This window comes from Oryza sativa, chromosome 11 (genome assembly GCF_034140825.1).
Source record: "Oryza sativa Japonica Group chromosome 11, ASM3414082v1".
Lineage (NCBI taxonomy): Eukaryota > Viridiplantae > Streptophyta > Magnoliopsida > Poales > Poaceae > Oryza > Oryza sativa.
Window position 1 is genome coordinate 20,678,168 of NC_089045.1, and position 70,972 is coordinate 20,749,139.

The following is a 70,972-nucleotide window of genomic DNA, read 5'->3' on the forward strand; positions in this document are numbered from 1 at the left end:
GGAGTTATTCATGATTTATATTCCCAAGATTTAACTTAAACATTGTTCTAAACGATTTTCTTCATGAGTACGGAGGGAGTACGCTGGTCGGCTGGCTCCGTTCGGTCGCAGCCCGCGCGGTGAGGCTCTACCTCCAGCGAGCAGAGCACCAGGCCCGACCCGCCCCGCCCGCGCACGGGGTTTATCGAGGCTTCAGATACGAGAAGAAGAAGCGCATGAAGCCGCAGCCTACCGACGCCAGCGACGTCGACAAATTAGGAGACCTAAAGTGGACTTATTCCTTAAAAAAACACTTATATATATCCACAATATGATAACAGAGTATAAGAGTTTATCGCCATATTAATTGTTGCTGAGATGGAAATGAGAGAGAAAAGAAAAAAAACAGAAGCTTTATTATTTAAGGGCATTCCCAATATAAAAACCAGATATATATATAGTAAGTCATTACTAGCTACATGATAAGAATCATCGTGACCGCGATAAATAGTACAAGTACGAGGCCACAAGAGTACTATCCAAAGCAAGCAAATAAGTTAGTCATATGCATAGTATTTTCCGACACAGGGAAATCGTGGTGTTCGTCAAAGATGCAGCTAGATTCACATTACCAATAGGGGATGTTTGGTTGCTTACTAATTTACCAAACCACATGTTAGACAAAAATGAACGGCTAGCAAAATGTTAACTACAACTTAGCCAAAGTTAGAAAAAAAAATAAGTGTATGATATGTGGAGCCATATATAGAAAATGTATAGCTAGTCACAATTGTGTCATCAACTAAATAAGTAGCTAAAAAACTGTGGTATGACTAACTTTAGACGTGGCAAGTTGTAGCGTGCAACCAAACAAGCCTTAATATTCAGTTTTGGTAATATATATGGAGAATGCCGTATATCCTCTAGTGCAGCATAGTGGGGCCCACTGGTGGCAGGCATAGCCAGCCCAATTGAAACGGGGTACAAGCGAAATGATGAGCTCAATGATTTAAATAAAATATTAAAAAATAACAATATACAAACAGCTAGTTATTAATTAGGTAAAATTTATTATAGAACATTAAAGTTTGTGTAATTTGCTGCTAGGCATCGTAAAAGCGTGTCAAAGCTGAAAGACACTCTTAAAAAAACTGGTAATTTGCTGGAGAACACTTTCAGCTCAATTGTAGATTGAAAATCTTCAAAAAGACAAGAATACCCCTATGGTCAAAAGATTTTGAGCTAAGATTGGAGTGAAGATAAAATATGATGTATACTAGTGATGTACTTGGGGTAATGGTAAATTTAGAATTACATAATTTCTAAACTTTTACTCTAATGTTGTGTTGAAGCATATGATTCTAGGGGCATTCTTGTCTTTCTCAAGAATTTATCTTGTCAATTGAATCAAAACAGTCCTCTAGAAAATTATCAGTTTTTAAGAATATATTTCAGCCGTGATATGTTTTTTCGATGTCTATCAGCAAATTACACAAATTTCAGGTGTTATGTAGCAAAATTTGCCTAATAATTATATATTTCTTCTCATTCATCTTTTTCTGACGAGGATTATTTTCGAGCCAATGGCTGGTAGCTCTATTGATCTTTAGTCTAAGTGTGATAGAAAAAAATCCACGTGCATAACTGTGATAGACGAACAAGCCGTTATAATCTATTTTTCATCTTGAATTATAGGACTGGTTTTTTATTCTAACTTTTAATTTAGAACCAAAAATACATCATAAACGATGGTTTTCACCGCTATTATAGTGATTTTTGGCTAACATAGGCTTTATTAACTAGGCCCAGTTCCATGGTTATGGACCTAATTAAATGATACTTCCTCCGCCCTAAAATATAAAGGGTTTTGGTTTGATGTGATACATCCTAGTACTATAAATTTGGACTAGAAGACTGTCCAAATTCGTAGTACTAGATTGTGTCCCATACAACCTAAATTCCTTATATTTTAGGACAGAGAAAGTATCTGCATTAGAAAAATATGCAAAAGTATTATTCTAGAAAAACAGCGTACATTTCAAACAAAATCACTACAACATATGTAGAAGGTGAAAAACAACCGCTATTGTTGTGCAGAGCGAAAAATGGACTGAGTACAAGGGACTTTACCCAATCATGAGCTCACCTCGTAGAAGTACGTACGTATATAGGTCTTGTTTGGATCCTCCGAGCTATTAAATAGCCCTCTGAAATCTTGCTATTTAGAAGTATTAAACGTAGATTACCGACAAAACCGATTCCATAACCCTTAGGTTATTTTGTGAGACGAATCTAATGATGTATATTAATTCATGATTAGCGACTGATTACTGTAGCAAATCATGGATTAATATACCTCGTTAGATTTGTCTCGCGAAATAGCCTATGGGTTATGGAATGGGTTTTGTCACTAATCTACGTTTAATACTCCTAAATAGCAAGATTCCGGAGGGCTATTTAATAGCCCTCCGGATCCAATCAGAGCCATAGTACTACCATGCTTGCACGTACGGTTCAAGACTAAAGTGTTGTGGCTCTATCATTTTATCTATTTTAAAATATAAATATAATAATACATAAGTATAAATCTATATTTAGATTTATAGAACTAGGATTAATTAATAGAATACAGCCGTAGAGGCAGCCCACACGCGTCATCTATGGGGAAAACAATGTGATTAGCTACCAAGGAGAGCCAACATCGCCGAATCTATCCACCAATCTTAAGATTAAATGATAGCATAATTTTGATAATAACATGTTAATTTGATCACCAATAGTTTTTAAATGATAGCATAATGCTTGTGTCTAGAATTTAGCACACCTTAGGGCCTGTTTAGTAGAGCTATAACTCCTAAATTTAGCTTCAGTAATTAGGTTTGGAGTGGAGTTGTGGAGCAGCCAAAACTCAGCTTCATCTATCAAATTCATTTTGTGAGAGCGCTCTACTCAGCTCCGATCTTATTTTAGGTAGAGCTCAAACTGTTTAGGTAGGCTCCAGCTCTAGTAGGGATGGAGCTGGGGCTATACCAAACATGCCCTTAATTTGTTTTAAAAGCATCAATGGTGTGGGTGCATGACTTCACTCACCTGGTGCCTACAACTATTACCCTTATATAGGTAAGCTTTCTACATGAATTTAGTAAGATCATAGATGTGTCACTAGTTTTCATCTATTTGAGCATGTGTTAGGGGTGTATTTGTGAGGGTGTGAGTCTGTAAATATCTCGCGAGTCTGGTGTTGCATGTATAGTAGTGTATGCTGCGCTGACGGTAGTATTGAATCTACTCCCTCCGTCCCAAAAAAAAGACAAACCCGGGTTTTCGTGCCCAACGTTTGACCGTCCGTTTTATTTGAAAAAATTATGAAAAAAATTAAAAAAAACAAGTCACGCATAAAATATTAATCATGTTTTATCATCTAACAACAATAAAAATACGAATTATAAAAAAAATTCATATACAACGAACAGTGAAAGTTGGATACGGAAACCCAGGGTTTGACTTTTCTTGAGACGGAGGGAGTACTACTCTACCTACCCCATTATAAATTTTACAAATTATCTCTTAATTTTTTATATTAAAAACAACCAAATTTAAATAGATGTCCACATATAAAATTAATAAGTGAATATTTCCAAGATAGGTAACATATTTCATGAAAATATATTTTTATTTATTTGATATAATACTTTCTACTTTTTTAAAAGGAGTATAGATAAACTATTTTTTTTACTTCGGTATTAAATTTTTCACATACTTTTTTAATATCTATATCTAAGCTAAAAACTTCTTATATTTTACAACAAAGATAGTATTATGATACTCCTTCCGTCCCATATTATAAGGGATTTTAGGTGGATTGAACACATCTAGTCCTATGAATCTGGATAGACTCCGTTCAGATTTATAGTCTTAGGATATGTCACATCCACCTAAAATCCTTTATAATATGGGACGAAGGGAGTACATGTTTTTTATATCTATAATAAAGCACGTGCATTTAGGCTCTCGTGGATGTGACCCATCATTTCTGTCCAACCTCGTGACGTACAAAGATCACCATGGGCTTCTCATGCAAGTACAGATTGAATCACGAGTAATCTCACAAACCATGCACGCCGTACGTACGCATTGTCGTCGCCAAACTAATTAGCTCGTCTAATCGTGGTTTAGTCGTGCATGGTCAGCAATAGCTTGCCTAAGCAAGCTTTACAAAAAAAAAAAACGTCAGCCATAAGTAAAAGGTTCAAGTCCTCGTCATAAGCAACTAACCACCATTAGTTAGTGCCAAAGCTTATCTCCAAAACACACTGTTGATTGTCTTGTTCCATCTTAGTTCCCACCTTCACGCATGTTGCCACGCTTGCACGGCGCAGTTCGTTCATGCGAAAAAGTTTCTTTCGCCCCTCATCGGTTGCTGATGGTTGATTATGTCGTAATGACTTATTAGCAATAAAAAATAATTTGTAGGTAAATTTTTTTATACGTGTGTCCCTACCAACTTAGAAACCAATGTAAAAAATTCATTCAAAAAAACAAAATCAAATTTAAAAATTCAAATTTTGGCAACGAATTATAAGTAATAGAGCAAACAATGAGGCCCTTCATTTCCAGATAAAGTAGAGTAGAAACAGCGTTGTCATGTTTAGGTTAACCCAGAAGATGTTTAAAAAAAAGTGTTCGGTTTTGTTGTCGTGTTTTTTTTACCAAGTATAGTAAATATTTACCCAAAAAGAATTACCATCCCTGCAAAAAGAAAAACAAAAAACATGAAAAGCATCCCTCACCATCCCAATCTTTTCAGTTTTCACCCATCCGAGTTAGTAGTAGTAATTTTCAGCATGAGCTCCCTGTGAGCCCTCCTCTTACAGTTGTTCACCAAACCAACCACATCTTCCACGTTCTTCTTCTGCCACACCCATTGACTCCTCAAGTTGGCACAAGAAGAAAGGTATAGCCTCAACCAACAAGGGAAATTCTCCGCTGTCGCAACATGAATCCTGCATAGTACATATGCCCTCTCCCTGAACCCTCCTCATCTCTTTTGATGAAGAGAGGCAGGAGCATCCTCAGGTGTCCTTTTCCATGTGGCTTTCATCAGAGGGAGGGCACAAGAGGAAGGAATCGGCAGCTGCAGTATTACAGCCACATGAATACACAGAGACACAGTCCAAAGCAGTATCGCTCCTGCTCCTTGCCTGCTGCTCTTGCCAGTCGACATGCCACTCTCACCTGGTCTCGATGGGTGACTGCTACCAGCAAGCCACCACGGAGTAGTCTGTGGCTAGTAGTAGGAGCCTGGCAGGACTGCAGCAAAGAGGCAGGGACCTAGGACTGCAACCAAAAATGTACCAGATTTACTACTACATGTTACACAAGGGGAGATTGGTGAGCATTTGCCATTTTTTATGCTTGGCATAATTTTCTTTCATGGTTCACACTGGAACCCTTTTGTCAGGCAAACGCTCAGCACCTCAGAAACAATGTGGATTGCCCTCTCTTCTTTCAGGCTTTGTTGTATGATGAAGCGTTCCTTTACCTGTTTTTCGCCTGAGATTCTTTTAGGGGTTTTCTTAGTACGGTCCGGTTTTTTCTTTCACTTATGTTGTTTGATTTTTGTTGTCATGTTAGGTTTTCCTTGACCGGATCCTGTCCCCGGGAAGTTTACTCACGACTTCGGATGGTCCCAGGAAGTTACTCACGACTTTGGATGGCAAACAGGGATTCATTGTCGTGTTATTTAACCGCAAAGTCGAGCTCACTGGCACGCCGGTATAATAGAGCTGAAGCTTCTACCCTGTTGATAGCAAACATGATAAGGAGTTTGAGTCATGCGATAAAACAGGATTCAATCAAACGGATTATCAATATTCCTCACCATCCTGGATGAACAACGAATCTGCCTGTTGATAGCGCCCAATTCACCTTGTCAGTCCCGAGGGAGTTGGCCACAACATGGGTGACCCGATCATCAATTTGGTTCGTGCAAACTGCACCGAACTGCTCAGCAGTCTGCCACAAAGGATGCATATGGGGATTGGCCTCTCCAACCGGGAAAATCCGGCTAAAGACAATACGGCAACCACCAAGTATCCTCTGCTGCTCAGATGCTAGTATGCTCCGCACATCAGCATCATTGAGATTAGGATGAGAAAAGAAGTTCTTGTGAATGCGCTCAATAACCTATTTCAAGAATTCAACAAGTATGTATATCATAATCAAGTTGTATTACAATACTTAAAAGTTCAGATGTAGCAGAAACCATCATACCGCGAGTGAAGAAGCAAGAGTACCATCCTCTGGTCTTTCATCTCGATCAATTTCAAGAAGTGATGGCCCAGGAAGCCCAAACTGACGCCTGCTGCAGGGGAAATAGGTGTATCTAGAGGAAAAAAATGGAAGGGGGCCTAGTAAGATGAACCTGTTGTACTGCTGTTACCTCATGTAGCAAGAAACATTAGACAGATTCATACCTCTCTACAACAATTAAATTGTGTTTGTTGTGGGGCCAGACTCTCACAGAGTCATCAATGATCACCACTGCAGATTCCATCCCCAACACCCCATCAAGATCTTTACTTTTTGGCACTCGCTCATCACTGTCAAAAGGATCACCATCATCGCCTCTTGAGATAACACGCCCAGCAAACAGGGTTCCAGTAGGATCAAGAACCTTAGCCATCTCAGTAGCATAAACCTTGTTGCCCATTGTGTACAGATGCAACTCATAAAGTTTACTTGCCTACAGCATAAGTACCAAACAGGACAATATTCAACTCTACAGTGGAAAGATGCTTATGGTCATTTGAGAGATATCCAAGATAGCAAACCTTCTCAAGAAAGTTCCATATTCCAGGTCTCAGTTTGGTCCACATTCCCATATGATTAAAACAGAAGAGATGGCGCTCTGCCCTCTCTCGATCTTGTTCCTCTTTCTTTCGTAAAATTTCCCCGTGAATATGGTCCACTTCTATAAACTGAACAGGAAGCATGTAGTGTGTTAACAAAGTTTCAAAAAGTAAAGTTATAGGATACAAAACCAAATACCTTTGCAGAATTGAGGAGCGTGTGATCCAAATCAAGCACCAAGCAAAGTTTCCGTGCTGCAAACATCTTGTGTTGTTCCTTGATCCGCCTTGCCCTTTCCTTCTGAATGAGAGCCTTCTGCTGATCATCATAACCATCAAGGAGATGATCAACATCTCCATATGGGCTAGCAGGCGGCACAGCATCAGGTGCTGTTACAGGACCAGTACTTGTTGCAGCATCATCATTAGATTCATTCTGTCCAGCAGCTAATCTTGGATCTGCCTTATTTACACTACTTGAAGTTTGCTTTGTATTGCCATGAGGAGGCATAAGTGCTGTAGCAGCTAACTGTGAATTTGAGACAGGATTTGCATTCATGGTGACTGGCCGTGCTGATGATGTAACAGGTAGAGAAGGCAATGCAATAGCCTGAAGTTGCTCTGCCTTTTGGTCTTGGTTGAGCAAATGGTCCTTGCTGCTCTGAGAGTCTGGCGGAGCAGTTCCATTGCTTTTGGCTTGCTCAACACCAACTGGAGGAACTGTATCGTTCTTCTGCACTATGTTACTATGGAGTATGCGACGAGGATCACGTGGTTTCATACGTATAACTCCAGTATCATTTTGTGAGTGCTACACAAAAAAGCATTTTTAAACATAATATTAGTACGAGATCCTAAATATTATAACAAAAGGATTTGGAATTGGCATTAGTAACACGGTGGTTCACCGTGGTATGACGCACAAGCTAATACGACCTACTCATAATAAAAACTTAGTTTTACCTCATTTATGTCCCTTGATATGCATATAATATATATACTTCTATAAAAAGAGTTGGCAATAATGCAATATGATCACTGTCTCCACACAACAAATTGAGTTGGTGGATTCTGTTAATGGATTTTTGCGTGGGCATCTCAAAAGTTCTCCATGACTCATTGACGAGACAAAAACTATGCATGCAAGTGTTTAATATAAACTTTGTGGATGCAGTTTTTTCTAACTTATGGCATGTTTATTTGAGATCTTTTGCAAACTTGCAAAGCACATGCCATTAACATCATATGGTATATAAAATTGTATTTGAACCCATTAGGAAGCAAACAGATAAATTGTAAGTACAAACAGAAAACACAGGTGCACTAGTAAGAGAGTTACCATGGGAGCTGACTGCATTGGAACTTGTGGTCTAACAGAAGGGACTGCTGCAACTTCTGTGGTCTTTGGAGCATTGCCAAGTGGTAAAACCATGCCAGGAGTTACATTACTAGTCATGCCAACAGAAGCAGTTACCTTCTGCTGAGGTTCTGATGCTGACATCTTCTGCTGTTCCATTTGAATCCATTGCATGAGCATTGTTGGATTGACAGCAATGTCTTTTAACATAGCAGGCAATGAAACAGCAGGAGCAGAACTGGTTTGCGGAGCTGAATTAGTTTGGGGTGCTTGTACAATTCCAGGACTAGTTCCACTATTATTTGTCGTATTATTTAAGTTACTAGCAAGTGTACTATCTGTCCTGATATTATGATTTCCAGTTGTGTTATTTCCAAGTCTTGTATTTTGATTTGGCTGAAACCCATCACTAGAATATGAGCTAATATTACCTCCATCTTTAGCCCACCCACCTCGACCTGTAGGTTGCATATCTCTCAGGTTGCCAATGACACCCCTAGATCTTTTTAACGCGTTCTCATCCACCATAGGTTCATCAACTGCCTTATTCTTACGGCTATTGATTGATACTCCACCACCCATGGTCCTATCTTTAGAAGGATTTGGTTCTGCAAAATTCACACGTCGGTTTGCATCTGCAACACCACCAGTATCACGATTTAAAAACTTAAGCCTTGGATCTCTACTTTTAGCTGTAGCTTTTAGCAGGTGGTTGGATCCTGAAACAGAGTTTTCAATCTGTTTAGCATAACCTGGTGGACCACCTGCAAAACTGTCACTGTTGCTGCTAACTGTGCTAGGTCGAGAGGGCATCTGATTCACAATTGGCAACGCAATCTTGTTTGAAGCAGAAAAGCTCGAAACTTCACCAAATACATCACCCCCTTTGTCTCCAGATTTATCTCCATCACCAGAAGGAGTTGGACTTGGTAGATCATCGCTTGCAAAGTTAGACTTCTGCCCATGCTTCTGTTGGTAATAGCAAACAGCCTTCAGTGCATCGTTAAAGGATTGATACGAAGAATTCTTCGCAGGCTCAACTCTTTCTAGAACCGATGGTCTGTCAGGTGCCATTGGAAGTGCTCCATATCCAATGGGCTTTGGCACATCAAAAGGTGGTTTACTATCTCGAGTTGGTGAGGGTAAGCTGTTTTCGTCATAATCTGCATGAAGATCCAACAAGGGGCTAACCATTCTATTCTTTGCTGGTATTTCAACCTTGCTAAATGAATTTCCTGCTCCTGATTCAAATGGTAGTCTCTCTGATAAAACCTGACCAGATGGAGCTGCAGCATTAGTTGAAGTGGCATTTGGACCATTTGCATTGTCTTTTCCATCCTCAAACACTAACTGCCTCACACGGCTATCCAGCTGACACAAAGCAAAAGAAAAATAAATGAGCATGCTACCACAGCCAAAATTAATAATGGCAGACTCTAAAACCACAAAGTACAAGGTTTACAAACCTCATCTCGTTGGTCAGGTGTTAGCATGTCTGAATATCTGTTTTTTATGTGGAATAACAACCTACACATTCAGACGAGAACATTTTAGTTTATGCTGCAAAGAACACATAGCACATTAGTTCTCAATGTGATTAGAAAAGGATGAACTTATATTACTTAAGAAGCATGTTCTTGGTCTGCTCCCTCTTCGGCATGTCATACGAATTTGCCACCTACAACAATGCAACAACTGTGAGCTTTACAGTCCACAACACAGAGCCAAGTCAACAGTCGGTCTTACGGTGGTAATGGTGTCGATTCCAACAAACGCCTGCTGCACAAGGGCATCAAGCATGGGCATTGGGCTCCCGCTCTCTGGGAATAACGGCTTCAGGTTCTCGAAGCACGTTCGCAGACGCGTACATGCACCCTCAAACGACCTACAGAACATCAGAATCGGGTCCCTCAGCAACTGAATCATACACCAAAACACATCGAGCACATGAACTTTGCCATATAGAAGTATCATCAGTCCATACTTCTCAGCTTCCTCAATGGAGACCATCTCAAGCTCCTCGAGTATACTCCCCACACGCTGGTCAAAGTCCACTTCCTCCTCCTCAGCACCGGCCGGCGCGGCGCCACCGCCATACATGGCCACCATCGACTCGGACTTCTCCGGCGCGTCGGAGTCCAGGTCGATGGTTTCGGGCGGCTGCGCGCACGGCGGGGACGAGGAGGAGGTGGTGGTGGTCTGCACGGCCTCCCCCTCCTCGATCTCGCCCTCCTCCTTCTCCTCGTCCGAGGTGTCCACGACGTGCTCCACCTCGTCCTCGTCGGCGGCGTCGGCGGCGCGGGGCACGAGCGGCTTGTTCTGCACGGCCTGCGCCCACGCGAAGCTGTGGAACGCCGGCGCGTAGCTCCGCGGGATGTTGTACCCCATCCAAACCCTAGATCTCTGCTGCGCCGCGGCCGCCGCCGCCGCGCCGCCGGCGGCCGACGACTCCTTCTTGAAGTCGTCGGCGCTGATCTCCTCCAGCGACCCCGACGAGTCCCCGTCGGACCCCTCCCCTCCCCCTCCCCCACCGCCGCCGCCACCCGCCGTAACGAGGTCTCCCCCGGGTGCCACGACCGCCGACCGCGGCCGCTCCCGCGCCATGAGCACCACCAGCCTCTCCTCGTCCTTGGGCGTCACCGTCACACGCATATGCCGTCCCTCTCTCTCCCTCTCCCTCTCCCGCCTCCGGCGACCGCGCGCCTCCGCAAAAATCGAGTCGAGCTCCCGTTCCACGCGGCCAAATCCGTCGACCCGGAGCTCGATCCGCAGCGCCCCGCGCCGCCTCCCCGACCAAATCGCCGCGCCGCGCCCGTGCCCCCGCCGGATTCGCCGGATTCCGCGGCGGATTGGCGCCGGATCGGAGGCGCACGGGGGGAGGGGGAGACAAGGCGATGCGAGATTTGGGGGAAAAAAAGAGGGGGGAGATGGGGGGGAGTGCGTGGGCGGGGTATTTATAGGGACCGGCCGGGCCCGATCTGACCGTTGGTGTTTGATTTGGACGGCGGATGATGCGGACACGTCGTCGCGATGGGGGGTTTGTTGTAGGGGGGGGAGCACGAGGTGGGGGGGGGGGGCGTATCAATGCGGTACACGGTGGCTGGCCTTTAGCTCGTGTGAGTACATTCCTTCTGTGATGATGCAATGGTTGTGTGTGGTTGGTTTCTTGTGTTATCCATGTGTTGGATGCTGTATTCATGCTGGTTTTCGTGGGAATTTACTGTGTTTTGTGGTTATTGTTTTACGATTTTTTTTCTCTCTTCATGCAGTTTGGGAATTGAATTCGCCTCCCCGTCACGCAAAACGAAATACACATTATTGTATGATTAATTAAGTATTAACTTTTTTAAAAAAAAATAGATTAATATAATTTTTTAAAACAACTTTTATTTTTTTGCAAAATACACATCGTTTAGCAGTTTGAAAAGCGTGCGCATGGAAACGAGAGAGGTGAATTGGGAAAACTGGGGGGAAGAACACGGCCTAAATAAGCATTGTGGTAATGAATTTGGATCTTTGTTCTTAAAAGATGAGTTCTGCCTAGCTTAGGGTAAACCAATGATAAAAGTTATTCGAAATGACTTAGTTAAGTGCGCACTTCAATCAATATTATTTGATATTTCAGACAACAAAGTCATACTAAATCGCTTATTAATTTTGGGCTTATTTGGAAGAGCTACATGCAACTGCACTATGGCAACAACCTACAATAGCTACGATGGCTGCAAGGGCAGTGTAGGTTCAACCGCATGACATTGTGACACGCTCACCGAACGGCTGGGTTGTACAACTGTAGCCTAGAAATTATTGTTTAGCTCTTTTGAACCACACCTTTTTCTCTCTTCTTTTTTTTTCGGGGGGGAGGGGGAGGGAGAAGGGTTGGGGGTGCACCATTATGCCTTAAACATCGTATAAAAGTGATTGGAGGAAGTGTGGCTAATTAGGATGAATTCTAGTAGGGGAATGATATTTTTCGGGGATATACAAAAGGATTGTGTGCTTTTGTATTAAGATGAATAAAACTCATACATGTAGGGCCAAGCAAAAGAAAAGCCAGAAACCAAAAGAGGGGGAACAAAAGATGAAACAGAAAAGAAAAGAAAGGACTTATATATTAATTCTATTCTCACGAAATCATTTGAAACGACCTAGCGACATAAGCAATATACTAATAGTGCTGGCAATGATAGTGAGACAAGATACTGGAGGTCAGCTTCCCGATCCATTGCTCCACCGCTTCCGGCAACAAAATGAGTGGACTAATAGAATACTCGACTATTCCTCTCCTTCCAAATGGACCAAGTTCTAAGGGTTGTGATTGTGTTGAAGCCGCGGCGGCATTCCATGTGCACTTTCTTTCGACTAGCGCACATCCATTCGTTGAAAGAGGAGATGTCAGTGGGGAAGCACTAAGGAAGGCCGAGAACTGAGAGAACAATCCACCAAAGCTAGAGAGATTCAGGGCACTCGTTCGTTTCCTCAGGCTGATCGTGCGGAACGATCAATTTGTGTAAACTTTGATTGTTCCAAATAGGGTCATAACGGATTTGGATCATGAAATATACTTCAATTTGCTACGGTTTAGGGTTTACATGTAACGAAATTTCCGAGAGAGATATTTCCAATGGCATTTGTAGAGTCTACATGTTGTTAATTAGTTGGTTAGAGATAAGTTAGTACTATTAATATTGAATTAGACTGGCCATACATAAACGGCCCCAAAAGAGCAATGATATCATGAACCCCTTACATGTGTGATTGCAATTATTCTTCCTTTATTTTTTTCAGCTAAATATATAATAAGAAATTTTGCTAGCTATGAAGCGTAGATGCAATGCAATCACTCCTACAAAATTGATTTTTCTATACAAGACCGTCTTTAGGTTCTAGACGGGTTATAAGTGCTCTCGTCTACAAAAATCATTCCCCCGTGATAGGTTTATGGGCCACATGCGAAAATTGATTTTCACAGAAGGGCCTCTTAATAGACCCACGTGTGAAAATAAGCGTATTTTCGCATACAGACCTGTTAAGTGACCCGCACACAAAAATAGCCATATACCCACACCCATCTCTCCCCACTCCTTTTTCTTTTCTCCCCACCTCTATATTTCCCGCATATATATTCTCCCCTTCCTACTCCTCCCATCTCCCCTTCCCACTCCCCCCCTCTACCCACTCTTGACGAGGGCGGCGGCATCGGCGAGGACGGCGACTGCATCGACTAGGGTAGTGGTGGCGGTCTCCCGGCAACCGTGGGGAGAGCGGATCCGTCGTCGGCCACCACGGGGACGACGGTGGCAGGCCTTGGGCAGGGCGTTGACGACGACGGCGGTGGCGGTAGCGTTTTCCCGGCAATGGCAGTGCCACGAGAGGAGCATTGGATCCACAGCCGCTAGGCCTTGGGAGGCTAGATCCCTCACCGACGACCCCGGGGACGACGGCGGTAGGCCTCGGGTTGGACAACGGTGGCTGGATTAGGGTTCCAGGGCTAGGGTTTCGATTTTCGGGGCTTTTTTGTTGTAATTTTCTATTTTCGCATGCGGATGACTTAAGCGCCCTCACGCGAAGTTAGATTTTCGATTTTCGCGTGCGGGTACGCCACCCGCATGAAAAAATCGAATTTTTGCAGACCTTTTCATGCAAATGGATGGAAGATCCGCACGCGGGAATACCGTTTTGGCCGTATGGAAAAACAAATTTTGTAGCAGTGAGTGCTGCCTTTCCTATACGAAATTTGTACCATAATAGCCCCTTTGTGCTTGTTTTGATTGCTCTGGTGGTGGGCTATCCGTCCAGTTTGTTTGTGGAATTTGTTGCGTTAACCATTGCTTCTCTTATAAACAAAAACAAGACGCTGTAATTTTGGTCATTATTCTACGCAGGTGACAATCTGACTCAAAACTATTGAGGATTTGGCATTTGTCTGGGGCCACTTTTGTTTAGACGTCAAAGTTGACTCGAAACCACCATGTGGTCAAAGAAATTTTTGTCCCAAAACCGTCAAACCTCTCATTTTAGGTGCCTTTCCTAGGAAGATGCGAACAAATTTGCACTGAACCTGCATGTGAGAAATGTGTGTCTGTATAGTATATGTGTAGTACTACATATGGTGTGTTTAGTTTGCGAAAAGAAAATTTTTTGGTGTCACATCGGACGTTTGATCGGATGTTGGAAGGGTTTTTGGACACGAATGAAAAAACTAATTTCATAACTCGCCTGGAAACCGCGAGACAAATTTATTAAGCCTATTAATCCATCATTAGCACATGTGGGTTACTGTAGCACTTATGACTAATCATGGACTAATTAGGCTCAAAAGATTCGTCTCACGATTTCCATGCAAACTGTACAATTAGTTTTTTTTATCTATATTTAATGCTCCATGCATGTGTCAAAGATTCGATATGACTTTTTTGGCAAAAAAAAATTTTTGGAACTACACAAGGCCATACTTAATGTCCAATGTTGACACATTATATAGCTCGTCAAGTAATGTCTAATGTTCTTCATACTTGCTGATTCATTCCCTAGACCTTTTTAAGATACAGGGTACACCTAGTAGATCTCGGAATACAAGAACTAATTGTTGTTCTCTGTAAATGCTGTTTGAACAAGGTAAGGATCGAATCCAAACAGTGCCGTGTGTTACACTCGCCATGAATAATGAATAAATGAATGAAGTACAACCTGGTACTTACCATGTTAGGAAAGCAGCCCAAAAAGGGACTTCATGTCATTTCCATGTTAAGCAACCAACCGAACAAGAATACAAAGGGTGTGTTCACACTAAAATTGAAAATTTGGTTAAAATTGAAACGATGTGATGGAAAAATTGAAAGTTAGTGTGTTTAGAAAAGTTTTGATGTGATGAAAAAGTTGGAAGTTTGAAGAAAAAGTTTGAAACTAAACTCGGCCAAAGATGGACAAAATCTGGAGGAGAAAAACGAGTAGCGGAAGCCAGACAATAACCAAATTATAATTTGGCCAGGCAGACATTACTTTGCTTTATGAAAACCCCATCATCTAAAATTTAAAATTGTACCGAACAAAAAAAAAACGGCAGCAAAAGTACATAAGTAAACTAGTACTAGTAGTAGCAATCAATCGAGCAACCTAAGTGACAAAATTGTTCGAAATTACACGCAAATACACACCGATCGATGACTAGAAGCGCAAAGAATCAACTTCTCTCTGATGACAAATGTGCTACTCGAGCTAGCTAGACTGACGTCTCTTCTTCATCAAACAGAAGTGGCGATGGTTTCAGAGCAAGAAGAAGAAGAAGAAGAAGATCAGATTCAGGCGGCGGCGGGGGGCTTGCCGCCGCCGCCGGCGACGAGCTTGTCGATGAGGTCGGCGGCGTCCTGGATGGTGGTGATGCTCTGGGCGTTGTCCTCCTCCACGGTGATCCCGAACTCCTCCTCCAGCGCCATCACGATCTCCACCGTGTCCAGCGAGTCCGCTCCCAGCTCCGTGAACTGCGACTCCGGCGCCAGCTTCGCCTCCTCCCCCAGCGCCAGCTGCTGCTTCACTATCTGCATCACCTTCCCCACCGTCTCCGCCTTCGCCTAAAATCTCGTCAGGTTCAGAAAAACATTCAGACAACACAATAGAAATGCCCCATTGCATTGCATAGTTAACATTCAGACAAAGAAAGAAAGGCACATTGCATTGCATCATTGAACATTCAGACAAAGAAAGAAATGCCCGTTGCATTGCATCGTTAACATTCAGACAAAGAAAGAAAGGCCATTGCATTGCATCATTGAACATTCAGACAGAGAAAGAAATGCCCATTGTATTGTATCGTTAACATTTAGATAAAGAAAGAAAGGCCCGTTGCATTGCATCATTGAACATTCAGGCAAAGAAAGAATGAAAGAAATTAAAGGCCATCTGCATTGCATCACTAGCGAGCGAGTTACCGCGCAGAAGACGCGGAAGCGAGGGGATCTGAGGGAGACGAGGCCTCTCCTTGCTGTCATCGTCTTCATGGAGACCAGGTTTCTGCTTGAAATTCTGCTTCCCTGCAAGTTTTCAGATAGAGTGGTGCACTGTCACAAAGAGGTTTGCACTGACAGATTAACCAGAGCTGGAGTTAATTACATCTACATGAGCCCACTTCTGGATATAATTCTTATGTAAAGATGACATTGGCAGTTTGGCAATAGAAACTAGATTGCACAAGATAAACCTGTAGGACATGCATGGCGCCATAGGTCACATATGGGACATGTTATTAAAGAAGGGATTGAAATTCCCGGTTTTTAATTTTGGTCATACACTGGAAAGAGCACAAGGAAACCTTCAAAGAGTAGTGCAACAGTGTGCTAAGAATTGTAAGAGTGGTAAACCATCTTTTAAAAAAAAACATAGAAAAACAACAACAAGTTTTTAGCCTTTAGGGTTAGGGCAGGGGACATGCTTTCTTAATATTGTCATGTGATTACTGACTAGGCCAAGAGGATTTCACTCTTTTTTGGCTTCTTTTCAGAACAAAACTTTATGTATATTATGCATGGTTAGGTCAAGTAGCCCTCAACATTATTCCCCTTGTTAAGCAGCTGCAGAGCAAGAAAGCAGACACTAACCAACCAATGCCTTTGCTGCCCCACTTTATTAAGCCCCTAATGACAACACCCTTTGTGGTTTTGTACCACAAACACCCCCATTATCTCGAGATTAGAAAAAGAATAGCCGCAAATTATGCAACACTCTCACCACTACCACTCTAATCAAGAAAAGAAGCAAATCTACAGAAACAATTTGTAAATAAAAACCTACAAATCGGAAAAGATATCTACTGTAGTAAAGAACAGCAGCAGAAATAACTCTGTAACAACTAACAAGCTGCAAGGCATCAGAAAGTGCAGGGAAGTCATCAGTTCTTCACCTTCCAGCTACCGAGCGCCGCCGCCGGCGGGCAGCCGAGCTTGGCGGAGACGACGGCGGACAGCGCGGCGGCCATGGCCGGAGGCGGAACGACGAGGAGGAGGAGGAGGAGGAGGAAGGGGCTGGGTGCTCGACGGAGATGGAAATGGGAAGAGTAGGAGTAGGATTAGATGAGGGGGATTAGTAGGGGCAAATGGAAGCTGACGTGGCGTGACCGTGGCCGCCCGCTCCAGCTCATCCCCCCTATCTGCGCGTGTGGGCCCGGTCTGACGAGGCGGTGACATGTGCTGTGTACCGTGTCTTTTAGAGCAAGTTTAATATAATAGCAACTATTAGCTCCAAATCATTTATAACTAATGTAATAGCCAATTTATACAATAGTTGTTTATTATACTATTAATATTTGGTCCTACCTATCATACACATATTACATCTTGAAGTCGGTACTGCAGCTGACTATAGATCTATAGCCCGCTGCTCTTCTCTCTCTTCCTTTATCTCTTTAAAATATATTTATAACTGGTTTATAGCATGCTATTATACCTGCTCTTATACTGTAGCAAGCTCAACAACGATTGAATTTACTGTTGAGTCTCACTGCAATTCAATGCAGAAGAGGTTATTGTCGCTATACGGCAAGTGCAACGACAAATTTAAGCTAAGATCATCTCTAATAGAATGTGAATTTGACTCTCCACACTAAAATTTGATCAACATAGAGAAAAAAGAAAGCTATACAATAGATTCTTTATTCGAATGGCCAAACGTAGCTAACCTCCTCCACTAGCCTAAGGTGTGTCCCACCCCCCTCTCCCATCTCCCTCCATGTTCCTACACCACCTCCTCTATCTCTTGTCTCACCCACAAATAGGCAACAACACCATCGTCGTCAGGGCTACTAACCGCTATGGATGTCGTCGTCGTCTGGCGTCGGCCCTCATCGCGCGAAACAAAGCCCTTGTGTCACGCAAAACAGAGCAATCGTTGTGAATCCGTCGTGTGAGCCACGGCTGACGGAGCGTGGGGCTCCTCACCGGGAGACCGCGCAGGCCCCCCTTTGCCGGTTCGGCCGGGGACTCAGGGTGAAAATCTAAGCTCTCTGGGAATGGAAGGTTCGCGAGAGTCGAAAGAGCATAAGACACGGGCGACGTATACAGGTTCGGGCCGCTGAGAAGCGTAATACCCTACTCCTGTGTTTTTGGTGGATCTGTGTATGAAGGAGCTACAAAGTATGAACCAGCCTCTCCCTTGTTCTGGGTTCCGAATCTCCCCCCGTCCCCTCTCTAAGTGGGCAAGGTCCTCCTTTTATATCTCAAGGGGATACCACATGCACCCTCTCTCTCTTTCCAAACTGGACTTGCCTTCTCTTCATAAATGGACGGAGATTTGTATGGTTGCTGTCCGAATGACCTTCTGATGGGACGGCACATACCTACCTCCACTTCCGCCGGAGGCAGGCGCGACGTGGGAACGTGGCTGTCTGCTGACGACATGACCAGTGTCAGACTGATCACAAATCGGTCATTCTTGTCCACGATGCGTCAGCTTAACAGTATGCATGTTCGCCCTTCTTCACACAACATCTTGCCTGTAATGGTTAGGATGAAGCCTGGCGTATATCTGACGGGGACTAACGTGCCATCTCTGGGAGGTAACACGCTAGCTCTAGCTGGGGACGCGTGCCTAGAAGCTCTCGTCCTGACGGGATGGGGCGAGGCGTGCGTCAGACCGCCTGTCGCCACCTAACCCGTGATCTGACCGGTCTGTGACTGGTCATAGACCGGATATACGAGTGCACTGCACTGCGTTACATGCGGCGTGACACGCTCAGCCAAACCGCAATAAATGCGGTTAGGTGAGCCCCGCTGTGCTCACCTAACCCATACACGCGGAGCAGAACCCACGAGGGGTCGGGGCGCCTCGGCCCTCGGGGCCGAGGCGGGAATGGTCCGACCCCCTCGGGGAGACTAAGAGGAGGGCGAACACATCACCCTCGGGCCCGACGTCCCCCGAGGGTGCCAGGCCACGTGGGCGATTGTGTCTGCCTCAAGCCTCTAGTCATGATACTCCCGGTCCCATGTCGCCGACAGTAGCCCCCGGCGTTATGCCAGGGCGATCGCCCTCTTCAAGGGGAGCGGTCGGGCGTGACGCCACTCCTAAGGCCTGGTGACAGGTGGGACCGGTCTCCACAATTGGGCAGAAACCCAACGGTCACAAATTTCGCACATCGGCAATGGTAACTCGGCTGTCAATAATGAGCGGTCTCTTCAAGACTGCCACATTACTCGAGTAGTACACGAATCTGGATGAGCCGATTCGCTTTGCCAGGAGATATGGTAACGTCGCTTCGGTCGGCGAGCGTAATTAACGCGCGCACGATATGATTTATCTCGACTGCCACAACCGCATATCCACCTCATGCGCCGCAAGCGGGCGAATGGGATTAGTGGAAGCGAGGGCGCGAGATACGAGGGGGCGAAATAGTGGGCACGAGAAGCGAGGAGCCGGGCACAGCGTTGGCAAGAGTATAAAGGCACTGAGGAAAGGATCTGCTTCCTTCCTTTCGCCATCATTCCCCTTGTCTTCGCCGCTTGCACCCTAACTCCTTCTTTCCTGTGTCCTACCTTCGCCACACGCGCTCGCTCTCAATCTTCTCTTCCTCCGGCGCCATGGCACGGGGCTCCGCTCTGCTCGATGGTAGCGTGCTGCCGCCTTCCCGCATCGTGAGCGAGAGGCAGGCTGGGCTGCCACGCCGCTTCATGCCGGAATCTGCCACCGGCCGGGAGATAGTCACGCTGGGCGAGGGACGCCCGGCGCCAGTCTACCCGGGGCGGTCCGTCTTCTTTCTCCCCTTTGCAATGGCAGGGCTGGTTCCGCCATTTTCTTCTTTCTTCATGGATGTTCTGGAGTTCTACGATCTCCAGATGGCGCACCTCACCCCCAACGCGGTGATGACATTGGCCATCTTCGCGCATCTGTGCGAGATGTTCATCGGGGTGCGCCCATCCCTTCGGCTGTTCTGGTGGTTCTTCACCGTGCAGTCGGTGTCGCCGCCGTCGGTGGTCGGTGGCTGCTACTTCCAGCCGCGGAGGCCGGTGTTGAACCGCTACATCCCCTGCGTCCTCCGCAAGAAGTGGGATGACTGGAAGAGCGACTGGTTCTACACCCCCCTCGCCGACGAAGCGCGCCTCCGACTTCCGAGCCAGCCCCCGGCGCAGGCCTCCAGCTGGCGGGCGCCGGTAGATCTGGGAGATGGCTATGACGCTGTCCTCGACCACCTGGCGGGCCTGTGATCCCAGGGGCTCACAGGGGCCATGGTGTACGGCGACTACCTTCGTCGCCGGATCGCGCCGCTCCAGCGGCGCGCCCGGGGCGCCTGGGAGTACACCGGGTCCGAGGACTACATGAGGACCCACCAGGGGGTCAGATGGGATTGGGCTCCTGAGGACTTCAAGATAGTGGTCCAACGGGTGCTGAATCTCAGCTCCGTGGAGGCATCCCTCATTCCCCAAGGAGTCCTCCCCCTCTGCAGCGATCCAGACCGCGCCTCCATCCTGACCATCATGCAGGCGGTCGGGGCGTCGGAGGAGCGGGCCCCTCGAGGCCACGATGGCGCGGGCGGGAGCCGTAGGGGGGAACAATCTACCCCGAGAGGGGGTCGTGCTTCTGGGCCCCGCGACGGGGGCCCGGGGAGCAGCCGCCCTGCCGACGCCCGGGGGAAGAGGAAGCAGGAAGGAACCTCTTCCCCATCTCCTCCCCGAGGGGGCGGGGCGGCGCGTGTCAGTAGCAGGCGCCCGGAGGGGGCCGCGCCGACATCGCAGCCCGAGGGGGAGCGCAAGAAGAAGCGGCTCCGCAAGATGGGGGAGACAGAACCATCTCGGGGAAACCTCATTTCCCCTCCAAAGTGGTCGTTTAACCGACCCCCTCGCAGGTTCGTCTCTCACCCATTGTGGCTGTATTCATTCTCTTAACACGAGTTTTCACTCACCCATCTTGTTCGTCTTCTGGTCTTTTCTTCTGTTTCAGCGAGATCCCGTCGCGTCTCTCCCGCCATTCCAAGTCCGGCCAGTCTGAGGCCGAGGATCCGGCGGCCGCAGAGGCTCGGAGGCGGGAATCTGACCGGCGAGAGGCCGCGGATCGCCTACGGGAAGCCGAGGAGACCGCCCAGGAGGCCGCCCGGGCTCGCCAGGCCGAGGAAACCGCTCGGGAGGAGGCCGCCCTAGCCCGCCAGGCCGAGAAAGCCGCTCGGGAGGAGGCCGCCCGAGCCCGCCAGGCCGAGGAAGCCGCTCGGGAGGAAGCCGAATTTCGCCAGGACGAGGCAATGGCGACTTCCGAGGCAGCTCGCGACGAGGTCGCGGGCGCGTCGCTTGGGCCCACTTCCTCGGGCGACGCTCAGGCGACAACTTCCGGGGCAGCTGGCGACGAGGCTGCGGGCGCGTCGCTTGGGCCCACTCCCTCGGGCGACGCCCAGGACCAACCAGGTCCGAGGGACATCCCCGAGTCCGGCACTTCCATCGGCGGCCCGAGCCGCGTGGCATCCTCTCCAAGGCGGCTCTTCCCCACGCCTTCTATCGCCCCGCTGAGCGCAGAGCCCCTTCTGCAGGCCTTGGCCGCCGCAAACACCGTGGTGTTGGACGGGTTAAGTGCCCAGGTGGAGGCCCTGCAAGCTGAGCGGGCGGAGCTCGACGCCGCATGGGCGTGTGTCAAGGAGGGGCGGCCCTCGGTGGAGGCCATGGTGGAGGTGGGCCGCAAGGCACACCGCCAGCACGTCTCGGAGCTTGAAGCTCGTAAGACGGTGTTGGCGGAAATCGCCAAGGAAGTGGAGGAGGAGCGGGGAGCTGCCCTCATCGCCACCACCGTGATGAACGAGGCGCAGGACACCCTCCGCCTTCAATACGGGAGCTGGGAGGCGGAGCTAGGGAAGAAGCTCGACGCCGCCCAGGGGGTGCTTGACGCTGCCGCTGCCCAAGAACAGCGGGCGGCGGAAACCGAAGCGGCGTCCCGACGGCGCGAAGAGACCTTTGAGGCGCGCGCCATGGCGCTGGAAGAGTGCGCCTGCGTCGTGGAGAGGGATCTGGCGGACCGCGAGGCCGCCGTCACTATCCGGGAGGCAACGCTGGCGGCGCACGAGTCTGCCTGTGCCGAAGAGGAGTCCGCACTCCGCCTCCGAGAGGACGCACTCACCGAGCGGGAGCGAGCTCTCGAGGAGGCCGAGGCCGCGGCGCAACGGCTGGCGGACAGCCTGTCCCTCCGCGAGGCAGCGCAGGAGGAGCAGGCGCGCCGTAATCTGGAATGTGTCCGCGCCGAGGGGGCCGCACTGATTGAGCGGGCCGCTGAACTCGAGGTGCGGGAGAAGGAGCTAGACGCGAGGGCGCGCAGCGGCGGGGCGGCTGCGGGCGAAAACGACTTAGCCGCCCGCCTCGCAGCTGCCGAACACACCATCACCGACCTGCAGGGCGCGCTAGACTCGTCCGCCGGGGAGGTCGAGGCCCTCCGCTTGGCAAGCGAGGTGGGGCCCGGCATGCTTTGGGACGCCGTCTCCCGCCTAGATTGCGCCGGTCGGCAGGTGGGCCTCTGGAGAGGGCGGTCCGTAAAGTACTCCGCCAACCAGGGAGGCCTCGCCCAACGCCTCTCGAAGATGGCCGGGGCTCTCCAACGGCTCCCCGAGGAGCTTGAGAAGACAATTAAGTCATTCTCGAGGGACCTCGCCCAAGGAGCGGTGGAGCTCATACTAGCGAGTTACCAGGCCAGGGACCCCAATTTCTCTCCATGGATGGCGCTGGATGAGTTCCCTCCTGGGACCGAGGACAGCGCGCGCGCGCAGGTCCGGGATGCCGCCGACCATATCGTCCACAGCTTCGAGGGCTCAGCCCCTCGGCTCGCGTTTGCCCCCAACTCCGACGAGGAGGGCGATGCCGGTGGTGCAGACGACAGTGACGACGAGGCCGTCGACCCGGGCGCATCAGATTGAGCCCCCAGGCCCCCGCCAATCTTCAGTTTCTTCTTCTTTTCTTTCTTCTAAGGCCTTCGGGCCTTTTTTTGTATAGATCAACTTAATCTGTAAAAAATGAAGAAATTTTTTGTGTCAATTTCATTTTGCTATGTGTATGAGATGAGGATGATCTGTGCCATGGTCCTTTTGTGTCTTAGCTTGATTAAGGGCTCGTGTCCAAGTCCCAGTCCTCAAAAGGCGCGGGTCGGGGCTAGTGCCTGGGGAGATCCACATGTCGAGACTGGCCAGGCCGGGAACGTGGTGACCGAGGGTTATGGGTGACCCGATTGTGGGTTTTTGCCGATTCCCCCCCGGAGCTCACCACGCCCCGAGGCACGGCTCGGTTCTGGGCCCCGTTTGGCGATTTTAGCCGACCCGAGCCCCCGAGGGCAGGATTGAGCACGAGTGACCTATTTCAAGTCAAGATTCTTCAAAAGGAAAAAACAGCACAGATACAGCCTTTAGGAAATTGAAATACTGAAATAAGAAAAATAAGAATGTGCATGTGTGGCAGCCCCCGGCCAACCCTGCACGCCCGAGGGGGTGCGGGGTTGGCCCGAGCCCGAAACCTGACACCCGACCCCCCTTAGGGGTAGAAGCGACGAAGGTGTTCGATGTTCCACGGGTTAGGCAGCTCTGTGCCGTCGCCCGTGGCCAGCCGTACGGAACCCGGCCGGGGGACGCCGATCACTCGATACGGACCCTCCCACATTGGTGAGAGCTTGCTCAATCCAGCACGCGTTTGGACGCGGCGTAGGACGAGGTCGTCGACGCAGAGTGATCGGGCCCGGACGTGGCGCTGATGGTAGCGCCGCAGGCTCTGCTGGTAACGCGCGGCTCGGAGGGCCGCGCGCCGCCTTCGTTCTTCCAAGTAATCGAGGTCATCTCTGCGAAGCTGATCTTGATCAGCCTCGCAGTACATGGTGGCCCGAGGAGACCTCAGGGTGAGGTCGGATGGGAGAACCGCTTCCGCGCCGTAGACGAGGAAGAAAGGCGTTTCCCCGGTTGCTCGGCTTGGTGTAGTTCGGTTTGCCCAGAGCACCGCTGGCAACTCCTCGATCCATGAATCGCCGTGCTTCTTGAGTATGTTGAAGGTCTTGGTTTTAAGACCTTTGAGGATTTCCGCATTGGCGCGCTCCACTTGGCCATTGCTTCTGGGGTGGGCAGGTGAGGCGAAGCAGAGCTTGATGCCCATGTCTTCGCAGTAGTCGCCGAAGAGTTCACTAGTGAATTGGGTGCCATTATCCGTAATAATACGGTTAGGTACTCCAAACCGGGCCGTGATGCCCTTAATGAATTTAAGTGCGGAGTGCTTATCGATCTTGACGACCGGATAAGCCTCGGGCCACTTAGTGAACTTGTCGATCGCGACATACAGATACTCAAACCCGCCTGGGGCCCGCCTAAACGGTCCCAGGATATCGAGCCCCCAGACAGCAAATGGCCACGAAAGTGGTATGGTCTGCAGGACCTGGGCCGGCTGATGGATTTGCTTGGCGTGGAATTGACACGCTTTACATCGCCGGACCAGGTCGACCGCATCATTGGGAGCTGTCGGCCAATAGAAACCCTGGCGAAAGGCTTTACCAACCAAGGTGCGCGAGACGGAGTGGGCTCCGCATTCGCCTTCATGGATATCGGCAAGAAGCATAACGCCTTGTTTCCGAGGAATGCACTTCAGGAGGATTCCATAAGCCGCGCGCCGATAGAGGGTCCCATCTACCAGCACGTAGCGTTTGGAGATGCGATGGACGCGTTCACTCCCTTCGCGGTCCTCGGGTAGAGTCTTATCTGTGAGGTATGCTTGAATCTCAGCGATCCAAGCAATCAATCTAAGGGTGCTGGGAGTGCTCCCCTCGGGTCCCGAGGCCTGGACTCCGACGGGCCTCGGGGGCCGGTCAGGCGCGTCCGTCTCCCCTAAGGGGTCGGGTCGCGCCGACGACTGGGCAAGCCTTTCTTCAAAGGCGCCCGGTGGGGTCTGGGCTCGCGAGGACGCGAGCCGTGAGAGTTCGTCGGCAATCATGTTATCCCGTCTGGGCACATGCCGAAGCTCAATCCCGTCAAAATGGCGCTCCATGCGCCGTACTTGGCGCACGTAGGCGTCCATCTGCGGGTCAGAGCACCGGTACTCCTTACAGACTTGGTTAACGACCAGCTGGGAGTCGCCTAACACCAGGAGGCGGCGGATCCCCAGTCCAGCTGCCACCCTGAGTCCCGCAAGGAGTCCCTCGTACTCTGCCATATTATTGGTTGCCCGAAAGTCAAGGCGAACCAGGTATTTGAGGACGTCTCCGCTCGGCGAGGTCAACGTGACTCCTGCACCGGCGCCCTGAAGAGACAGGGAGCCGTCGAACTGCATCACCCAGTGGGCGGTGTGAGGCAACTGCGAGGGGCCCGAGTTGGCCTCGGGGATTGAGACGGGCTCGGGAGCCGGGGTCCACTCTGCCACAAAGTCGGCGAGGGCCTGGCTCTTGATAGCGTGGCGCGGTTCAAAGTGCAAATCAAACTCAGAAAGTTCGATCGCCCATTTCACCACCCGTCCTGTACCCTCTCGATTATGCAAGATTTGACCGAGGGGGTAAGACGTAACCACCGTAACCCGATGCGCCTGGAAATAATGGCGCAGTTTCCTCGAGGCCATCAGAATAGCGTAAAGCATTTTCTAGGCCTGAGGGTATCGGGTCTTGGCATCCCGGAGGGCCTCACTAACAAAGTAGACAGGCCGCTGCACCTTTCGGTGGGGCCGATCCTCTTCGCTAGGGGCTGCATCCCCGGGGCGCTCTTCGTCCAAGCGGCCTCGTGGGGCGCACTCGTCTTCTGTGCTGATGACCTCGGGGTCGGAGGATGACAGGGGCGGCCTTCCCACAGTGGCCTCGGGGCCGTCCCGGGGGTCGGGGGCTCCTGGCGTCGTCGGACAAACGGGCAAAGGGCCAACTCCGGTCGTCAGGGGCCTTAGGCCACCGTTCGGCTCGGGGGCCTCTTCTCCCTGCTCTCTCCCGGGTCGAGTCAGCACAGGGTTAGCCTCGGGGTCAAAGGGCGATAGGTGCGGCCTTCCCACAGTGGCCTCAGGGCCTTCCTGGGGGTCGGGGGCTCCTAGCACCGTCTGACTAGCGGGCGGAGGGCCAACTCTGGTCGTCGGGGGCCTTAGGCCACCGTTCGGCTCGAGGGCCTCTCCTCCCTGCTCTCTCCCGGGCCAAGTCGGCACAGGGTGGGGAAGCGCGAAATGAGAATTGTCCTCATCGCGCTCCACAACCAATGCCGCACTAACTACTTGCGGGGTCGCCGCTAAGTAGAGTAGCAAGGGCTCGTCTGGCTCCGGGGCGACCAGAACTGGGGGAGAGCTTAGATACGCCTTCAACTGGGTGAGGGCATTTTCAGCTTCCTCCGTCCAGGTAAACGGTCCGGAGCGTTTGAGAAGCTTAAATAAGGGTAACGCCTTCTCTCCCAGCCTCGATATGAACCGACTTAGGGCGGCCATGCAACCGGTGACGCATTGCACATCCCTAAGTTTGCTGGGGGGGCGCATCCGCTCTATAGCCCGTATCTTCTCGGGGTTGGCCTCAATGCCTCGGGCAGAGACCAAGAACCCGAGAAGCTTGCCCGCAGGTACACCGAACACACACTTATCGGGGTTTAGTTTTATGCGGGCGGAGCGGAGACTCGCAAAAGTTTCCGCTAGATCTGTGAGTAATGTTTCCTGGTTGCGCGTCTTTACAACCAAGTCATCGACATAAGCCTCAACATTACGTCCTAATTGGCTACCCAAAGAAATTCGAGTAGTACGTTGAAAAGTAGGACCTGCATTCTTTAACCCGAAGGGCATTGTCGTATAACAATAGGTTCCTATGGGGGTAATGAACGCAGTTTTTTCCTCATCCTCCCTAGCCATGCGAATCTGATGGTAACCAGAGTATGTATCTAGAAAACACAAAAGGTCGCACCCCGCAGTGGAGTCGACAATCTGATCTATGCGAGGCAGGGGGTAAGGATCCTTAGGACATGCCTTGTTAAGGTCGGTGTAGTCGATGCACATCCGAAGCTTGCCGTTCGCCTTGGGAACGACCACCGGGTTCGCCAGCCACTCCGGATGGATGACCTCACGGATGAATCCGGCCTCCAGAAGTCGCGCCACCTCCTCGCGGATGAAGGCTTGACGTTCCGGGGCCTGCCGCCGCACTTTCTGCCGGACCGGCCTTGCGCCCGGCCGCTCGGCGAGACGGTGCTCAATCACCTCCCTGGGGACCCCGGGCATATCCGCCGGTCTCCATGCGAAGACGTCAGCATTTGCCCGCAGGAAGGAGACGAGCGCGTCTTCCTATTTGCCGTCCAGAAGACCACCGATCCGTGTGGTCTTGGACGGGCCGTCGCCCAGGGCAACCTCCTTGACCGGGACCTCGTCGCATGTAATCATCCGCTGCCTCGGGGTGGCGGGGGCGGAGGTGCCAAGCCTCTCGTTGCCATCCTCGGGCTTGGACGCAGTGGCGAGGTGGTCCGCGCGCTGCTCCAGACAAGCGAGCGCGACTTTGAGGTCGCCATGGACAGAGATGGGGCCACCGGGGCCCGGCATCTTCATCTGTAGGTAGGCGTAGTGGACCGCCGCCATGAACTTCACCAACGCGGGCCTCCCCAGGACCGCGTTGTAGGGCAGACTGAGGTCCGCCACATCAAAGTTCACCCGCTCCGTGCGGAAGTTGGCGGATGCACCGAAGGTGACCGGTAGGTCGATGTGACCTAACGGCCACGTGTGCCCCGGCGTCATACCGATAATCGGCTGGGACGGCCGGAGCACCATCCCCGGGGCCTTGATGGCGTCAAAGGCCGCAGGGGAAAGGATGTTGAGGGCCGCTCCCCCATCAATGAGGACACGCCCCAACTTCACGTTGCAAACGGTGGGGGAAACCACCATCGCAATCTGCCCTCCCCGGGCAACGCACGGTGGGTGGTCGGTCTGGTCGAAGGTGAGGGCAACCTCCGACCACCGCGCCTGACGCGTCGCCTCATGAGTAGGGGCCGCGGCCAGAAGCTCTTGCTTCATAGCCTTGAAGCTCCGGCGAGAAACGTGAGCACACGCTCCCCCATCGATGGTGGCAATGGTGGCCCCAGGCTCTTGGAAGCCTAGGTCATCATCGCCATCATCGATGTCCTCGGCGGGGGCCTTCTGCTTGGCCTCACTTCGCCGATTACCGGAGGGAACCGCCGGGGACCTGCCCTCACGGCGCTCCTGCCTCCTCTCCCCCTCCCACTTCCTCGTTCGCTCTGCCAAACTTTTGACTGCGCGACAGTCCACGAGGTCGTGGAGGGAGGTGTTGTGGACGGTGCACCACTTGCCGGCTGGGCGCTCCCTGCTGGGAGCGCCGGCCTTTTTCTTTTTGTCGCTCGTAGGCCTCCCCTTTTGGGTGGCCCGCGAAGCGCCCTCGACGGCGAGGACATGACCCTCGTCGTCGGAATGGACTGACCTCTTCTTCCTCCTCCTGTCACGTCGCCCTGTCTGAGCGGCGGATCCGGGGGCGGCCGAAGCTGCCACACCGGAACCGGAGGAGTTCCAAGTCCAGGCCTCCTCCTTGTGAGCCACTCGGTCCGCGAGCTGAAAAAGCTCCGCGGTAGTCTGGGGCTCCTTGGAGGCGATCTTTTCGAGCATGCGGTTGTGCCGCACGCCCCCCCTGAACGCGTAGATTACCGCGTGTGCAGGGATGCATGGTATGGTGTTGCGGATTTGACAGAACCGCTGAATGTACGAGCGAAGTGACTCATCATCCCTTCGCTGTACTGCGTGTAAGTCCGCTTCTTCACCTGGGCGCGGATATGTGCCCTGAAAGTTCATGGTGAACTGTTGACACAAATCCTCCCAGGAGTGGACTGACGCGGGTGGCAAGTTCATTAGCCAACCCCGCGCCTGCCCCTTCAGGGCCATGGGAAAGAAATTCGCCATGACCCTGTCGTCACCCCCAGCGGCCTCAATCCCGGTCGTGTAGACCTGGAGAAACTCGGTGGGGTTGACGCTGCCATCATATTTTTCGGCGATGGTGGGCCGGAACCTTGGGGGCCAACGGACATTCCGAAGACTCGCCACAAAGGCTCTACAGCCGACACCACCAACCGGGGGCACGGAGGGCTGATTCCCACGTCCGTGTTGAGGTGACACTCTGGACGAGGAAGCGCCCTCCGTTGCGTGGGCAGCACTTCGGTCATTACGCCGGCGCTCGATGCTGGTGCGGGCGTCCGGCCCCCCACGCAGATCTTCTCGGGTCGTAGGAGTCGACGAAGGAGTGGCGGCCGAATGGCGAACAGCGGCTGCCGCTCGTCGTGCCCTTCGTCTTGACGACGCGGAGCCGGTGGTAGCAGCACCAGAGGCCTTGGTGGCGGAGGATCGCCCACCAGCATCTAGGCGCTGCCGTGCCGTCATGACTAATTTGGCCACGTCGTCCAGCCATCGTTGGGCTGGAGACTCCGGGTCAGGGACGACAGGCGGGTGACGTAAGAGCGCGCCCGCAGCTTGGAGCGCGCCCTGGGGCGTGCTGCCGTCGCCGTAGACGAGGAGACGACGCTCCCCATCTCGCCGTTCTTCTCCATCGCCCGCGATAGGTGAAGTCGCGGATCTTTCGACCCTCTCGAGCGCCTCCCCCCGCTTAGGACTTTGGCGTGGAGGGGGCGGCGGAGTACGAGCTCGACGGCGTAGGTTCGGCTCCCCGTCGTCGCCACTCACACTCGGAGAGAGGTCGTGCGCCTTTGCTTGCTCGGCCATCAGGCTGAACAGGAAAAGCTTGGCGCACACGGAAGAGCACGAGAGCTCAGAAAACACACACTGAGCCCCCTACCTGGCGCGCCAGATGACGGAGCGTGGGGCTCCTCACCGGGAGACCGCGCAGGCCCCCCTTTGCCGGTTCGGCCGGGGACTCAGGGTGAAAATCTAAGCTCTCTGGGAATGGAAGGTTCGCGAGAGTCGAAAGAGCATAAGACACGGGCGACGTATACAGGTTCGGGCCGCTGAGAAGCGTAATACCCTACTCCTGTGTTTTTGGTGGATCTGTGTATGAAGGAGCTACAAAGTATGAACCAGCCTCTCCCTTGTTCTGGGTTCCGAATCTCCCCCCGTCCCCTCTCTAAGTGGGCAAGGTCCTCCTTTTATATCTCAAGGGGATACCACATGCACCCTCTCTCTCTTTCCAAACTGGACTTGCCTTCTCTTCATAAATGGACGGAGATTTGTATGGTTGCTGTCCGAATGACCTTCTGATGGGACGGCACATACCTACCTCCACTTCCGCCGGAGGCAGGCGCGACGTGGGAACGTGGCTGTCTGCTGACGACATGACCAGTGTCAGACTGGTCACAAATCGGTCATTCTTGTCCACCATGCGTCAGCTTAACAGTATGCATGTTCGCCCTTCTTCACACAACATCTTGCCTGTAATGGTTAGGATGAAGCCTGGCGTATATCTGACCGGGACTAACGTGCCATCTCTGGGAGGTAACACGCTAGCTCTAGCTGGGGACGCGTGCCTAGAAGCTCTCGTCCTGACGGGATGGGGCGAAGCGTGCGTCAGACCGCCTGTCGCCACCTAACCCGTGATCTGACCGGTCTGTGACTGGTCATAGACCGGATATACGAGTGCACTGCACTGCGTTACATGCGGCGTGACACGCTCAGCCAAACCGCAATAAATGCGGTTAGGTGAGCCCCGCTGTGCTCACCTAACCCATACACGCGGAGCAGAACCCACGAGGGGTCGGGGCGCCTCGGCCCTCGGGGCCGAGGCGGGAATGGTCCGACCCCCTCGGGGAGACTAAGAGGAGGGCGAACACATCACCCTCGGGCCCGACGTCCCCCGAGGGTGCCAGGCCACGTGGGCGATTGTGTCTGCCTCAAGCCTCTAGTCATGATACTCCCGGTCCCATGTCGCCGACAACGGCCATTGCGGATTCTGTCGCCCATCGTCGGAACCGAGCCGCTGCCGTTGTGGATTCATCACGTGAAAATGTGCTGCCGACAGCGGCGCTCCCGGTCGACGTGCCACCTCGTCTCGAGCATCCATCGCCGCCTCTTCCTCATTCAGCTGGGTTGGTTGGGGAGGGCCACCGGCTGGATGGGGAAGGGGAAAGATGTGGATGGAGAGAAGGAAGAAAAAGTGTAGAGATTGATATGTGGGTCTCATTGTCAGATGGAAGAACTTAATAAAGATGCAGTTAGAGTGAAAGATAAATTTGACCCTCTAACTTTTCTGACAAACTAGCTAAATGGACATTTGGAGAGTCGGATCTGAAGATACTGCTGAAGATGCTAGTATATCCACATTAACAAAAAGGATGAAATGGTGAGGAGAGAGAACATGAGCGGCGACAAGGTCAGGAAATCGAATGGCACTTAAATGTACAAATCCAAAGGAAACCTATAAGGTCATGAAATCATACATATAGCAAAATGCCCATGCTTTGCTATGGATAGAAGGAAACAATATCATAATATGTCATGGAAAAAAATACTCCCTCCCTCCCAAAATATTATGGCTTTTAGCCCTGAAGATTTGTTAAAAATATAACAACTTCTCCACCAACGTTCTCTTCCCAACCAATCACAACCCTCTATCATTTACTTTTTCTCACCTACCTCCACTACTCATCCAATCACAACCCTCTACCACTCACTTTTACCTACTTTCTAATAAACTTGTCCAACCCTAAAACTTTTTATATTCTGGAACGGAGGGAGTACTTTTTTTTATCAAATATCTTAGTCTCACTTGTTTGCTCATTTGATTATCTGTTATTCACTTGTTTGATCAAATGCTGGACTATTTCATAATATTAAAAAAATATCAGGTGACAATTTGTAAAAACTGTAAAAATAAACTAGAGGTTTTAAAGAAGTATAGATAAGACATCCAAAACTCAGATACGAATAAAACCTAGTATGCCACTCTTGAACTAAAATATGTTGTAGTATATATGACCAGGGGCGGAGACAAGGGTGGGGTAATTATGGCTTGAGCCCTAGACTTAGGACCAAATTCCCATTAAAATCTTATACAAAATACTGTGAAAAACTGAAGATATAAAGAGATTTGCTGGTCCTAGGCGTGATCAATTATTGGCTCCGTCACTGTATATGACGCATGTTTTGATACGATCGATGAAGCAATCAACGTCTTGGACTGGTACACCACTACACCTAATGGTGGACCAGCGCCAGCAAGCTAGCCGCCATCTAACTAAGCTTATGTGTGTGTACATTCAAGTGCCATTCGAAGGCTACACAACAACAGAGTTGACTTCAGTTGATATGCAACTCAAGTTAATTTGCATTGTAAACCACAAGTACTTGTACTATACTTCGTATATTAATTAGTAAACAATTAGAATTACCTCCTAAACTGTTGAGATAGTACGATTTACACCTTCAACTCAAATACTAGATATTTTACACCCTAAACTATTTTATACTGGACAAATAACCTCTCAAGCAATATTCTAGACGGTTTTGATCTGGTTTTGACTAAGGGTGGCATATGTGGTGCCGAAGTAGCATCTCTAATCAACAGAAAGTTTTTTTTTTAAAAAAAGAAAACATAGGGGTTACTCATTTCTATCTCCTTGCACCCCTCTCTCTCTCTCTTTCTCCCCAACATGCGTGGCAAGGAACACCCCAGCATCTAGTGATGGTGGCGGCAGTGAGGAGTGCCCAATAGTGGTAGCAGCGTCGACAGCTACGAGGAGCACCCAGTGACGAAGAACGAGCCCACCAATGGGGCTCGAGGAGGGCACGGCTCTAGCCTTCCAATCTGTCCGCTTCTCCTCACCGCCTCTACCTCCACTGACCGCCATCGCCTCCGCCTCCACAGAACACTTGAGGAAGAGAAGGCGAATTGGAGAGGAGTGCGGTGGTGGTCCCCGATCAGTAGCTCTGAGGCAGGGTCTTGTCGCCGCCTTCACCTCGACCTCCCATATCAGGTCCGGGATGCGCAGGAGCCGCATCTATTTCCAGGATGAAGACAATGGCAAGAAGATGGTGCCTAACTTCTAGCGCCCAATCTGCGGAGATCTCGAGCTCCATCAATACTAGCTTCCTTCTTAAGCGAGCTCCCCCTTCTTCGCCACCCCGAGCCCAAGCCTCTAGCTTGGCTCCGCCCAACCCACCGCCCCTATCCCTCGTTCCGACCGCTACCGTTCCTTGCTCCAGCTGCCTCCCCCATCTGGCCATCCCGATCCCAACTAACAGAAGATATGGTTAGGGAGAGGGAGAGATGAGATATATGAAAAGTGGGCCCCACAATTTTTAAAAATTCTTTTTGCTGATTGGATGCCACGTCGGCGCCATGTGTACCAGCTTGGGCCAAAATCGCATAGAACAGTGCTTGAGTGGTTATTTGTCCGATTTGAATAGTTCACAGTGAAAAATGTCTGCTATTTGTCGGGGGGTAATTTGATCGACCGCAATAGTTCATGGGGTAATTTGGACTTTTTCCTATTAATTATCCCCTTCTTGAATATTCAGGCTTTTCACCGGATTCGGAATTCAAAATAAATTTGAACAAAATTTTGCCCAAAATCATGAGAATCCATGGAATTCAGTTAGGAGAGTACATGGTAGCCAAAAAAAACCAAATCCCACTTTATCTAAAGGTATAAAGCCATAAAAACAGCAAAAATGTGATACTAAGCAGACCATACAAAATACAACTTTACGATATACAAACATAACACATATGTCTCTCTCTATATATGGTCTCATGGTTAGTTTGTTAGGTTGGCCAAATGCTCACCAACAAGCTTCCTCATGTACTCATCCGTCAACTCAAAAGTAATTAAGTTGTCCACCTGACCAATCTGAACTTGCAGCATGCATACTTAAATCAAAGCATTTTTAAAGTTTTTCACCTGCTTTTGAGTTTTAATTAGCTTGCAAATTAAACAAATCAAGTACAAAACCATGCGAATTTTTCCAACCAAATCGAAACCATCTCAATTATAACTAAACCCAACAAGCTGTGCCTAGCTCCAACAGCTCAGCTCAGCTAAGCTAGTTGCTAGCAGTGGCCGGTGCGTGATCGGCCATGGCGGCGGCGGCAGCAACGGCGTTGGCCGCCGTGATACTGCTGCTGGTGCTGGCGACGACGGCGGAGGCGGCGTGCTCGGTGAGCGCGATCTACAGCTTCGGCGACTCCATCGCCGACACCGGCAACCTCCTCCGGGAGGGCCCCGCCGTCGGCGCCTTCGCCTCCATCGGCACCTACCCCTACGGCCAGACCCTCCGCCGCCCCACCGGCCGCTGCTCCGACGGCCTCCTCATCATCGACTACTTCGGTATACGCACCCAGCTCGCCGCCGCCATCGCCGCCGGCGAGGTGTATGTATGTGGCAAATTCTATGGAACTAATCAAGTGTATGTGCTGTTCGTTTCTTGGCAGCCATGGCGCTGAACCTGTCGCTGGTGAGCCCGTACCTGGAGAAGGGGGCGAGGTTCGAGAGCGGGGTGAACTTCGCGGTGGCCGGGGCGACGGCGCTGGACCGGAGCTACCTGCTGCAGAGCGGCGTGGTGATGCCGCCGGCGAGCGTGCCGCTCAGCTCGCAGCTCGACTGGTTCAGGTCACACCTCAACTCAACCTGTTCTTCACACCAAGGTACGAGTTACGACAGGGTTTAATCATTCAGTTTGGACGATATACCAAAATTTTAAACGAATTTTAATCAAATTTGAAAAAAATTTGCCAAATTCACAAAAATAAATGAAAAAACAATCTTTTTAGCCGAAATAATATCATATCGGGGGTAGGGTGTGTGTGGGGTTCCAATATGACCGAAATTTCCATAACTTTGAACCCTGTGCGGTGATCGAATTGATTTTTTACTGCCACACGCTATTAATTTGGATTAATCACCAACTTGAAACAACTACTCTTAATTTTAACCTCGTCATAATAATTACTCCCTCCGTTTCAGGTTATGACTTTGGTCAAAATCAAACTGTTTCAAGTTTGACATAAATATAGTAATATTTATAATACTAAATTAGTTTCATCAAATTAATAAGAGAATATATTTTCATAATAAGTTTGTCTTGGGTTAAAAGTGTTACTGTTTTTTTTCTATAAACTTAGTTAAACTTAAAGCAGTTTAACTTTAACCAAAGTTAAAACGTCTTATAACCTGAAACGGAGGGAGTAACTAAGACATTAGTTTTTGAAATTTATATAGTCTAACATAAAACTTTTTAAATTCACCATTAAAAACAATTTCACCATATATAATTTGCATGTTGTTAAACTATAACAATTTCTAAAAAATTATGGTAAAATTTAGAAATGTTTGACTCTGGACAAAGATAAAACAACTTCATATGTATGTTTGATCGATCTGTTTTCAAGCTCAATTACGCTGCAATTAATTTACTGTTTGGTAAAACATGATTTATCTTTATCATGACAACATTAATTTGTAAGTATATAATTAAGTTTTGCATTTGAGCATCGATCAGACTGCGCGAAAAAGCTGTCCGGAGCTCTGTTCTTGGTTGGGGAGATAGGAGGGAACGACTACAACTACGCCTTCTTCCAGGGGAGATCCATCGAATCCATGAAGACCTACGTGCCACAAGTTGTGAGAAGCATAATGGACGTTGCAAAGGCAAGTATAGTGATCATCATTGGGTTTTCATAATTCAGTGAGTCATTTCATATTTGAGAGAAAAAAAGAGGGTGGTGTTTGGTTAACCATCTGACTAGTTTGTTGAGCTAATTGTTTGACGCATCCATCTCATGTAATCTGACTCTTGTCCATACAGTAATAATTTTGAATGAAATGGCTAATTAATTAATCAATTAATTGTTTGTTCGTTTGTTAATTAGGAGGTGATCGAGCTAGGAGCGACCAAGATCGTCATCCCGGGCAACTTCCCGATCGGGTGCTCGCCGAGTTACCTCTCCCTCTTCTCCACGGCGATCTCCGGCGACTACGACGACCGGGGCTGCCTCAAGAGTTACAACTCCTTCGCCATGTACCACAATGATCAGCTCCGGGCCGCCATAGATGACCTCCGGAAGGTCAACTCGGATGTCGCCATCGTCTACGCAGACTACTATGGCGCCTTCATGCATCTCCTCCAAAAGGCTGACCTCTTAGGTACGTGTATACCTATTACCCATCAGAAAAGGAAAATACAATAGCCAAACACACAATGTGCACCGATCAACAAGGATGATGATGTATCACGATCTTACAATGGCTGATATATGTTAGGGTTCGAGGAGGACTCATTGTTCAAGGCATGTTGCGGCGCAGGCGGAAAGTACAACTTTGACATGAACCTAATGTGTGGCGCAGTGGGAACGAACGTTTGTGCAGACCCAGCGCAGCACATTAGCTGGGATGGCATCCACCTCACTCAACAGGCGTACAAGGCTATGGCTTTGTCCCTTATTATGGAAGGGTTTGCTCAACCAGCTGACATTGTGCAAAAAATCTGGAGTTGCTAGGAGCTTGAGCATGTATATTGTTGAATGTTATAAGCATTGAATTCGTATGAGCCAACAGTTATACAACGGTAACTATACAAGTATATAGAAAACACATTCTAGAAAAGAGTAAATACACAACTAGCTATGCACTACATCTAACAACCCCCCCCCCCCCCCAAACACACACACACAAAACTCCTGGTGGATCAACCACAATGAGTTTGGAGAGAATAGCTATGTTGAGCTCTTCTCTAGGCCTTCGTGAAGAAATCTACAAGCTTAAGGAACATACTGAAGAGCTACAACATCATCATGCACCTACAATCGCATGCGTGAAACATCAAACCCTTTTGTGCTTGGTGAGCTCATGCTTCACTTGGTCCTGAGCAATGCTGATCACACTGGTGTTGTCCCGAAAAAAGGAGAGTCGGTGAAGAGATAGGAACTCCAAAATCCTTCCGGAGCCAACACGTAGCCAAGTGATCTCAGCTATCAAGGCTACCATAGCTCGCAACTCAGCCTCCGCACTCGAACGGGACACTGCAGTCTGCTCCTTGGTCTTCTAGACAATCAAAGAGGAAGCGAGGAAGACACAAATAAGCGAAGAGAGAACGACAATCAATGTGATCACTAGCCCAAGTCGCACCAGAGTATGCCTGAAGCTACAAGGAGCTAGAGCGAGGGAAGAAAAGGTGACAAGAGGCAGTGCCACAAAGATATTGTAAGATGCGAACAAGGTGAGAATGGTGGAGTTGAGTAGGAGGCTAAGAAACATAAACAAATGTGAACTGAGTGAGAAATGTCAAGGCGAGTGATGCCAAGAGACTGAATCTAATTCATATCCTTGAACCGTAATACCGGATATATCGACCTCCCAACTATTAAAACCGAAGCAATTTGACTCTCTCGGTGGTTTTGGAGGACGGTATCGTGACGTGGTGCCTACGTGACGGTGTTAACCTAGTCTTCGTCCAACGTGGCGCTTATGTGTCATTAGAATTTAAATATATATATATATGGGAGTATGGGACCTATTTGTAATTCACACAAAAAGTTGTGGACCCACTAACATGTGAGGCCCACATGTCATCCTCTCTCCTTCCCTTCTTCCTCCTCCCTCGATCTCTCTCCCTTCTTCGGCCGTGTGCGGGGAGCGACAGCAGCGGTGGCGGCAGGCGAGGGCCGGAACGGTTGCGACGGCTGTGACGGGGACCAATAGAGCGGCAGCGGTGGCTTGTCGCGGTGGACCAAGATGGTGATGGCACCGTCGACGACATTGCGCAGCCATGCACGAGGAGCTCAGGAGACCAAGGCGACCCGGTGGCATAGCACCGAGCTCCACCAGCCCATATCTAGAGCTGTGAATGTATCGAAGTGGCGTCGGGGTTGGGCTCCGGTTGCGGAGCCGCGGAGATGGTGGAGCTAGGAGGAGAGGCGTAGGATCTTCGCCTCGACGTGGCTGATCTTGGCCTCGACGTCGCAGCCGACAGCGACATCAACCTCGGGGCGGTGATTCACTTTGTCGTCCTTGTGGACGGTTGCGACGACGGGGTTTCGGGGTAGACAAGCCGATATGTAAGACAAGGAGTCGCCGGAGACCACTCCTTGCTTCACGCCCCCTCGAGGCCAAGACGTGTCGTCGCTCTGCCTTGAGGAGAATGAGTCGTAGCTCCGCCTCGAGGCCGCTTTGTCACCGCTCCATCTCGAGGCCAAGAAGGGAAGGAGAGAGGATGACATGTGGGTCTCACATGTTAGTGGGCCCATAATTTTTTGTGTGAATGACAAATGGGTCCCATACTCCCACACACACACACACACACACACACACACACACACACACATATATATATATATATATATAAATTCGAATGACATTTAAGCACCATGTCAACTTCACGTTGGACAAAAACCAGGTCAATACCGCAACGTAGGCGTCATGTCAGTGAAACGACCCTTCAAAACCACCGAGTGAGTCAAATTGCACCAGTTTTAATAGTTGGGGGTTTACATATCCGGTATTATGGTTTATGGATATGAATCAGCTTCGACCACTAGTTAAGGGACTTAAAGTGGACTTATCCTTGCACATTTGCACTCGCTCATGGGCTTGGGCTTAACCTTACTTTTTAAGATGACACGCTTCAAAGCCCATCATTATTCCTTCCATTTTCCATCACCGACCTCTTCATCCCTCTAAGCAAAATAACTAATTATAATTAAGATGCGGTATTAATACCAACTTAGCTTAGCCCTCTGCCCCTCGACTACTAATCACTAAATCGCTAATCAAAACACACACCCTCTCCCCTCTCTCTCTCCCCACATCGATCTCGATCAGCCACGCGAATCGCACCCCGCGCGCCACCCTGCGCCGCGACACGCCGCCGGCCGGCGAGGCTAGCGCCGCGCGCACGGGGGGCCGGGCATGATGGACTGGCGGCGGGCCGGGAGCCCGACGTACGGCAGGCGGCGCTCGCCGGCGGCGGGGATCTACTCGGCGCCGGCGTCGCCGGCCCACCCGGCGGCGGCGGGGGCGGCGTCGCCCGTCCACCCGCTCGCCGCGCGGAACAAGGTGCGCGCCGCCGCCGCGCTGGCGCAGGCCATGGCGCGCCCGCCGCCGCCGGCCTCCTCGCGCGGCGCGAGCGAGGACGGCTACGACGACGACGACGACGTCGTCGGCGGCGGCGGAGGCGGGAGGTACGATGGTGGCCGGAGCCCGCTCAACGGCGGCGTGTACGGCGGCCGGAGCCCCATGAACGGCGGCGGCGGCGGCGGCGGCGGCGTGAAGGACAAGTACTTCGGCTTCGCTTTGCCTAAGGTATTTTTCACAGCTACTCCTCCTCCTTGCTAATTAATGCTAGCTTGAAATTTTCTCCTCCCTTAATTTGGTACTACTAGTAAAATTCCAAATTAGACTCAGGATTTAACTTAGCTAGTAATTAAAATTCCTCTTAAACTCAGGGTTAAACTGCATGCGTTGAGAATTCATCCTTTTTCTGCTTGACGTTTCATGCTCTTGAATTAAACCACTAGACAGTTTCCTCACAACCCATTTACCTGCGAAATTTGTTTGCTAGTAGTAGCTAGTAATAATTTACCTGCAAAAACAGCTTTGAGTAAAGTGTAGATACAAAAATCATATATAGCTGTATGTATCCTAACACAAATAATGCTCACTAACATTGATATATATAGATGTATTACGTGTTTTGAAACTCACGATTCCTTTCCTAACCTCAGTAAAAAAAATTGAACCCATGATTAATTCCTTCTCCTAATCTCAGTAAAACTGTAAAAAGAAATTCAATTCAATCAAGTTCAGCAACAAGATGGTTTAAAAAATTAACTAGGGTGGTCAAGGCGAAGGCCAAGGCACGGTACGTGGAACCGGGAGTACGACCTCGCTTAGCTTGGGGAAGAAAAAGTTAAATTAGGGTGTGAATCCCGAGGCAGTCTGTTTTGTGGGGCCCACATGCATGGGTGCGTGCATGGTCAACGCGGCCATAAATGCGTTTTCCCCTTCTCGATGCGTCGGTCGATCGATCGAGCCGGACGCGGGAAGCGCACGTGCGGCGGGCCATCGCGGCGATCCTGGCCGTCCGATCGGGATCCGGCGGCCGATCCAGCTGCCCTAGTGGATACGAGAAGCTAGTGTTGGTTAAACTTGGTTTTGGTTAGGCCGATTTGAGAAGCAGCGTAGTAGTGCATATATAAATGCCATGGCGGATGATCTAGTAAAGTATTACTCCCTCCGTTTTTTTAATAGATGACGCCGTTGACTTTTTCTCACATGTTTGACCATTCGTCTTATTTAAAAATTCTATGCAAATGTATAAGATATAAATCACACTTAAAGTACTATGAGTGATAAAACAACTCATAATAAAATAAATTATAATTACGTAAATTTTTTAAATAAGACGAATGGTCAAACACGTGAGAAAAAGTCAACGGTATCATCTATTAAAAAACGGAGGTAGTACTTGTGTAGCTTTGGAAAATATTATATCAAATGCTTGCTATGAAAATTGTATTTACAATTAATAAAAACATTTGAATTTTATTGTTGTGCATCCGATCCGCAGCCGCATAATTGCATTTGTAGATTAGCATATGGGCTGTGTTCTTTTGGAAGGGTTGGGAATCCCTCCTCTACGCACGCAAAACAGAGCGATAAATTAACGTATGATTAATTAAGTATTAGCTATAAAAAAACTTAAAAAATAGATTAATATAATTTTTTAAATCAACTTTCATATAGAAACTTTTTAGAAAATATGTATCGTTTAATAGTTTGAGAAGCGCGCACAGAAACGAGAAAAATGAGTTGGGAACTCATGGAAAATAACTCAGCCTAGTATTTGGCTTGTGAGCTCAATCAACCATACAAAAAAAAAGAGAGACACAAATATAACAATGCCAACAAAATTAGTCATCTATCTTGTTTGTTGCGGAGTAAACGTTACAGCCAAAATGTTTGGTACTCCAACAAGCCAAACACAGAAAATAAACCTAAAAAAAACCATGTCGAATTGGCAAATAAGGTTTGGCATTTTGCGAAAGGACCAAACGCACAGAACCTTACATGCATTCGTATGCAGTGAGACCACCATACGTAATATACGATTTACCTAATTCAGAAGTAGTCATGCACTTTGCGTTGTTGCGTCTCTTAATTAATTTTGCCGCGTCTTTAAATTTGCGTCGTTTCCAAGTAGCAAGCTAGGCGGGGAAAAGAATGTTCCAGTCGATTTGTTGTGCACGTACGTGCTACAGTAAGAACGGGGAAGCTACAAATTTACTTGAATTTCGTTGACAAGCAAAGCTAAATACTCCTCATCCAATAATATAGTAGCAAATTACGATCGAATGGAATATTTTATAGTATAATAAATCTGAACTTGATATTATCCACATTAATTGTATATCTACTACAGTGTTGTTCGGCTTCGTCTAATTTGTGTGCATGGCTGCAGTTTACAGCCGTGGATACTAAGCAACAGCCGCGGCCGAACAAGCACTACATTTATTTTTAAAAGAAAAAGGCTGTATATATCTTTCTCTCTTACAAAAACTGCATATATCTGTCTCTCTCTCACTCTCTCTAATGGAAAATATCAAAATATTGCATCTCTTTGGAAAGCCTTTCTGGCCCAACTTCTAAGCTGGGCCCTTGTGGCCGTGTTGCTCTTCCCCCCTTACAGGCTACAGCCCAATAATTGTCCATAGCACATAACTATAGAGCCCAAAGAACAACAAAATCTGAACATTAAGCAGGAAGGTTAGTACAGGACTACAGGCTTGACTCTTGTTCCATTTTTTTAAAAGAAATTTTCTCTGATTTATATTAATGACAATGTACGCTTAAAGCAAAAGAGGATGGTGAAACCGATGAAGAAAAGAAAACATTTCATTTTAGCTTGGTCATCAAGTTGTATCAAGAAAGCTATGATGGTTCAGTACCAAGGATCAAAATCTATTACTATGACACATATTCCTGATTTCAAAAACCATATATATCATTTTAGTTTGGCCATCAATTTGTATCGACATAGTTATCTTGATTATTGCCCTTCATGAAATTCGCTACATCCAGATTTCAAACAATAATAACACTTTCCCCTTCTCCCTGCCAGGAAAGGTTGCCAGTAGGACTTCATATTGTCATTAGTTAGTTGAAAAAAATATCATTAATTGTTCCGTAACTTTATCTTTTTCCTACAATTTGTAGTTACAAAGTCCTCACAAGAAAAAAAAGAAGCTCCAAGTGAATTTTCTTTGAAAGCTTCATCTGAGAAATAAGAAAATAGAGAAAAATTCAGAATTAGAGGTCTGTTCACTTTGATGACATTTTCAACCTTACCAAATTTTAGTAAAGTTGCCAAAAAAATGGCTACATTTAGTTTGTTGCCAAATTTTGATAACTATATAAGAAATCCTGCTAAAATTTTGGCAAGTTACCAAAATTTTGGCAACTATGCTAAAATAATGCTAAAATTTGGTAAGGTTTTTTTTTTACTTCTTTTTTCCCTCTAAAAAAATATTCAAAAAAATTGCTCTGCGAAGGGAAATCATTTGCGTGTCATCGAAGCCAAGTCTACCCCTTGACGTGTCAAACTTGATACTAAAAGGGTGGGGCCTACAGAAAATAGAAATGTGGGCCCCGCTTGTATTGCATAACCGAACTCCGAGTCAGCCCTGCTGGCCCAATGACATGTGGGCCAGCCCGTCCATGACCGTCGTCAGTAGCACGAGCGTTTCCACGTTACGTTTAGACCCTGTTTCGCACTAAACCGCCTAACCTTTTTCCTATTTTGCTCTTTTGGGTACGACTAGTACTGACTAGTATAATGCATCACATGTAGGCCCCTAAAAACTTTATGAATTTCATGAAAAACAAAAGGTTGGGGAGGGTTGTGTAAATTGACTGGTTTCTCATAAACAAAAGTTTTGAACTTGTACAAGTTGATGATGTGGCCCAATACGAGGGCAATATCTTCATTTCGTACCTCCTGAGGGTCTAATTTTCATGTTTTGCAAATTGAAACGGTCATCCTGAATTCCTGATCATCACCCCCAACAAAGATACCCAATTTTCAACAACTAAAAAAAACTATACATAGTGGCAACCAAAAACGATCCGAGCCTTTTGCTTCTCTGTTGACGCCGTATTTAGTTCCAAATTTTTTTTTCAAACTTTCAATTTTTTCATCACATCAAAACTTTTCTACATACATAAACTTCCAACTTTTCCATCACATTATTCCAATTTCAACCAAACTTTTAATTTTGATGTGAACTAAACACAACCTGAGTTTGATTATGCTCCCATACCAATGCTCCAAATTAAAACCATATGGCTCGGTATTTGAAATCAAATTAGTATTAGAGTAAAATACTATTAGAATTTAGGTAAAATAGTGATCTAAAACGTATGTCGGTTAGACTGTCTCTTAGGGCACCCACAATGGTTATTTATAAGCTCTCTACAAGATATCCATGTCAGCATATTTTCCTACTTGGAAGAGATTAAATGAAGAGAGAGAGAGCAAAGCTATCTACTAACCTGGAGATAGTCTATAGAGAAAAACGAGGCAATGGATTAGAGAGCTATAGATACCCATGTAGACATACCATTGAAGTGGTTTACTATTAATCTAGTCTACTGCTGAGATGTACATGTTTTATAAATAGCATCTTACTTTACCATTGCGAGTGCTCTTAGACTGTGTTTTTCCCTCAAGGTTACAACCTCATATCTTTTGTTTTCTGCGCGCAAGCTTTCTAAACGGCTAAATTATGTGTTTTTTGAAAATGTTTCTACATAAAAGTTGTTGTAAAAACCATATTAATTAATTTTTAAAATTTTTAAGCTAATACTTAATTAATCATGCGTTAATTCATTGTTCTGTTTTGCGGAGGTGTTCCGACCCTTTCACAAGAAATCAACCTAAACTCAGCACGAAAGCTCGGATTTGGTGTTTGTGATTGAGTTCGTTTATTTCGAGAAATGTCAATCCACATTCTAGAAGTACTCACGTAAAGGTTGGTGTCTATGAGTGTATATATTTATAGTGTTGTAGAAAGATAATTTTAAGCAAAGGCTGAGTTTACTTCTAAATTTTTTCTTCAAACTTTCAGTTTTTCCATCACATCAAAACTTTTCTACACATATAAATTTTCAACTTTTCTGTTATATCGTTTTAATTTCAATTAAACTTTCAATTTTAGTGTGAACTAAACATACCCAAAATGTAATATCCACAAAAGAAGAGAGAGAAAAAAAAATCCAACTTAGAGACCCGCAGCCTTCCTCTCTTCCATCCTTTTCTTCCCGCAGCCTTCCTCGAAACGCCCAAATTCCCACCCTCCCCCAACGAGACAAAGTCAAACCCAAGGTCAAAGCGGCGCACGCGGCCGTGTCCTCCACCCTCGCCGTCGCCGACGCCAATGGACGCCGCGGCCGCGGCCGCCCCGCGCGGCGGCAGCACCGGGCGACGCCCGACCTCCTCCTCCTCGGCCTCCAGCGCGGCCGCCGCGGCGCGCGCGGCGGCGGCCCGCGAGGCGATGGCGCGCATGGAGGAGGTGATGCTCGCCCACGCCGGCGCCGCCGGCGAGTTCAGCATCATCCTCGACGCACCCCTCCCTTCCCTCCACCACTACCGCCGCAACCCCACACCTGACGCCGCCGCGCGGCGCGGGGGCGGCGGGAGGGACGAGGTCCCCGCGCGTCTGCGGCGCGAGGGGAGCGGCCACGACGCCGCCGCCGTCGACGACCTGAACGCCGCGGCGCGCTCCCGCCGTGGGGCGGACAGGTACCGGGACGGAGCCGGAGCGGGGAGGCCGCGCGCTGACAGGTACTACCGGGGTGGGGAGGAGGAAGAGCGGGTGGAGGCGCCGGTGCGGTTGGTTGCCCCGCGTGGCGGCGCGCGGAGGGAGGGTGCCCGTGGCGGTGGCGGTGGCGACGCTCCTCCACCGCCCGTGAGGCCCGCCTCCGCCGAGGGGAAACCGGCGGCGGCGGTAGTAGAGGAGGATACAGCGCTGCAGCTGCTGGCGCGTGGCCGTGGCGGGCGGAGCTCGAGCGCGACGAGGCGCGTGGAGGAGGAGAGGCCGTCGAGCCGGCGATCGGGGCGGGAACGCGCCGGGGACACCGGTGCGATTAAGGCCGTCGAGCCCGAGAAGCCGGCGGCGGAGGTCGAGGCGGAGGTCGTGGGGCGGTGGAGCAGGCGAGAGCGCGATGACGGCGGCGAGGAGGCGGCGGTCTCGCGGAAGCCGTTGGCAGCAGCGCCGGTGGTCGTGGATGAGGAGGTGACGCCCCTGCAGCTGCTGGCGCGTGGCGCGCGGAGCTCGAGCGCGGCGAGGCGCGTCGTGCAGGAGGAGCCGCAGGTGGTGGAGGCTGTGGCGGCGAGGCCGTCGAGCCGGCGGTCGAGACGGGAAGGCAATGGGGACGCCGGTGTGAAGGCCGTTGTGCCGGACGCGGCGGCGGAGGTGGAGCCGGAGATCGCTGGGCGGTGGAGCAGCCGGCGAAGCGAGGATGGCAGTGAGGAGGCGGCGGCGGTTTTGCCTAAGCCGTTGGCCGCGATCGTCACCGGAGCTCGGAGCAGGAGCAACTCACCGGCGATAAGTAATGTCAACGACGATAGCTTTCTTTTGTTGGTTCAAGCAATTGGTTTGAAATAATTAGAATACATTTTCTAGAAATTTGTTCATCTATTGCGGTAGATGTAGTCTCTGTTTGATGCTCTGTTGGGTTTGAAGTGAGAAGATTACAGAATACACCTTTAGTTTTGAAATGAAACTGATAGTAAGTAGTACATTGGTATGAGATCATGTAGTTGTTGAATCGTCTCGACTTGCTTTCGTTTCCAGGCTGTCTGGTTATTGATTGGACAAACTGCATAGGAAATTAATTGGCGGGGGAATAAGGGATTATCTTGCAGTTACATCGTTGTTGATGCATTGTTTTGCTTACTTACAACATGAGTTTAGTAAGTTATTTTCATGTTGGTGCTACATTCGGCGCTTCTTGCTGATGCAATTTAAACTTGTAGTGCTTCTGCCTCATACAAAACAATCAAAAAAGAAAAAATGAAATGTAGATTTGGTCTGACTTTCAGTTGTCTGACAGATATATTGCTGCATCTGCAAGATAAGATGATTGTTGCTCATTTATATGATGTTCCTTTCTTGAAAGACTTTTTTTTTTCAATTTGACATTTCAATCTTACCATACTGTTTCTAAATATAATATATTTTCAGTTTTCGTTTCTTGAAGGTGGGACTTATTTTACTTGTCCTTGTTTACCTAGTTAGGTCGGAATGGTGTGGACACTGGTGCAGCAAATCGCCCTCCATCAACTGGAAGGTCAACTTTTGCACCACCTGTTGGGGTTAATATCAGACCTCTACAAGCGGTGGAAATGCCAAATGGGACCCCTCGGGAAAGAAGGTGAATTAATATATTCTTATGAGATGATTTGGTTCTCTTAGCCAAGAGTGTTGTACTGCCAAAACCACTTCTTGTTTCTCAAAACATCGGTGTCATTATCAATCTATTAACCTTTTTTGCCTAATGCATTTTGTTTAATATTGTGCAAGTTGGTATTCTTTAGTCTGTTACCCACTTAATAGTAGGCACTCTTGGTTTTAGTTACATTTTTTTTAAGTTAGTTTTAGTTCCATGTTGAAATTTACAAGCATGCACTTCATATGACCTTTGGACATTTCAAATGATTTATGAAAATTGAGTGCGAGGTATGACATACAAGCGTGTACAACCGTAGTGGCACTGTGGAAGTCAATTATAGATTGATGTAGTAGTAAGAAATTAATAATAGTTTAATGTTGGAAAGAACTTCCCTTTGGCTTTCCATAACATCTCCAATGTTGAAGGAGACTCTAGAATATCAACAAATTGAAAACTTTACTCTATAGTGTGAACTGGGTAGCATTCCTGTCAGTAGAAGCATGATTTTGACTTTGGATGCATTCAGGAAAGGTCCTACAATTCTGGTTTTCAAAATGCAGTGGCCTGTGGTATTAAGTTGTCACACAATAAAACAATATGAACTACAGTTGATACTCTACTGGGGTTTACTATCTTTTTTTATTTTTTTATGTAGTTAATTCTTGATTTTCGTACATTTGTACAAAGTAAAAATGTTGGAATCTATGAAAATGTTTCCTGATTGCTGGATGGATCTAGTTTCCAGTACATGCATACTGTGAGCACTGACCTTACATTGCTCGAGTCATCAGCAGTTCAGCATAGTGTCTCTCGAGTCTTGACAATAGGCCTCACCCACATCACTCTATTTCTTGACTCCCTATTATTAAATATTTTTAATATTTGTTATTTACATGTTTTGAGATATTACTAATCGTTTGATGTGTTTATGTAAGAACAACAATCACTACAGTTGATATCCATCATATCATTTCTTTGATTTCTCTTTATACAAGAAACTAAAGTCACTTCCATGTACCATTTCCCCTCAAGACTGACAAAATTTAGTCCTGTAATTTATGTAAAGTTTTACATATTAGTAACTACATGATTCTTGTGATTAAAGTTCCTATATTTTATTAATTTTGTTTGTTTAGGGCAATCTATCCAGATCCCACTTTTGCTCAGTCGACACGGTCACGAGACTCACATGACAGTTCAACAATAACAGAAGAGGTCTGTCCTCAATTTTACCGATTCTCCCGGTATATTATGAGGTTTCACAGGATTTTTCCTTTAGTATTTGTGAAATCCTATAAAGTATTCCTTGATAATATTCTGATTACAGCTGCATTTACTTTTCAGCTTGAGATGCTAAAAGATGAAAATGTAAACCTTTTGGAGAAGGTATGTTACAATTTCTTTCAAACAGTTAAAGGGTAGTATCTTCTTTTCTTATGGAATTAGTGATGATGCATGTTTTTTCAAATTCAGCTTGGACTAGCTGAAGAGAGATTTAGACAATCTGAAGCCCGGACAAGGGAGCTCGAGAAACAGGTATCTTTCTGTTTTTTTGTAATTCTTTCATAGATTTTGACACTGCCATTTGATATTTTCTACTTATGTACATATTACATAATGTTAATGATAAAAAGAATAGTGTTTCTTTCTCTCAAAAACAACAGTAGTGTTTCTCAGCTTTCAGTAATGAATGCCTGCATCAAAGGTCATCCAGTTTGGGTTTTGTTTATCTGTTTGAGCTTACTCTGAACTTGACACTTACTTTGAAAAGGGTTCTTTTGTTTGTATAATTGGTTATTCATTGTCATATGACTTTAAGGTTGAATAGGAAGTAATATGACCAATGCTATAGGATAATATCTTTGAATGAAGAAATCTAGTTCTCTTTTTTTACAAAAGAAATCTATCTGTGGTTGCTTTTATTTATCATCTTGGGAGTTGAGACGCTAATTCTTATGAATTTGAGCTAAAAATGTTGTCATGAAAAGAACACATCATATCCACCTAAGATCTTCTCTGTCTTTATTACTTTCAGGTTGCTAATCTCGGTGATGGGTTATCTATGGAAGTTAAGCTTATGAAAAGGTAATATTAAGCACATTTTGGGTCCTCCTGAATGTTGTTTTACTATCACATCATTAATGATTTTCTGACATCAATGCAGGAGGGAGGAGATGCTCGTAAGAAAGGAGGTATAGTTTTAATTTTGTGTGGGCATATGCTATATTGCATCAATATAATTTTATTTTAAAAGAAACATGAAAGTGGTTAAATAATATTGGCATCCATAGTGCAACTTGAGCAAATGATGTGTTATATTGTATTCTATAAATATTTTTGTATTTTCCCCTGCTGAGTGTAATGGATGAGCGTGATACTGATAAATATGTTGGTAAAAAAAACAGCAAGAAATAAGAAAAGCACTTATATCGAAGAATGATAAAAGCGAGGAAATTGCCACTCTTCAAAAACAGCTGCAGGTAACAGACCAGCTTATGATAATGTTTACTACCACAACCAGCGCTGTGCATAATTTTTATTCTCTGCTCTAGTCTGCAAGAGAAAAGGAGGCTGCTGCTGTTCAGAAACTCCAAGAAGCAGAGTCTGAAACAAAATATTTACGCACGATGACACACAGGATGATCTTGAGCAAGGAAGAAATGGTAACATCCTTTTTTCCTTTTCTTCCAAAGATGGCAATCAAACAGAGAGGTCCATTTATCTGTGAATGCTCATTTTAAGCTATTTGTACAGGAAGAAGTTGTTATGAAGAGGTGTTGGCTTGCTCGTTATTGGGGCTTGGCTGTTCAATATGGTATTTTATTTCATGCGCATTGCATAACATTCCTTTGTGATGTTCGCATTGAAAGAAGGAAAGCTTTTGTTTATGTGTAAATTCTTAAAACTGAATCCTTTGTGGGGGAACTCGTAAAATCAAACTTCTAGTATTACAAGTCCATTGTTCTGACTCCCTTATGCTCTGTTTCCTGCTCTAAATCTGATTCTTTCAATTCTCCAGGCATCTATCCTGATATTTCCATGTCAAAACATGAATACTGGTCTTCATTTGCTCCTCTTCCCTTTGAGTATGTAACAGCTGCTGGACAGAGAGCTAAGGATGGATCTCTTCGTAGTGGTCTGCCATCAACCTTTTTACTGTTAAAAAATAATGGATTTAAATATTTCATTGATTGATTCCTATTATATGCTGAAACAGGTGATGATTTGGAAGACACAGAAAGGTTTGTTCATGAGTTGACAGTAACAGCTGGAGAAGGCAACATAGAAACCATGCTTTCTGTTGATAAAGGGCTTCAAGAACTAGCTTTCTTGAAGGTTTTAATACTTTCCTTTGGCTTTTATTCACATTTATATATAATAAACATTCCAAAGTTATCAGTTCAGCAACCATTTCCTGAGTCAAAATTTGCACTTTTAGTGTTGGTCTAACACAACAATTTCCTGATTCTTTTGAAGGTTGAGGATGCTGTTCTTATTGCTCTTGCCCATCATCATCGTCCTAATGTTGCTGAACTAGTAGACCCAGGTATCTTGCCATATTTTTTTCCCTGGTTGTTTTGATAAGTAACTAAAATTACCAAGATTAGGATTACCTTTTTTGGTAATTATATTGTTGATACATCCTTAAATTATTGTGCATTGATTGATCGTAATTTACTTCCCTGCACATCACAGAGGCTTACCAGTTTTTATGTCACTGTGTTTATCATTTACAGATATTAAATCATCTGGTGATGAAAAATTCACTGAAGCATTTGGTACAGCCTCAATTCCTTTATTATCCGCATCATAAACATGATTAACTATATGAGAAAGCTATTCTTTTGGCACTAAATAGCACTGGCACAGTATGCAGTAGCACTATGACATTCTATCGTGTTCTGTGGGGAACCCTGCATATTCTGAACAATACTTCAATCTTGTTCTGCAGATCTCAGCAAGGAGGAAGAGGAAGATGTATTGTTCAAGCAGGTACCTCTAGTTCTCGACCTATATGTAATTTTTGTTTTGTTCTTGACTTAGGCCCTGTTTGTTTCAGCTTATGATTATTATAATCTAGATTATTAAACCAGATTACTGTAAGCTGGATTATAATAAGCTGACATAGAATAAGCTGTGAGTTGTTTGTTTGTCTGGATTATTGGAGGCATGGATTATTGGGTTTGAAAGGCTAAAATCTATAATGCCCTCAGCTATCTGTTCGGTTGATGGCATAGGTGGGTAATTTTTCTCAAGTATGTAGGGGTAGTGGGTCTTTAGCCACTCAATAATCTGAAAAAAAGCTCCTCTAGAGCAACTTATTAGATTATAATAATCTGGCTTATAGATTATAATAATCTGCTATAATAATCTACTTGTTTGTTTCAGCTTACTCTTAATAAGCTAGATTATAATAATCCTAAGCTGAATCAAACAGGGCCTTAAAAACGTGCATAGTAATGTTGTTGATGTTGTGCTGACAGAGTTAATATTACTCTATTAGTATTACCCCTTGAACATTTGGTTCCCATTACTTTCGATGCTTCCATTGATATATGCTCCTATATTGTTTTGCTTGTCTAGCAAGACTCTTTCAGATCATAGTTCTTAATAATCTACATAAAGGTATATGACAATTGGAAAGGGAAACACAAAACCGTTGCAGTCATTTGATTCTGTATAAATCTCAATTGAATTATATCTGTAGGAAGGAATTACCAACTACAACATTGTGCAAAACGTGAGTTACTGCACTTGTATAGGGATAACTGACATGTGGAGTTTGTACAAATTAATTATTGAACACAACTTACTGTTCCTTATGCAGTACTTCAGTTGTTATTTGCCAATGCAAGTGACCATTTATTTTGGTGTGCGCAGGCATGGCTCGTATATTTCTGGAGAAGGGCTAAAACCCATAACGTGGAAGATGATATTGCTGAGGAGCGGTTGCAGATGTGGATTGATCGACATGGGCAGCAGCCCACCTCACATGATGCTGTAGATGGTGTGTGCTTGGCGACTTATACACAGCTTACTCATAGGATATTTCTGCTTTATTTCATTTGCTAGGAAAATATACAAGCTGGCAGAAATAATTCTGCTCCAAAAGTCCAATACCTGAAATCAAATACATTGCATAATGAAAGCCAATATATTTAATACATGCAATTTAGTGTGTCTTTGAAGTGCCAGGTACCATTATCTTAAACCACAGATTCACAATTCAAACTTGCTTCACAACAAGTTAAGACATGCACAGTGTACTATCTGAATGCACCTTTAGAGTATCTTATTTAAAATAAACTTGCTTGATGTCATAAGTTAACTGTTCATTAGTTGAAAAGTTCACATACTAGGAATTATATTTTTGCTTCCAGTCAAATTTACTGGCGTTATACAGTTTTGTTCATCTACACATTGTTTTATTACAAATTTCTACCTGAAATCTCTCTGTGTTTTGCCCTTTCCAAACGTTTGCTGTCGAAAATGTCGGCTTTTAGCAATTATTTTCCTTTTCAACATCTTGTTTGCATATATATGTCTTTGCTTCTTCAATAATCAGTATGGCATCTTTTGATGATTGTCATGCTCTTTAGACTGGCATTATATCGCTATCCTGAGCTGGAATTTTGAAAGTTCTCTCATTTTTTCATGAAAAATATCAATCTAGAAACAATTTATTTGGGGGTGCATCTGCATTCCTCCTTGCCCACTCTTGACACTTGAGACACATTTTTATCACAGTTGATATGGGTATACGCGAGCTGAGGCGCCTAGGAATCGAACAGCTACTATGGGAACTTTCGCGGAGAGAGGCGAACTCTACCAAAGAAGAGGAGCTGAACAGCACCAAAGAAGAGCTGAAAAACACCACCACAAAAGATGAGATGGACACCACCAACGAGGAATCGTCCGATGTCGAGGATCTGACCTAGCAGCCTCAAACAAAGCTTGCACTGGGTCTCAGACTTTCAGTTTTTCCCCCTCTGTGATGTACATGAACCGTAGAACATTACAAAAAAAGATGTTTCTTGTTTATGATTTTGAGTTTTTGTTACAACATAGTAGTCGATTGATTCTTTTTTTGGTGTACATAACTTGCATCCCCAACCCAAACAGTGTTGTTGACTTGTTACAGCATCTTGAAAGGATGCATATTAAATCAAATTGTGTACTTTCCATAGGCCTAAACATATATAGCTGCTTGACTTGATGTTTGTTGTGTGTGAGTGACAATCAAGGGAGCCCTTTTGCTGTCCCCATTTCAATCCAGCCGAATTAGCAGTAAACCTAAGTGTCCAGTCCTGTCACTAGTCTCACTTTCGGCTGGAAATTTTAACTTTGATTAGTCTCATTCTTGCCATGCATGTTACTAACATGTTATTGAAATGTGTTTGATTCCTGCTTGATATTTGTTTCTAAAAAATTGGACCAAGATTGTCTCGAGATCTGTACTAGAGCATGTCTCCTTCTGGGGATTTGCTAGAATTTAAAAAACTGTGTTTTGTTTTTCAATGAGGGATTGTTTTTATGTGTTTGGCAGCATCATGTATTGAATGGATCCATAATTATATCAATCTGCTGTTGCTGCAGCAAAGGATGGGGTGGTGGTGATGATTAGCGTGGATGGATCGGGACCACACGATCCCCATCCGATGGCCTCCAGTGCTCTCTGCGGCGGGCACTGATTCACACATGACCAATCCGAGCTGATCAATCGTTTTTGAAACTTTTTTTTGGCTATTTTTTTTCAATTCTTAATTCGGATGAACTTCAAATTGCAGAGATCGAAATCGAACTCGTGAAATCTCTCTTCCACACGGAGTATATATACTTCAGCTGAGCATTGGATCTCGCAATACCATCATGAGGCGCAGGCGCCTTTTTGGCACCGTGTCACTGACAGGTGGGCCCCCACATGAGAGCCTGGGGCCCACGGGCCAGTGGCACGCCTGAAGTTGGGTCGGGCTCTTTTTGTCGTACAGGGAGGGTCACGTGCTGTATGGTAAATGGACTTCCGGTTGATGACGTGGCGGGTACGCGATGATGACTCGCATGGGACAGGGACCACTAGATCTTGATCCAATGGCCATGAGCTCCCCCCTGGAGGCAGCATCAGCAGCCACGGCGGCGTCATTTATCCACTGCGAGGAAAGAGCAAGTTTAATAGTATAGCCGACTGCTGTTTTCAAATTATCTATATATAATCTAATAGTCTATTTATAGAATAGTTGACTATAAAAATATAGTACACCATTAATACCCGAATATGTAGCCCGTTTTCTTCTATCTCTTCTCTTTTCTTCTCGATATGTAGTTATAGCTGGTTTATAGCCTGATATTGTACCTGCTCTAACTCCCAACCTTTTCATGTGCTTTGTGTTTTCCGAACCGCTACATAGTACTTCCTCCGTTTCTAAATATTTAACGCTGTCGTTTCTAAATATTTAACGCCGTTGACTTTTTTAAATATATTTGATTGTTTGTTTTATTTAAAAAAATCTAAGTAATTAGTAATTCTTTTTCTATCATTTGATTTATTGTTAAATATACTTATATGTATACATATAGTTTTACATATTTCACAAAAATTTTAATAAGACGAACGGTCATACATGTGCTAAAAAAATAACGGTGTCAAATATTAGAAACGGAGGGAGTATATTTTTTTATAAAAATTTTCTATATAAAAGTTATTTTAAAAATCATATTAATTTCTTTTTTAAAAAAGATAATACTAAATTAATTATGTGCTAATGAGTAGCTCTAAGTAAGCGAGAGATTAGCTCCTATCTTAGGCCCTCTTTGTTTAGGTTTATAAGCCAACTTATAAGTCGAAAAGTCTAAGTCTAAACAAACAAACAACTTTTCCGTTTGGCTTTTTTGAAGCCATAAGCCACTCTAACACTATTAAGCCAAAAGCTAGGTTGGAGAAGCTTTTTGGCTTATGTGAGGTAGATGTATTACTTAACCACTAAACTTAGTACATTAAATCCACTGGCTTATAAATCATACTTCCTCCATCTACTTTTGATAGTCATATTTTTAAATCTGAAAATTTTATTTTTGATAGGCATATTTCAATCCAACAACCTATCATCTTAATGATTTTCTCGAATTTAATGCATGACTCTCCATTCTTCCACACATGATTGGCTACATGGGCTCTAAGAAATGTAAATATTAATGAATCGCTTGTTTACGAGGAATGACTATACCATGCTTAAATGAATGATAAGTAGAACTACTTATTCTTGATCTGTGTGTCAAGATAAAATATGACTATCAAAAATAGATAGAGGAAGTATAAGCCAATAAACTGACTTAAAAGTCTAGGTCAATAAGCCTAAGCCTAAACAAACAGGGCTTAAGCTGCCGGACACAGCCTAAAGTAGTAATCCCTCGTTCGACGGCTCAGCAAAATCAAAATATTCAAAATTTATCCATGTATTAGCCTTAGGTGGGATGCACGCATGGCTCTTGGGTTTGTATGATGATTTAATGGTACTACATGCATGCAAAGGAGGCTCTGGTTTGCTGGTCATTCATTTTACATGTAAGCTATGATTTGGTTGAATAAAAATGGGATGCCTCTCTTTCTTTAATTTTGCATGCAAGTAACTGAATCGACAAGATTAGCAGGCAGAATTACCTTCGCCTTGGTCTTGCTGCACGGTTGAAATATGGTGATCAAAATTGAATGGAAGGATTAATAGGAATCTTTCATACATGTGTTTTTATCGACTTTAAGACCGGTCCCAATCCAAGACACAACACATAGCTTTCATAAACTCCACATCATCAAAAAAACTAGTGTTAGACACTACTCTTTCAATACAAACACCACTCTTCTATACTTAAATTTAATGTTACTTATCTCACATAATGTCTTGGATATTGTGTAGAAATCATGTCTCATTGTAAGACCTGGTTTTCTTCTCTTTCATCATTTATTTATTTGCCACATCATTTTTTATTATAGGTGGCAGCTTATTTAATGCTATGGACACTATTCTAATCATTGGGTTGGAATGGTAAGGGCTTAAGGTCCTGTTAGTTCTCTTCATCTGGAGAGATATTTTTAGCACACACGAAACGAGAAAACTCATTACCATAGGATTAATTAATTATTAACTACTCCCTCCATTCTAAATTGATCTACATATTTCATAAGTACACCAAGACCAAGAAAAACTAATAACTCTCTCATACTATATTTACTCTAGCAACAAACTCGATGCATGCACCATCCCCACTATTTCCTAGCCAATAGCAAATCAAGATATTGCATGTGGGTTATAAATACTTGTGTGCATGGATGCATGCATCAATGTCCATTTACTCCAATGCACAAATAACGAATAGACTTAATGAATGAACATAAATATGTAGATCATTTAGGAACAACCTTAAAAAACTATATGTAGATCAATTTGGAATGGAGGGAGTATTAAAAATTGGAAAATAGATTTATTTGATTTTTAAACAACTTCTATGTAGAAACTTTTTATAAAAAAAACACACCATTTAACAGTATGAAAACATGTTAACGGAAAACGAGAAAATTAAAGTTTGGAGTTGAGAAAAAGAATTGGGCGTTAAAAACCAATGATAAAAAATAATATACGAAAAAAAAAATCAAAATTAACATTAAGGGTCCGTTTGATTTCTATGTAAAATGTTATAATTTTAAAGGATTCCAATCCTATAAAAGAATTTCCCATGAAAGCTGCTAAAATTTCATGCGATCCAAAGGGGTTGTAAAATTAAATCTTGGCTGCGACCGACAAACGTAGAGAAAACGGAGTTGCTTCCATCTTGACGTCTTGTCGCTGCAGAAGATAAGCAGATTGGAGGTAGGTAGGGTGATGCCAATATGCATATGCTTTGCTTTGGTTGCATGCAGGAAACAGAATGATGGCCTAGACCATGCACACTCACATGCACCCAGCAGCAGCAGCAGCAGTGCTGGATAATTTGGTCCAAAACCTACGGAAAAGTTGCCATGCAGCCGCTAATTCCTCTTTCCACACACACTCTCTGAAGGCATGGTTTTTTTAGCTACTACTCCATTGGATTATTTAATGTATGCTTCCAAAAATATGTTTTCTTAAAAAATATTTAATGTTTAGATCCTTTATTCTAAGCTATTTTTATTAAGTTTATTTATTGAAATATCTAATATATATTCATAACCTATAATAATAGTCTGATCAATAATAATACTCTCTGTCCATTCTAAAATATAACAATCTAACATAATACTATAAATCTAGACGTACAAACAACTATTTAGGTTGTTATTTGAGGTGAGATGGAACAGTATGTTAGCACACACCAAGTCAGTTATACAGTGCACTACATTGGATGCACATAATGTACATACCAGTGTAGTGAGTGCCAAGAGGGCCCACTCAGCACTGGCCTGGTGGGACCCACTTGGGTTAGCATTTTAGCAAACCACAAACAAGAAGAAGATGTGTAAAAATTGAAGAATGGTGGTGGGGGTAAGCTAGGCGCCATAGTTGGTCTGCAAAACAAATCATTACATCCACCCAAGCTTACTAGGTGCGTGCCGATCGACTGCTGCCTACAGTAAGTACATGTGTGGTCACCACAACACCACCTTGGTTTGTTCCTTTTCCTGCAAGGGGTTTGTCAAAGGTTCGGCTACTTCTCCTACTACTACTAGGATCTAGTAGTGCTATAGCTTTTCTTTGGATTAATTTATATTTTTTATGTATCAAAATACTAATAAAAAGATCATCTCCCCTTTCTTTTTTTTTATTTTAGAACTATATATATACAACCATGGCTTATACTGTAATAGGAACATAAACTCTCCACGGTTGTCTTGATCAATGTGTTCTCTATAGATTTTGTTACTTTAGTCTATAATTTATCATTTGCTCTTTACGGCTAGAATAAACGAAGCAATAAAAATAATGTATAGGTAATGCTTTTGCATATCTAAATTTTTAGCGGTTTATAAGCCAATAATAGAAAATAAAGAACAGTTAAAAACTTGAAACAAACTTAAAATTAAGTTTTAAAAATTCAAATTTTAGATACGGCTGATAAGACAACAAGCAGACGATGAGAGGTCTTCGAGCCAAACTACTCAACTATCATAATAAGGGTGTGTTTAGTTCACGTTAAAATTAGAAATTTGGTTGAAATTGGAACGATGTGACAAAAAAGTTGAAAGTTTATGTGTGTAGGAAAGTTTTGATGTGATGAAAAAGTTAAAATTTTGAAGAAAAAGTTTGTAACTAAACTCAGCCTAATATAAGTTGGTCACACATACTACACTACAGTACTATATAACTCATGCTAGATCGTCCAAAGTTCCAAACCATGGTCATAAAAAGTACTAGCCTAAAAAGTACAGATGAAGCTGAACAGAAACATACGATGGCATGTGATCGACATATGTATAAACAAAAACATCTCTCCCTGAAGAAACAAACCACACACACACATCAGGGTCCCCCAATGTTCAGTAGATCGATCGATCGATCGCCAAGCCAAGTCAGCAGTGGATGGATGGATGCAAATGCAGCACGCCAATGCGTGCAAGCCACAGCCTTTTTCCACGGCAGCGGCAGCGGCAGCGGGGCCGTGTGTTCTGATGAGAATTGGCAGAGGAGGCACAGGATTGAATCGTATATATGATGATATAGGCCGGACGACTGACAGAAAAATAACACAAAATCACATGGGGATGGGAGGCATCACAAACGCAAAAGGTAGGTAGAAATCTTAGGCCCTGTTTAGTTCTCAAACAAAAATTTTTCATCCTGTCACATCAAATGTCTATACACATGTATGGAGTATTAAATATAGAGAAAAAAATTAATTACACAGATTACGGGTAAATTGCGAGACGGATCTTTTAAGCCTAATTGTACTATGATTTGACAATATGGTGCTACAGTAAACATTTGCTAATGACGGATTAATTAGGCTTAATAAATTCGTCTCGTAGTTTACAGGTGGAATCTGTAATTTGTTTTGTTTTTAGACTACGTTTAATACTTTAAACATGTGTCCGTATATTTAATGTGAAACGCAGAAACTTTTTACCCCTGGGAGGCCTTCTTCGAATGCATGGTTGGACACAATAAAATGGATCGCCTTTTTGGCCCAATATTGCATGCGCCAGTACGATCGTCGAGCCCACCGCTGTTTAAATTACTGCGAGTATATTTGTCTGGTTTACCAGAGATTCAGAGTACGTGCCTTCTTTCTTTTTACGATTACACGGCAGCAGCTGATGGGTTGAAATGCACGGCGATTATTCTTTACTCGGACTATATATGTAGGGTAATCAATATTCGTACCAACAGTAAAAGGGTCTGGCTTTTCCTTTCATTTCCTTTCCACAGGCTGCCTATATTTTCAGCCGCCTATAAGGATGGGTGAGGACACTGCAGGGTTGAAGACTCCATGTGAAAATCTATTTATACATATGGTTTCTTAACCATAAGAAAAAAAAACATATGTGAAAATGAGGTGATCGATTATATTATTACAAGCCATTGTATCTAAAGAATTTAAACGAGACTATTTTGAGAAAAAAAAATCATAACCCTTTCATATGTATTCAAATGATAACAAGTTTTATCTGAAAATTATAGTTATCAATGATATGTATTTCTCTGTAGTTAAAAGTTTTTTATTTAAGATTGTTTAGGGGTCCAAATATTTGTTACGAGCTCTTAGATTTATTTTTTTTAGAAACAAGGTAATTTTTGCTGAAAATGATCTTAAGAAACCGTTTGTAAAAATAGTTCTTTAGAAACCCCACTTGTGAAATTTTTTCCTTATTGTTTAAAAATAAACAAACTTTTAAAATTTATAGATAAATTCTTTTTACGTTCAATTGAGGTAATACCAAAATACTTCAAGTTCCATATACAATTATTACCTCTAATATGGTTTGGTCAATACTTAATATTTATTTTAATATGGTCATTCACCAATATCAAGTTGTATAACATGTCAACTCATATATACTCAACTTGATGTACGTAAGTATATATATAACATATTCGCGACTGTGCATAGATACATAATAAGATGCAAAATATTTTATTGGGGTTTTATTTATTTTTCACAGGTTGTTTGTGGAATCCGCCTGAAAAAAATGTTGATTTCTATAGTCATTATGTCATAGGCAGTTAGTGGAATATTGTACTTGTTGAAATTATAAGCACATAATGATTTAATTTATTCCATAAATAAATCATGACATTGCAGATGTAAACTAGATTGAACGCATCATTAGATCTACATATGTAAACTAGGCAGTAAAACATGAACAGATCAAATATGCGCAACATGTCGAACACGTATCGAGGTGGCGGAAAGACCGGTTGCTCGGCAGGAAATACTCGCGGTTGCGAACGTCGACGAAGGCGCGAAGCACGCGAGCGGAGAGGAAGGCGAGCCGTGCGGACGAACAGGGAGCAGTCGCGCGAAGCGCTTCCCAAAAACCTATTGCCGCCTTCTCCCGGTGCAGGACGTCGAAAGCAGGGGTTCCGGAGACCTGCTATCCCGATCGCCGGTGCACGCCGGCGAGCGGGATGGAGTAGTCTACGAGCGACGGCGCAACACAGAGTAGGAGGCAAACCCTAGATTGATTTCGCGTGTGTTGCGTGAAGGCGGCGGCTCGATTTATATAGAGATAGGTCGCTTGATCAGGACGCTCGCACGATCTCCACTCCGCGTAACCGAACCGGATAAGTCGCGCGTAACTTATCCGGACTCCACGCCGTTTTCATGCACCGGATTTTTCAGAATTTTTCCAAAACAAAACAAATCCGAATTTCCCGCAGCAAAACAAAACTGCAAAAGGAGGCTGCATCTGCGCAAGGGTGAGGAGCCAATTTTGCGGACCATTCGACGCGTACGTCGTGCACGCGCGCCGCCTGCCCTGCCAGGCCAGGCGAGGCGAGGCGAGTGAGTGCGCGCGTGTGTTCCCCCTCTTCTCTCCACCACACATGCTTCAAGTGGCTAGGAGGGCATCCTCCCTTTTAAGGAGGTCCCTCTTTCCTAGAATAAACAAGGTGGTACTAAACTCCACATGCATGCCATCCCATGAGGTGGGTTTTTGTGATTTCCCAAAGAATTAATCTTCGAATGGGCCTTAGCCCATCTATTAATTCCAACAATCCCCCACCAAATCTCAAAATCCCACTGAGATTTGCCTTTTTCAATGTACTGTTTATATACCAGCGGTTCGATGGAGACCGATTAAGGTTGAACATCCATCTAGAACTCCAAGCTACACTTACTCACAACTTGAACAATGGACTACGCCTTGAATTGCAAGTCTTATGCAAGCAAGTTTCACTCAGAGTCTTATCTGGTACTAGACCGTCTGTAGACTACCCCTCGGGTGGAGCTTATAAGTCATACTTCTAGGTCTTTAGTAAGCTTCCTAGAAGATTCACCCAAAATCTCCATAGACTGCGACCAACAGTCAAGCTTACAAAGGTGAGTTCTTTCAAGAATGCTCTACAGGACAGCATCTTCGCAAATTAAAGCCAACAGAACTCATTAAGGCATAGCCAACCTGCCTTGCAGCTCACGAGAATACATGCACCTTTACTTAGAGAGGGTATATATTGGTACTCTCCTCTAGTTTACTAATGGTTTGTTCTTCCCAGGTTCTAATTCAGGGTATCTCCGATCACATAGACTGGGTTACCACCATAGTATAACTCACATGGGTCTCAAACCCATCTCCTTCGATGCATTGTCTATCATATTTCGTGATAGTCCCTTCGTGAAGGGATCTGCCAGGTTTCTAGCTGTTTGGATGTAATCCAACGTTATAACTCCGGAGTTTCTCAATTTCCTGACAGACTTCAATCGTCTTTTCATATGTCTAGACGATTTCATATTATCCTTAGAACTATTCACTTTGACAATTACCGTTTGATTGTCACAGTTTATAAGGATAGCCGGCACCGATTTTTCAACAATAGGCAGATCAATTAATAGATCACGCAGCGATTCTGCCTCAACAGTAGTAGTATCCAGTGCCGTCAGTTCTGCTTCCATGGTTGACCTCGTCAAAATGGTCTGTTTGCAAGACCTCCACGAAACAGCACCACCACCCAGTGTGAAGACATATCCACTAGTGGCTTTGATCTCATCCACATCAGAGATCTAGTTAGAATCACTATAACCCTCCAGTACCGCAGGATACCCAGTATAGTGAAGCCCCAATTCCATAGTACCTTTCAGATAGCGCATTACTCGCTCAAGCGCACGCCAGTGATCATCTCCTGGATTAGAGGTAAACCGGCTCAACTTGCTCACAGCAAAGGAGATATCAGGCCTAGTTGCACTAGCCAGGTACATCAGCGAGCCAATGATTTGGAAGTATTCCAGTTGATTCTTAGCAATTCTTTTGTTCTTGCGAAGCAACAAGCTAGGATCATAAGGTGTTGGAGAAGGCTTACTATCAATGTAGCCAAAGCGATTCAAGATCTTCTCCACATAATGGGACTGCAAGAGTGTAATCCCATTCTCACCTTTAATTAGCTTAATGTTTAAGATAACATCAGCTACTCCCAAATCCTTCATATCAAAATTTTGAGACAAGAATGATTTAACCTCATTTATCACCTCAAGGTTTGTCCCAAATATCAGTATGTCGTCAACATACAAGCACAGAATAACTCCCTCACCCCCACCATGGCGATAGTACACACATTTATCTGCCTCATTGACTGCGAAGCCTGCAGAAGTCAATGTTTTGTCAAATTTCTCATGCCATTGCTTAGGAGCTTGTTTCAGACCATACAAAGACTTCAACAATTTGCACACTTTGCCTTCTTGACCTTCAACTACAAACCCATCAGGTTGATCCATATAGATCTCCTCATCGAGCTCTCCATTAAGAAAAGCTGTCTTAACGTCCATTTGATGAACGAGAAGACCATGTGAGGCTGGTAGGGAAAGTAGCACACGAATTGTGGTCAATCTAGCAACAGGTGAGTAAGTGTCAAAGAAATCTTCGCATTCTTTCTGAGTATAGCCCTTAGCAACAAGCCGAGCCTTGTACTTTTCAATAGTACCGTCAGGCCTAAGCTTCTTCTTGAACACCCACTTGCACCCCACAGGTTTACACCCATAGGGTCGCTCTGTCACCTCCCAAGTCCCGTTAGCGATAATGGAATCCATTTCACTACGGACAGCCTCTTTCCAGTAGTCTGCATCAGGAGATGCATATGCTTCTGAAATTGACTTAGGAGTGTCATCCACGAGGTACACAGTGAAATCATCACCAAAGGACTTAGCCGTCATTTGTCTCTTACTCCTTCGAGGAGCTTCACTGACATCCTCCTCAGAGACATGTTCATGTGTATGTTCAGTTTGTTCTGGTGGTGTGATTGAACTGGGAATTATTTCAGAGGGTTGGCTCGAACCACTATGTGTATCCTTCATTGGGAAAAAGCTCTCAAACAAGGTAGCATCACGAGACTTCATAATTGTACCAACATGCATGTCAGGTACCTCGGATTTAACTATTAAAAATCTATAGGTAATGCTGTGATGAGCATATCCCAGAAAGACACAGTCCACAGTCTTAGGTCCAAGTTTGCGCTTCTTCGTTATTGGTACATTGACTTTCACCAAGCACCCCCATGTGCGCAAATAAGAAAGTGATGGTTTTCTCCCAATCCATATCTCATATGGTGTTTTGTCCTTATTTCTGTTAGGAACTCTGTTTAACACATGATTCGAGGTCAACAATGCCTCCCCCCACCATGCCTTAGGTAGTCCCGCGGTGTCCAACATGGCATTCACCAAGTCAGTCAGTATGCGGTTCTTCCTTTCAGCAATCCCATTAGTCTCGGGAGAATAGGGAGGCGTCCTCTCATGTATGATGCTATGTTCCTCACAGAATAAGTCAAACTCGTTTGATAAAAACTCTCCACCATGATCAGACCTAAGCCTTTTTATCTTTCTGTCAAGTTGATTTTCAACTTCTGCCTTATAAATTTTAAAATAGTCTAGAGCCTCGTCTTTTGTTTTCTACAAGTACACATAGCAAAATCTAGTAGCATCACCAATCAACGTCATGAAATATCGTTTTCCAACCTTCGTCAACACCCCATTCATTTCACAAAGATCTGAATGTAGGAGTTCTAGTGGTGCCAAGTTTCTCTCCTCGGCAGCCTTGTGAGGCTTGCGAGGTTGCTTCGATTGCACACAACTATGGCACTTAGAACCTTTGACAATGGAAAACTTAGGAATTAAACACATGCTGGAAAGCCGAGACATCAAGCCAAAATTAATATGACATAAACGTGAGTGCCAAACATTAGCCTCATCATCCACACTGCCACAAATATGGTTCACAGACTTATTGCAGAAATCAGAAAGGGAAAAGCGGAACAGGCCTCCGCACTCATAACCTTTACCAATAAAATATCCATGTTTAGATATGACTACTTTATTAGACTCAAAAACCAACTTAAATCCGTCTCTAGTCAGACGGGAGCCACTAACAAGATTCCTGTCGATAGAAGGGACATGCTGCACGTTCTTCAGCTGCACGATCTTTCCCGAAGTAAACTTCAGATCTACCGTGCCAACACCATGAACAGAAGCATGTGACCCATTCCCCATTAGGACGGTGGAACCCCGTGCGACCTGATAAGAAGAAAACAATGAGATGTCAGCACAAACATGTACATTGGCCCTAGTATCAACCCACCAATTAGTAGACTGATTAACTGAAAAAACAGTAGGTAAATTATCATACCCGCTTCCATCTCCAATGTTGTCAATGGTCACATTAGCAGACTTATAAGTCTGCCTTGCAGGTGCCTTCATCCCCTTGCGCTGTGGACACTTCCTAGCCAGATGACCAGGTTGCCCACACACAAAGCAAGTCCTCTCATCCTGGTTAGGATTGTTGTTGTTCTTCTTCTGCTTCTTGAAGTTGGTGGTCTGTTGAGCTTTGTATTTCCCCTTGCTCTTGTTCTGGGCCTTGTGCACAACATTAGCATTGGATTGCCCACCATCGCCCTTAGACGCGGCATCTTTTTCCCGAGCTTTCTCCTCAACATCAAGAGACGCTATCAACCCCTCAACGGAGTATTCCTGTCTCTTGTGTTTGAGTGCAGTACCGAAACCTCTCCAAGATGGAGGTAGTTTCGCAATAATGCACCCGGCCACAAATTTGTCGAGTAAGACACACTTAAGGAGTTCGAGTTCCTTAGCCATGGTTTGTATTTCATGAGCCTGTTCGACTACAGAACGGTTGTCAGCCATCTTGTAGTCATGAAACTGCTCCATGATATACATATCATTGCTAGCATCAGTAGCACCGAATTCAGTATTCAGTGCATCCCACAACTCCTTAGTGTCGGTCATATGCATATACACCTCGACCAGACGATCGCCAAGCACGCTAAGAATGCATCCCACAAAGAGAGTAGTGGCCTCATCGAATTCTTTCTGCTGATCAGCATTAAGAACGCCCATAGGCTTGCTAGTACTCACCCAGAAGCATTTCATAGCTGTCAGCCACAGAGTGACCCTGATCTGCCATCTCTTGAAGAGCATACCGGTGAATTTATCTGGCCTCAGTGCATCGGCAAAACCAGCCATAGTAAAATCACAGCGCCTACAATAAGGTTTTTGGATTGTTGAAATTATAAGCACATAATGATTTAATTTATTCCATAAATAAATCATGACATTGCAGATGTAAACTAGATTGAACGCATCATTAGATCTATATATGTAAACTAGGCAGTAAAACATGAACAGATCAAATATGCGCAACATGTCGAACACGTACCGAGGTGGCGGAAAGACCAGTTGCTCGGCAGGAACTACTCGCGGTTGCGAGCGTCGACGAAGGCGCGAAGCACGCGAGCGGAGAGGAAGGCGAGCCGTCGCGGACGAACAGGGAGGAGTCACGCGAAGCGCTTCCCAAAAACCTTATTGCCGTCTTCTCCCGGTGCAGGACGTCGAAAGCAGAGGTTCCGGAGACCTGCTATCCCGATCGCCGGTGCACGCCGGCGAGCGGGATGGAGTAGTCTACGAGCGACGGTGCAGCACAGAGTAGGAGGCAAACCCTAGATTGATTTCGCGTGTGTTGCGTGAAGGCGGCGGCTCGATTTATATAGAGATAGGTCGCTTGATCAGGGCGCCCGCACGATCTCCACTCCGCGTAACCGAACCGGATAAGTAGCATGTAACTTATCCGGACTCCACGCCGTTTTCACGCACCGGATTTTTCGGAATGTTTCCAAAACAAAACAAATCCGAATTTCCCGCAGCAAAATAAAACTGCAAAAGGAGGCTGCATCTGCGCAAGGGTGAGGAGCCAATTTTGCGGACCATTCGACACGTACGTCGTGCACGCGCGCCGCCTGCCCTGTGAGGCGAGGCGAGCGCGCGCGTGTTCCCCCTCTTCTCCCACACATGCTTCAAGTGGCTAGGAGGGCATCCTCCTTTTTTAGGAGGTCCCCCTCTCCTAGAATAAGTAAGGTGGTACTAAACTCCACATGCATGCCATCCCATGAGGTGGGCTTTTGTGATTTTTCAAAGAATTAATCTTCGAATAGGCCTTAGCCCATCTATTAATTCCAACAGTACTCTACAGAATTATTGATTTCTAAGGCATTATGTTGCAGAGGTTACCGACCGTACGTAGAAATAGTTTTCTTAGTTGTGTAAGATTAGCTAGTCGACTAATGCTCCCAATTGAATCCATGACCACGTGTTCTTTTAGCAGTTTAGCCGTTCCACTTGATAAATAAAGTACAGTACCAAATAAATTGGTAAAAGTGAACATTATATTTATTTTGTTTCCACTTTCCACATATATATTGTCTCACCTTCCATTTGTCAATCATCTCCTTGGTAAGGAAAAGTTGAAATATTAATCGATGATCCATGCAATGGTACACAATTACATGGTACAAGCCTTCAGCTACGTACCTTATTATCGTAGAAAATAAAATGATGATGAAAAGCTAAAGCTCAACATACAAGCATGCCACATCATCACCCACTATGAATTACTATTCTAGCCCATTTAAAATCCCATGCAAGTATGACACATCTTTACTCACCAGCAATTACTATTCTAGCATATTTTAAATCTCATGCAAGCATAACATATTATCTACAATATTATATTATAGAGATCAACAAGTATGTGTCAAATCATCTTCCTCACATTATTTTCTCAACATTTCAACATTCATTATTTTGACAATATTTAACATATACTCATACAAGAATCCCACAGCAAAGCGTGGGGTATCACCTAGTATTAATCGATGATCCATGCAATGGTACACAATTACATGGTACAAGCCTTTAGCTACGTACCTTATTATAGTAGAAAATAAAATGATGATGAAAAATGTAAATTTAGCATGATTGAATGTACTTAATTGGCACATGTACAAAGAACGAATTTGTGGGTGTGCACATGTTTTAAAATGTACTGTTCAAATTAAATTAAGCTTACAAACACGGCAGAACAAAATCAAATCAAGTGGACGAATTGATTCCCCTAAAAAAAGAAAGTAGACGAATTGATGAGATATGTACGTATTAAAAACTTAAACAAGGTGATTATTCTTTTCTTAGATAATGAAGGAGATTGTTCTTAATTATATTTCCAGTCCCTGCAAACCCGGAGACATATGATGCCCTAACGATTCATTTGTAGTATCTCTTTTTCTATCCCTTTCCAGCTAGCTTGCATTGTATATGACGGATTTGACATTAATTAATAGTATTAATTAGTATCAGTTCTGACCTATAGTAACAATGTAAGTAGGTGTGATGCTTGCAGATTACTAGATCTGATCGAATCGTATCATCCATGCTACTGTGATTTTCTCTGTAGACAGTACATGACCACTAATTAGATGTAATTGATAAAGAACCAGTGCATGCAACGGGATTAAAGTATGGACACATCAGTCAAGCTGATGGCTTGATCCATGGATATATGCAAAAGCTAGTTTTGTGTGGTCTTAATTTATTTAAGTAGCCCTTAATTTGCCTAAGATATGTCTAGCCCCTCAATGTATCATTTTGTCCAAAGTGTATATCGCCTTTCCCTAAAGTAGATTAAGATGCATTCGATGGGATGATTTTGTCAAATGATTGAGCATGAATCAATTAGTTATGTTCATCCGAAATACCTTAAGATTGGTTAAACAATATGTAATGTGAATTTGTTGTATGTAAAGAGCTTTTCTGTTATTTTATTTTATTAATATATAACAATTGGGTGAGGGCCCTGGTAGTAATTTCAAAAAAAAGAAAAAAAACCCTTAAGTAAGGCTCACAATCAAGAAGTTAAATTTACCTGTCAAATTCCCTGTTTAATTTACAAGATGGATATATTTTATTTGTCTCAATAATATATCCAATCAGACATTTTCGTGAAAATCCCCGAGACTTCGTAGGTTTTTCTAGTTAATCAAATGAACACATGTCAAAAGAATTCAGGGTGTGTTTAGTTCACGCAAAAATGGAAGTTTGGTTGAAATTGGGACGATGTGACGGAAAAGTTAGAAGTTTGTGTGTGTAGGAAAGTTTTGATGTGATAGAAAAGTTAAAAGTTTGAAGAAAAAGTTTAGAACCTCGGCCTCAGGAGATCTATTTTGAAATCAAATCAAACAACTCTGTATATGCAAATCTGATCTCGATCTTTTGGAGCATGAAACATGATGAATCTGTCTGCAAAGCTACATGTAGAAGAAAGCCACTGCACCTTTTACTACCTTCTCAAGAAAGTAAAACACAGTGAGACAGTACAATGCATCTTTTTTTTTTACCAATCTCATGAAAGTGAACACCATTGCTGCTAGGTAGAGTGCTAGGTGAGGTGAAAAATGGGAGGAGAGAAAGTTGGGGAGACAAAGAGAACAAAGAGGGGTTGTAGGACAGGGAAAAAGCCCCACCGTTCCACAGAAAGGAGACAGTGGGTGAACAGCACGGGAGGGAAAGCCTCCACAAGCCACCGGCCAAAAAAACCGTAGTGCATCGATCTACCAGCTTAGCCCTTGGTACAATTGTAATATTCGCTCATAAACTTCTCTGTAAAAAGTAGAACAATCCATACAAAATTACCTTGCATTTAGAAAATATATGTTGTTAAAACTTTTTTTAATGATGAAAAAGAAGTACTCCGTAATACATCTTTGCCAAAAAGCAAAGCTAATTAAAATAGTGGTTGGGCATATATCAGTCAAAATGCCTGTATTTAACTTAAAAAAATTATTGTTTTAATCATATATATATATATGTGTGTGTGTGTGTGTGTGGAGATTTGCTCCGGTCCAACAAAAAAAAACCTCGAGGTACCGGTACCTCACAATACTAAATTATTTCTGATCGTTGGATCTAACAATACCCATCTTGCCTAGTTAGATCTAACGATCGGAAATGATTTGGTACCGTGATTTACCGGTACCTCGAGGTACTTTACTGGACTGGAGCAAATCTTGTGTGGATTGATAGGTTTTAGTTTGTGGCACCTAGCCTTGTTTTTCTTGCTGAAAAAGACCAAACAAATTCATGCTAACGTGCAAAATGTTAGTTCGGCTCTTTTTAAATCTATTATATTGGAATACCATGTAGTATTCAACCCTTGGGTTTAGATCCAAGTGTCTCATCTAGAGCTGTTACAACTTACACACATTACTAAATGTTATATATATAACCTTAATAGTTAGTTAATTCCTTTTCGTTTGTATGAAAGGCAGAATATATCTATTTAAAATAGAGAGAACAATCAGGTTAACACCGATCTCAAGAGCCAGAATACTCAAGTATAGTCTTATTAGGGAGAACTTCTAGACTTTAGCATCACACTCTGATATATTTTTGATATTACGGTTTATCTTCCTCTATTATTCTATATATTCTAACGGTCCGGGTGTTTTAAGAAAAAAAAGGACTAGAAAGCTGCATACAAGGAATAATTGCCAATATCTTAATTATACCGGTTATGCCGCACAAGTACACCCTATAATATCGCATAAGCGTTAGGAGGGAAGGGACTGTGTTGTTGATTGCACGAAACGCCATACCGCTTTTTAAAACATTGATTCAAACACGTCTTAATGGTTTTTCTAATTTGTAGCATACCTAAAATAATTTACATACAGATATTTTTTTCTACTTTTTCTCACTAGTTCCCCTGACATTTTATCCCCCTACAACCTAACACAATGACAAGAACAACAGTTCCACGAAAGCCTATATTTCAGTGCATCCTGTATATGTTGGGCTCCATGCACATGCATGTTGTATCCATTCAATCCACAGTAGCAATCATATGCTCTGCGTACGTGAGACAGATACAAGACGAAGAGTAGAGAGAGATAGGACATGATAACTTTCGGAAAGCTAGAGCTCATTTACAAGAACCCATTGATAGATCGACAGAAAGAGGTGAAAAAAAGGGGTAAAAGTGTTTTACCTTGCATGAATGAATGATAGATCGAATGTACTGAGATAGATTTTGTTCCAGTAGTGCGTGTGTTTGTCGTTCGACATCATTTGGTTTGAAAAAAACTTGTAGTGGAAAAATGAGAAGTGGTGAAGCCTAGGAATAGGGCCATATAACTCGGATAGCGAAGGCGCTCTTGTCGAGAAATTTGATCTCTCGGTTTGAAACCGAGAAAAGATCACGCTAAGAACTGTTTCCATCCATGCATTGTCTACGCGCGATATGATCACTGTGATTCAATTCGTGTTAAAAACTAATAACTAATAGCGTCATGATCGGTGGTGCCCAACATTCGTTTCTATTGAAGATGTCCCCAACTCCCCTCGACGCTAAAGAGATCGAAGGCCGGCCCGAGAGTACGAAGTGACGATCTCAATCTCCCCAACATGTACACTAAACCTTAATCATGTTCAAATCGAATAGGCACTAGAGTGGAAACGTGTGACCATTCCTGGTCAATGCGGGTGGAGGATTAAGGGGCTCCGCCATGCTACAACCCATTGCCGGCGACTTCTTCGGAATCAAATCCGGCGATTTGGTTCATGCCACTACTTTGGTTACTTCACCTACACCAAGATCATTATTGGAGGAGTTGAAGAGACTTCATCCTCTACTTCTACAAGCAATCACACTAATGGATTTTTAAAGCGTTGGTCAGTACTTCACCTCTAAATTCCCCATATTATGTTATCATGTGTTTAGATTAAACACTTGAATTAGCAAATCGGATAATTTACAATTCCAATTGATAGTAAAGTATTTATGGCAGTTTTTGGAAATAAACGTACTGGCGCTCATCAGCATCGAGCCTTACCAACTACCCTCCTAATCCAGGAGGTGGCTATGCCCAGGGTGGAGCTAGGTAGGCTCGCGCTGGGGTAGGAACCCGATAAAAATAATTATAGCTATAGTTTATCTATTTTCACCATGTGTGCATCCTCCTCAATCCAAACTCAGAC

The 70,972-nt window shown here is 45.3% G+C and overlaps 4 protein-coding genes across 5 annotated transcripts; 2 read left to right on the forward strand and 2 right to left on the reverse strand.

Annotated features, from left to right (window-relative positions):
* Positions 1–4,936: 4,936 nt before the first annotated feature.
* Positions 4,937–11,116, reverse strand: LOC4350606 (RNA polymerase II C-terminal domain phosphatase-like 3). Its single transcript, XM_015761694.3, has 11 exons — positions 10,172–11,116; positions 9,934–10,072; positions 9,810–9,865; positions 9,654–9,714; positions 8,170–9,558; positions 7,030–7,641; positions 6,813–6,959; positions 6,456–6,724; positions 6,253–6,364; positions 5,861–6,165; positions 4,937–5,779 (listed from the first exon to the last, which is right to left on the reverse strand). Exons 1-11 carry the CDS (start codon positions 10,837–10,839, stop codon positions 5,719–5,721), a joined length of 3,819 nt encoding a protein of 1,272 aa, XP_015617180.1. The 5' UTR covers positions 10,840–11,116; the 3' UTR covers positions 4,937–5,718.
* Positions 11,117–15,138: 4,022 nt separating this feature from the next.
* On the reverse strand, positions 15,139–17,289 carry LOC4350605 (acyl carrier protein 1, chloroplastic). Its single transcript, XM_015760017.3, has 3 exons — positions 17,084–17,289; positions 16,116–16,217; positions 15,139–15,758 (listed from the first exon to the last, which is right to left on the reverse strand). The coding sequence occupies exons 1-3, from the start codon at positions 17,156–17,158 to the stop codon at positions 15,489–15,491; spliced, it is 447 nt and encodes a 148-aa protein (XP_015615503.1). The 5' UTR covers positions 17,159–17,289; the 3' UTR covers positions 15,139–15,488.
* Positions 17,290–33,887: 16,598 nt separating this feature from the next.
* LOC9270994 (GDSL esterase/lipase At5g03980) lies at positions 33,888–36,590 on the forward strand. Its single transcript, XM_015760459.3, has 5 exons — positions 33,888–34,372; positions 34,477–34,689; positions 35,544–35,692; positions 35,914–36,187; positions 36,305–36,590. The coding sequence occupies exons 1-5, from the start codon at positions 34,123–34,125 to the stop codon at positions 36,538–36,540; spliced, it is 1,122 nt and encodes a 373-aa protein (XP_015615945.1). The 5' UTR covers positions 33,888–34,122; the 3' UTR covers positions 36,541–36,590.
* A 2,194-nt stretch (positions 36,591–38,784) lies between these two features.
* LOC4350603 (coiled-coil domain-containing protein SCD2) lies at positions 38,785–52,684 on the forward strand. Of its 2 annotated transcripts, none has more exons than XM_026021445.2 (17): positions 38,785–39,340; positions 46,332–46,471; positions 47,626–47,704; positions 47,834–47,875; positions 47,963–48,025; positions 48,525–48,574; positions 48,654–48,681; positions 48,895–48,969; positions 49,042–49,152; positions 49,244–49,304; positions 49,509–49,625; positions 49,707–49,825; positions 49,967–50,036; positions 50,227–50,268; positions 50,442–50,482; positions 51,371–51,497; positions 52,238–52,684. In XM_026021445.2, exons 1-17 carry the CDS (start codon positions 38,948–38,950, stop codon positions 52,426–52,428), a joined length of 1,749 nt encoding a protein of 582 aa, XP_025877230.2. In that variant the 5' UTR covers positions 38,785–38,947; the 3' UTR covers positions 52,429–52,684. The 2 variants fall into 2 exon arrangements, with proteins under 2 accessions (XP_025877230.2, XP_015617893.1); XM_015762407.3 differs by lacking the exon at positions 38,785–39,340 and adding an exon at positions 44,380–45,646 and having other exon boundaries at positions 46,336–46,471.
* The last annotated feature ends 18,288 nt before the right edge of the window (positions 52,685–70,972 follow it).

Bases quoted from the DNA above. Each gene is read 5' to 3' on its own strand.
- LOC4350603 (XM_015762407.3), top strand. From the start codon at position 44,473: ATGGACGCCGCGGCCGCGGCCGCCCCGCGCGGCGGCAGCACCGGGCGA. The intron at 48,026-48,524 runs GTATCTTTCTGT...TATTACTTTCAG, and splicing joins CAAGGGAGCTCGAGAAACAG to GTTGCTAATCTCGGTGATGG. The intron at 49,305-49,508 runs GTATTTTATTTC...TCAATTCTCCAG, and splicing joins GGGCTTGGCTGTTCAATATG to GCATCTATCCTGATATTTCC.
- LOC9270994 (XM_015760459.3), top strand. From the start codon at position 34,123: ATGGCGGCGGCGGCAGCAACGGCGTTGGCCGCCGTGATACTGCTGCTG. The intron at 34,690-35,543 runs GTACGAGTTACG...AGCATCGATCAG, and splicing joins AACCTGTTCTTCACACCAAG to ACTGCGCGAAAAAGCTGTCC. The intron at 36,188-36,304 runs GTACGTGTATAC...GATATATGTTAG, and splicing joins CCAAAAGGCTGACCTCTTAG to GGTTCGAGGAGGACTCATTG.
- LOC4350606 (XM_015761694.3), bottom strand. From the start codon at position 10,839: ATGCGTGTGACGGTGACGCCCAAGGACGAGGAGAGGCTGGTGGTGCTC. The intron at 10,073-10,171 runs GTATGGACTGAT...GATGTTCTGTAG, and splicing joins TCCATTGAGGAAGCTGAGAA to GTCGTTTGAGGGTGCATGTA. The intron at 9,715-9,809 runs GTAATATAAGTT...CTGAATGTGTAG, and splicing joins ACCAAGAACATGCTTCTTAA to GTTGTTATTCCACATAAAAA.
- LOC4350605 (XM_015760017.3), bottom strand. From the start codon at position 17,158: ATGGCCGCCGCGCTGTCCGCCGTCGTCTCCGCCAAGCTCGGCTGCCCG. The intron at 16,218-17,083 runs GTGAAGAACTGA...GAAAACTTGCAG, and splicing joins CGGCGCTCGGTAGCTGGAAG to GGAAGCAGAATTTCAAGCAG. The intron at 15,759-16,115 runs GTAACTCGCTCG...ACGAGATTTTAG, and splicing joins GCTTCCGCGTCTTCTGCGCG to GCGAAGGCGGAGACGGTGGG.